At 35.9% G+C, this 72,089-nt stretch overlaps 1 protein-coding gene and 1 pseudogene across 9 annotated transcripts; both read left to right on the plus strand.

The window, feature by feature from the left end:
• The first annotated feature begins 7,729 nt into the window (after positions 1 to 7,729).
• LOC106986394 (histone acetyltransferase type B catalytic subunit-like) lies at positions 7,730 to 11,120 on the plus strand (annotated as a pseudogene).
• An 8,159-nt stretch (positions 11,121 to 19,279) lies between these two features.
• On the plus strand, positions 19,280 to 44,895 carry PWWP3B (PWWP domain containing 3B). Of its 9 annotated transcripts, XM_053201501.1 has the most exons (9): positions 19,304 to 19,414; positions 20,418 to 20,623; positions 22,282 to 22,467; positions 26,691 to 26,867; positions 27,586 to 27,686; positions 29,764 to 29,895; positions 37,616 to 37,749; positions 40,014 to 40,085; positions 41,130 to 44,895. In XM_053201501.1, exon 9 carries the CDS (start codon positions 41,351 to 41,353, stop codon positions 43,430 to 43,432), a length of 2,082 nt encoding a protein of 693 aa, XP_053057476.1. In that variant the 5' UTR covers positions 19,304 to 19,414; positions 20,418 to 20,623; positions 22,282 to 22,467; positions 26,691 to 26,867; positions 27,586 to 27,686; positions 29,764 to 29,895; positions 37,616 to 37,749; positions 40,014 to 40,085; positions 41,130 to 41,350; the 3' UTR covers positions 43,433 to 44,895. The 9 variants fall into 9 exon arrangements, with proteins under 9 accessions (XP_053057473.1, XP_053057478.1, XP_026909168.2 ...); XM_053201498.1 differs by lacking the exon at positions 20,418 to 20,623 and having other exon boundaries at positions 19,280 to 19,414; positions 22,287 to 22,467; XM_053201500.1 differs by lacking the exon at positions 20,418 to 20,623 and having other exon boundaries at positions 19,290 to 19,414.
• The last annotated feature ends 27,194 nt before the right edge of the window (positions 44,896 to 72,089 follow it).

Below are 72,089 nucleotides of genomic sequence, written 5' to 3' on the forward strand. Positions count from 1 at the left end.
GTTTAAAAGATTGATGTCCCCCATTGAATGGCCTTGGCACCCTTGTTTAAAAAATCATTGATTTCATATGTATGGATTTAATTCTGGACTCTTATTTTATTCCATTGATCTATATGTCTATCCTTATGCTTATACCATACAATTTTGATAACTGTAGCTTTAGAGTGAGTTTTGAGATTGGGAAGTTGAGTTCTCTGACTTTGTTCCTTTCCAAGATTTATTTGGCTATGCAGGGTCCCTTGAAATTCCTTTTGAACTTTAAGATTAGCTTGTGCATTTATGCAAAATATATATAGACAGTTGGAACTTTTACAGGGATTGCATTGACTTTGTGTATCAATTTGAGGAGTAATATCATCTTAGCAATATTAGATTTTCTAATCCATGAACTCAGAATGTGTATCTCTTTATTTAGGTCTTCTTTAATTTATTTCAGCAATGCTTTATAGTTTCAGTGTACAAGTATCACATTTCTTGATAATATTTATTCCTAAGTGGTTATTTTTATGCTAATTTAAGTGGAATTCTTTCCTTAATTTCTTTTTTTGGAACAGTCATTGTTAATATACAAAAATACAACTAATATTTGAGTATTCATCTTGTATCCTGTGGTCTTGCTGAACTTGTTTATTAGATATATTCATTTTTTGTGAATTCTTTAGGAATTTTTATAGCATGTCACCTGTAAATACAGATAGTTTTACTTCTTTTCCAACTTGAATGTCATTTATTTTGTTTTCTTTCCTAATTTTTCTGACTAGAAGTTCCAGTAAAATGTTGAATAGAAGTGGTAAAAGTGGGCACCTTGTCTTATTACTAATCATAGGAACCATTAATGTGATGTTAGCTGTGGGTTTTTCATAAATGCTCTTATCATGTGAAGAAGGATCCCCTTTATTCTTAATTTACTGAATGTTTTTTATCATGAAGGGGTAATAGATTTTGTCAAATGCTCTTCCTGCACCAGTGGCAATGATCATGTTGGGTTTTTTCTTCATTCTATTACTGAAGATTATTCTATTGATTATTATGTGATGAACTACCCTTGCATTCCTGGGATAAATTCCAGGATTTGGTCATGGTTTACAATACCTTTTACATGCTGCTGTAACCCATTTACTAGTATTTTTTGAGGATTTTTGCATCCATATTCATAAGACATATTGGCCTATAGTTTTCTCTTTTTGTAATGTTCTCATATGACTTTATTATCAAGCTTAGCCCCATAGAATGAATTAGGAAGTGTTCCCCTCTCTTCAATTTTTTTGGAAGAATTCGTGAAGGATTGGTGCTATTTTTTTTTCTTTAAATGTTTGGTAGAACTACCTATTGATGCTATTACTGGGATTTTCTTTTTTGAAGATCTTTGATATTTAATCTCTTAACTTATTATAGTTCTATTAAGATTTCCACTTCTTGAATCATTTCTGGTAGTCTGTGTGTTTCTAAAAACTTTTCCATTTTATCTAAGTTATCTAATTCATTGGTTTATAATTGATCATAATAATCTCTTATATCTTTTTTATTTTCAGTAGTTCAGTAGTAATGTCCTGAATTTGAGAGGAATGTGTATTCTGCTGATGTTGGATGGAATGTTCTGTATAAATCTGTTCAGTCCATTTAGCCTACAGTATTTTTCAAATCCACTGTTTCCTTATTGATTCTTTAGATAATCTATTCATTGCCAAGAGTAGGGTATTAAAGTCCTCAATTATTATTGTATTACTGTTTATTTCTCTTTTTATTTCTATTACTATTTGCATTATATATTACATGCCCTGATGTTGGGTGCATAATTATTTACAATTGTTACATCTTCTCAATGAATTGACCCTTTTATCATTCTATAATGACTTCCTTTGTATCTTGTGAACATTTTTAGCATAAATTCTATTTTGTTTGATATAAGTATAGCTGTCTCTGCTTTATTTTGTTTACTATTTGTTTGGAATATATTTTTCCAACTCTTCATTCTCAGACTAAGTATATCCCTCACTTTAGTCTTTTGTAGGCAGCATATCATTAGCTATTTTTTAAATCCAGTTAGACATTCTATGGTTTTATTCTTTATTTTTAATGCTTATTTATCTTTGAAAGAGAGAAGGAGAGATTGAATCCCAAGCAGGCTCTACACTGACAGCACAGAGCCCGATGTGGGGCTCAAACCCATGAACCATGAGATCATGATCTGAGCCGAAATCAAGAGTTGGACGCTTAAGTGACTGAGCCGTGCAGTACCCCTATTCTATGTCTTTAGATTGGATAGTTTAATACGTTTACTTTTCAAGTAATTGATAGACAAGCACTTGCTGTTGCCATTTTGTTAATTGTTTTCTGTTTTGTACATCCTTTGTTCTTTTTTCCTTGTCGTCTGTGTGTTCTTGTAGTGTGCTGAACATTTTAAAGAAGATTATTTTGAATTCTTTGTCAGTTCATAGAACTCAATTTCTTTGGGGTCAATTATTGGGGCTTTATTAATCATTTAGTGTTCCATTTTTATCTTATCTTCACAATTCTTTTATGCTTGCATTGGTATCTGCACATTTGAACAAGTAGTCTCTTTTCCAAACTTTACTGGTTTGGTTTGGCAGGAAAAAAGCTTCACCAGTCAGCTTAGCTCAAGGTACTGTACAAGCCAGCTGGTAGCATTCAAGGGTCGACAGGGCTTGCTGTCAGGGTCTCTAGTTGGGTGAGATACTGCCCATGATCTTGAGGGTGGGAGGGTTGCTGCTGCCTTGGCTCCATGGTTGGGTGTACCTATAAGCTGGGCTCTTTGTTCAAGCAGGACTTCAGGCTGAGCTCTATGGTTGGGAGGAGCTGTTGTCTGTGTTCCAAGGTCAGCTGGGTCCACTACCTGGTCTCTGCAACACATATGATTTGGTGGGGCTTCCAGCTGTGGTCCCCAAACAACCAGATGGTGCCACTGGCTGGACTCCACATTCAAGTGGGGCCATAAGCCAGTTGGTTGAAACCTCAGACTATGCTCTGAGATCAAATGGATGAATTCAGGCTGTGCCATAAAGTTAAATGGGGCCATAAGCTTGGTTTTGCAATCAGGTAGGTTGTTGCTGTCTTGGCTCTCTGGTCAGCTGGGGTCACAAGCTGTGCTTCTCTGGTCAGGTGAGGTCACAAGCTGTGCTTCCCTATTGCCCAGACCCAGTGGTTGAGATGCCTGCTTGGGTGAGGCCACAAGTTTTGTTCAGAAATAAGGCAGGACTTTAAGCTTTTCTCTGCTACTGGGTAGGGTTACAGGCTGGACTTAGTGATACTGTAGGATGCGCTCCAAGGCTGCTCAGTGTCACTTTTCAGGCTCCCTGATTATGCAGCACCAGATGCTATGTTCAACAGTTGGGCAGGGATGTGGGCTTGGCTCTCTGCCCAGGTAGGTCATTGGATGGGCTCTGAACTTTCCAGGTGACTTTGGCCACACTTCCTGGAGGGGCAGGACTTGGAGGCTATGCTCAGCAACTGGGCAAGACTGCAAATTTGCTCTCTTGCCAGGCAGGCGATAGAATGTGTTCCACAGCTGTTGGGCATCTGTGTCTATACTTCCCAGAGGGGCAGGACTGGAAGTTGTGCTTAGCAGTTAGGCTAAGGCAAATTAATTCCTTTGCCTGGGTAGAACCTTAGAATGGGCTCCAAAGGTGGTATGGCCTGTTGCCTAGGGATCCAAATCAGGCAGAACTCCCTTGGCTAGAAGGAGCTATAGCTTCAACTCTGCAGATAGGCAGAGCCACTGGCTGGGATCTCTGCTCAAGCCCCACTGTAAGCAGAAACACGGCCCACCAAGATCTGAGTGCTGGTTGCTGTAACTTCCTCCCCCCTTCCCATCTCTATCTGATCCCCAGTAAAACTCCACAGATTCTCCCGGGACCCCATGAGATGAAACCTCTATGGGCCTCCCAGGAAGTGTCCCACAATGCTAGGAAGCTGGATGTCCATCTTGGATTCTTTTCTTTCCACTGGAGAAAACCATAAATTCTGTGGAGCTCTATCAGTGTGCTGGCCTCAGATAGGGGCAATGTGGTTAAAATGAAGCCGATTTTCTGATCCTTCTAATTTGGTCTTTCCTGGCCTCTGTGGTCCAAGGGTATGCTTCAGCCTCACCCTTGCAATCTGTGATTTTCACAGTTGTATCTTGTCTAAGGATATTTGCTAAATGATCTTCTTGTGAGGGGCACTGAAGTCAGGAATGACATATGTCACCATCTTGAGGTTATTCCTGCACTCCTCTTGAAGTATGATAGATACATTCATACAATGGAATACTATGCCACTATGAAAAATAAATTATTAATAAATCTACATGGATGAATATAATATATGATGCTTATTAAAATAGACCAACTATACAAAAAACTATAAACTGTATGATTCTATTTATATGAAGTTCAAGATCAGAAAAAACTAATCTATGTTGATACAGGTCAAAAAAGCTGCTGGCTCAGTAGCTACATCTACTGATTAGAAAAAGGCATGAGAAAATTTTCTATGATGGAGTAAGTGTTCTACATCTTGAACTGTGTGGTGGTTATCAGGATGTTTATATATGTGAACTGACATTGAGCTATATAATTAATATTTATTTTAATTTTTGAAACATGTGCCTCAACTGAGAAAAGTGAAACACAGTGGACAAAAAACAAGTTGAAAAGATAAAAGTGATAATTTAAAAATCAATACATTTTGATGTTTTTATTTATTTTTGAGAGAAAGGGAGAGAAAGCACAAGTGGGAGAGGGACAGAGAGAGAAGGGGACAGAGAATCTGAAGTGGACTCTGTGCTGACTGCAGAGAATCCTATGTGGGGCTCAAGCTCATGAACCATGAGATTGTGAACTGAGCCGAAGTCAGACGCTTAACCAACCGAGCCACCCAGGTGCCCCAAAAATCAACACATTTGACTTGGCCAACACTTGGTCAACAATTATAAGCAAATATCTTATTTTTTTCTCTTTATACACATTTAATACAGGGCAAAATGACAGATAATCTATGAATACATCTATTGTAATAAAATTAAAACCACTACGATAGGGCTAGCTATAAAAAATACTTTTAAACTTTTTTAAAATGCTTACTTATTTTTTTAACGTTTATTTATTTTTGAGAGGGAGACCATGAGTTGGGGAGGGGCAGAAAGAGAGGGAGACAAAGAATCCGAAGCAGGCTCCAGGCTCCAAGCTGTCAGCACAGAGCCTGATGCGGGGCTTGAACTCACAAACCATGAGATCATGACCTGAGCTGAAGTTGGACCCTTAACCGACTGAGCCACCCAGGTGCCCCTGTTTATTTATTTTTGAGAGAGAGACAGACAGAATCCAAAGCAAGCTCCAGGCTCTGAGCTGTCAGCACAGAGCCCGACCCAGGACTCGAACTCACGAACTGTGAGGTCAAGACCTGAGCTGAAGTGGGATGCTCACCTGACTGAGCCACCCAGGTGCCCCCCAAAATACTTTTAAATTTTGAAAGACACTTACTGCAAAATTATTATAACAGTATATAACACCACCTGCAGTGTGCTTTTTCTATATACTTTAAGTCACTATATTAAGTTTATTTTTAATGTTACCAAAAGTGATAGGCAAACATTAATTTTGTATCATTGTTTGCATAGGCATGTTTAGGGATTTAATAAGCATGATCATCTCCCTCACTCTATACTTACAAATAAAAACCTTGGACATAACATAGCAAATATGGAAAAAAAAAACCAGATCACTGGAAAGGAGAAGACAGATTGTCCAGGGACCTTGGGATTTAAAGGACACAGCAAGTGAGGTACTTTGGTTTCCTTATTGCCTCTCATATGCCCCAGAAAGTGATTGTAGAAACATCCAACTCTGAAACACCAACAGGCACAGACAAAAATAAACAAAAGCTCAAAGAAAAAGCTATTCCCCTGGCCAGGTCATGTATAAGTGTGGCTTAACAGAAAAACTTTTTGACAATACCCACCCTACTTCAGAGAAACACTGATGAGAAACTACACTCATTCCCACAGTTTCAGTGGGGTGAACAGGAAGTGGATTGTCCATCTTACATACTCCATGAAATCAGGTGTACTTTTATACATAGTGGTGTCAGTGAGGCTGGTCAAGAAGCTAACTCATGCTCTACCTGGCAGACACAGGCAGCATTGTGATTCCTCAGCCAGGTGGTGGAGAGTCTAGCAGGAAGCTAATATACCATTTATGGTATAAACCAGAGCTTGTTGACAGCCCTGTCCTTCTCTCTAGAATCAGTGGGGCCCAGTGTGGATCTGTGTTTCTATGTCACACATCTACAATAAGGAAGTGTGAGTGAGTGTCCCACTTTTGCCTGGATGGTGTTGGTAAAGTTGAGATAGAAGCTGAATATACATATTGCCTGGGCGTTCCACTACTCCTCAGCAGGGGGGAGAGCCATGAAAAATTAAGATGAAACAAGATACAAAGTCTCATAATATGTAAGATGTCCAAGATACAACTGGAAATCATTCCAAACATACCAATAAACAGAAAAGCCACAAAATAAATGATAATAGACTATACACCAAGATGTCAACACCAAGATGAATGGGCTATTGGAATTATCTGACAAGGATTAAAGTAGCCATAATAAAAATGCTTGAATAAGCACCTAAAAATTATTTTAAAAAATGAAAATAAAGATAATCTCAGTAAAGAAATAGAAGTTACATAATAGAGCAAAATATAAGTTTTAGAAATGAAAATGCAATCATTGAATAGCAGAGGCATTATAGAGGACAGAATCAATGTACTTTTAGATAGTTTAATGGAACTTACTATCTGAACAAAAGAGAGAAAATAAACTGAATAAAGTGAACGTTTTCAGTGATCTGTGGAACAACAATAAAAGATCCAACGTTCAAAAAAAATCCTACATTCATATTATTGGAGTCCCAGAAGAAGAGGAGAGTGGAACTGAGAAGGTATTCAAAGAAATAATAGCTGAAAATTTCCCAAATTTGATGAAAGACATAAACCTACAAATTAAAGATGCTGGAAGAATCCCAAATATGATAAGTTAATAAATTCACACCAATACACATCATAATTAAACTTTTGAAATCTAAAGAAGGAAAAATATTGAAAGAAGCCAGAGAGAATATGGTGGCAGTGGATTTCTCATCAGAAACCACTGGAAGCCAAAAATAAGTGGCACAATATTTTCCAAGCACTGAAAGAAAAGAATGTCAGCTGTGAATCCCTATTTCTAGGGATAATATCCATTACAAACAAAGGGAAAATAAAGATGTTCTAAGATTAAGGAAAGCTAAATATTTTTTCTATAACCACATATAATTATTTTACAGAAAAATAGTCAATAAAGACATTATAATCCTATTGTATCTGGTGCTCTTAGCTCTGTTTTCATCCTTGTGTATCATAGGTGATGGAATCCCATAGATTACATTTCCCAGGTCCCTTTCTTGTTTGGTATCTACTACATTATGTCAATGGGAGGCAAGGTTTGGAGATTAGGAGGTGGGAGAAAGAGAGAAGACATTGTTCCTTTCCTTCTCTTCTCTTTTCTTTTCTTTTTTCCTGTACTTTCCTTCCTTTTTTTTTCCTTTTCTTTTTTTCCTTTCCTCTTTCCTTTCCTTTCCTTTCCCTTCCTTTCCTTTTTCTTTTCCTTTTTCCATTCTTTTCCTTTGTTTTACTTTATTTTTTCTTTTCTTTTTTTTTGCCACACTTCCTGAAAGTACAGCAGCAACAGTGGGGAAATGGGTTCCTCAGCAGGAACACAGGCTTCTCAGTGGAAGTGTAGTCTCCTTGGTTCCTACTCAAACAGAAGGGTGATAAGTCACAGATGTTCTAACAGCCTAGGCAGCTATGTGCTCCTGGCTCTTGTTTTAACAGTGGCCTTGGGAGTTCCAGAAGGTTTGGTAACACAACACTTGTATGCTCTGATCCCCATAGCTTCAGGGCACTCATGGGCTTTGGCTCTGATGAGAAAAGTGGCAGGTTACTTTGAGCTTGTGGGCGTCTGTAACACCAGTGTTGCTTTCTCTTGCACACATGAATACATACATACATACTTACACCTTAAAGTAAATTAACAATAGTTAGAATGTGATGATGTTGGGGTGTTATGATAGGACTCTTATAGTTCTTTTCTTTCAAGTATATTCCATGCATGAAGCCTTTGTATGATCCCCACTCTTCTCTTCATTCTCATACCTCTACTATACTCTCATTGACAAGTTTCCTTCTTTGAATCCCTGGTGAACATAAATGTAAAAATTCTCAAAAAAATACTAGCAAAACTAATCCCACAATACATTTAAAAAAATCATTCACCATGATCAAGTGGGATTTCCTTCTGGGTTGCAGTGTTGGTTCAGTATACATAAATCAATCAATGTGATACAACACATTAATAAAAGAAAGGATAGGAACCATAGGATCATTTCAATAGATGCACAAAGAGCATTTGACAGAGTACATAATCCATTTATGATAAAAACACTCATGTTTTAGAGAGAACATACCTCAACATAATAAAGGTCATATACGAAAAACACACAGCTAATGTCATCCTCAGTGGGGAAAAACTGAGAGATCTTCCTCTACAGTTGGAAATGAGACAGGAATGTACACTCTCACCACTGTTATTTAATATAGTACTGGAAAGTCCTAGCCACAGCAATCAGACAACAGTAAATAAATAAATAAATAAATGGCATCCAAATTCGCAAGAAAGATGTAAAACATTCACTATTTTCAGATGACATGATACACTATATAGAAAACCTGAAAGACTCCACCAAAAAACTGATAGAACTGATAAGTGAATTCAGTAAAGTCACAGGATACAAAATCAATGTAAAGAAATCTGTTGCATTTTTATATACCAATAATAAAGCAGCAGAAAGAGAAATTAAGGAATCAATCCCATTTACAATTGTACCAAAAAACAATAAAATACCTAAGTATAAACCTAACCAAAGAGGTGAAACACCTATACTCTGAAAACTATGAAACACTGAAGAAAGAAATTGAAGAGGACACAAAGAAATGGAAAAATAGTCCATGCTCATGGTTTGGAAGGACAAATATTGTTAAAATGTCTATATTACCCAAAGCAATCTGCACATTTAATGCAGTCCCTATAAAAATACCACCAGCATTTTTCACAGAGCTAGAACAAACATTCCCAACATTTGTATGGAACCACAAAAAACCCTGAATAGCCAAAGCAATCATGAAAAAGAAAGGCTAAGCTGAAAACATCACAATTCCAGACTTAAGCTATATTACAAAGCTGTAGTGATCAAAATAGTATGGTACTGGCCCAAAAGTAGACACACAGATCGATGGAACAGAATAGAAAACCCAGAAATAAACTCACAACTATATGGTCAATTAACACTTTGACAAAGCAGGAAAGAATATCCAATGGAAAAAAGACAGAATCTTCAACAAATGGTGTTGGGAAAACTGGACAGCTGCATGTAAAAGAATGAAACTGGACCACTTTCTTACAGAATACACAAAAATAAATTCAAAATGGATTAAAGACTTAAATTTGAGACCCCAAAGCATAAAAATCTTAGAAGAGAGCACAGACAGTAATTTCTCTGGCGCTGGTCATAACAACATATTTCTAGATATGTCTTCTGAGCCAAGGGAAACAAAAACAAAAATAAAATAAAAGGACATCACAAAATAAAAAGCTTCTGCACAATGAAGGAAACAGCAAAACTAAAAGGCAACCTATAGACTGGGAAAAGATATTTGCAAATGGTTATTGCAAATGATATTGCAAATGATAAATGTTAGTATTCAAAATGTATAAAGAACTTATAGATTAATCCTTCCTCAGCCACAGTTTCTTGCAGCTTGGAAATGGTCGGATTTGGTGAAATTTGGAGAAATTTTTGATTAAGTTCCAGAGTGCAGTGGAGAAGAAACTTGCAGAGTACAAATGTAATACCAACATAGTAATTGAACTAAAAATAGCTCATTTTCCTGAAGATCTTGAGAATTAAATTAGAACTTTCTGACTTGAATAAACCCATCAACTCTTTGGGGATGATGAAAATGATTTTGTTACAAGGATCTGAAGAACCTATCATGCTATATTGCTTGTAGCCTGTCAACATTGTTTCATGTCAAATATGCATCTAGAGTTGATGAAAACTTCGACTGTGTACAGGCAGATGATGTAAAGGGCAAAATTGGACAAATCATTCCACCTAAATTTTGTACAAACACGAATGATTTTCTCTCTTTGCTGGGAAAAGAAGTTGATTTCAAGACATTTGGAATCATACTGCATACATACTCTGTTCTCAGTCCAACAAGAGGAGAAAACTTTACCTTTCAGATATACAAGTCTGGCATGGCATGTAAAAGCATTTGAGAATATCATTAAAGGCTTCAGTCATTTTTGATGTGGTTTATTGAAACTGCTAGCTGTATTGACGTGGATTATGAAAGATAACACTAGTTTCTAGTTTTTGAGAAGTATAATAAAGATGGGGCTACACTCTTTGCAACCACAGGCTACCTGACAGTCTATAATTACTATGTGTATCCAGACAAAACCCAGTCATGTATAAGTCAGATGCTGATACTGAATCTATTTCAAGGTCAAGGCCATGGTCCTCAAATTCTTGGAAACAGCTCATAGATACCACATTGTATCTCCTTCTGTTCTTGATATTACAGTGGAAGATCCATCAAAAAGCTATGTGAAATTAAGAGACTTTGTGCTTGTGAAGCCTTGTCAAGACTTGTCATGTTTTTCCCAGGAAAAGTTGATGCAAGAAGTCAATGAAGATATAGCAATAGAGTCCCAACAGAAGTTCAAAATAAATAAGTGCATGCTAGACAGGTTTATGAAAATCTTCGACTACTGGTAACTGACATGAGTGATGCTGAACAATTCAGAAGCTATTGACTGGGCATTAAAAGAAGATGGATTAGCCGGTATAAGAAAAAGCAGAGAGATCTTGCTTTAGTAAAATGAGAAAATATCTCAGACCAGAAGAATTGACAAAACAGATGAATCAAATAGAAATAAGCAGTCAACATGAACAGCTGCAAGAAAGCTTTCGGGAACTTGTAGAAGATTACCAATATGTTACTGAACATCTTGCTCAAGAGTAAAGATTAGTCTGCTCTGTACAGGAAGTTTGCAAATTTCTGTACATAGTGTTATGGAAAATCTGATGATGACTTTAATTTTAAAAGCTTGTAACATCTTCTTATATTAAATTTTTTAACGTTTTTTATGTATTAGAGAGAGACAGAGCATGAACATGGGAGGGGCAGAGAGAGAGGGAGACACAGAATCCAAAGCAGGCTCTAGGCTCTGAACTGTCAGCACAGAGCCCGATGCAGGGCTCGAACTCACAAACCATGAGATCATGACCTGAGCCGAAGTCGGACGCCCAATTGACTAAGGCACCCAGGTGCCCCTTTATTATATTAAAAGCTATCTATCTTACCTGTAGTTGAATATTTTCTTTTGGAGAGATTTTATATTTTAAAATACTGTTTAGAGTTATGAGCATACATTACATTTATATATATATATATATGTATATATATATATATATATATATATATATATATATTCTGAAATACCACTGCAATTGCTTCACTTAACAGAATACTAAATGTTTAGTTGTGATTAAAAAAAAAGAACTTATGCAATTCAACTCCCCAAAAATGGATAATACAGTTAAAAATGGGCAGAAGACGGGGCACCTGGGTGGCTCAGTTGGTTAAGCAACCAACTTCGTCTTAAGTGATGATCTCGCGGTTCATGGGTTCAAGCCCTGTGTCAGGCTCTGTGCTGACAGCTCAGATCCTGTGTCTCCCTCTCTTTCTGCCCCTCCCCTGCTTGCTGTCTCTCTCTCTCTCTGAAAAATAAATAAACGTTAAAGAATTTAAAAATAAAATAAATAAAATAAAAAATGGGCAGAAGACATGAAAAGATATTTCTCCAAAGAAGACATACAAATGGCCAACAGACATGAAAACATGCTCAACATGACTCATCATCAGGGAAATACAAATCAAAACTACAATGAGATACCACCTCACACCTGTCAGAGTGGCTAAATTCAACAACACAAGAAACAACAGGTGTTGGTGAGGATGTGGGGAAAGGGGAACCCTCTTGCACTGTTGGTGGGAATACAAAATGATACAGCCACTATGGAAAACAGTATGGATGTCCCTCAGAAAGTTAAAAATAGAACTATCCTATAATCCAGTAATTGCACTACTAGGTATTTACCTAAACAATAAAAAATACTAATTCAAAGGGATACATGCACCCCCATATTTATAGCAACATTATCCACAATAGTCAAATTATAGAAACAGCCCAAGTGTGCACTGATTGATGGATTGATAAATAAAAAGTGCTATATGTATCACACACACAATGGAATATTACTCAGCCATAAAAAGAATGAAACCTTGCCATTTGCAGTGACGTGGATGGAGCCAGAGAGTATTATGCTAAGTGAAATAAGTCAGCAGAGAAAGACATATACTATATGATTTCACTCATATGTGGAATTTAAGAAACAAAACAAATGAGCAAAGGGAAAAAAAGAGATAGAGAGAGGCAAAGCAAGAAACAGACTCTTAACTATAGGGAACAAAATGATGGTTACCAGAGGGTAGGTTGGGGGGGGGGTAGGTGAAATAGCTGATGTTAATTAAGGGCTGATGTTAATTAAGGAGGGCACTTGTGATGAGCACTGGGTGTTGTACTGAAATGTTGAATCGCTATGTTGTACACCCGAAACTAATATTACAATGGAATTTAAACAAAAACTTTTAAAAATATTCCTTCTTTGATATAGACATTTCTTTGCTGATTCTTCTGCTCTGTCCTGTCCTTAACACAGTATCTTCAAATATTGTCCATTAAAAACAAAGTTTCAACCTCCTCAGAGTTAAAGGAGTAAAAGACAAGGTGAGGGCAATTAGTAATCCTAAAACAAGAGTCTGATTAAAAGCACTGCTTTAGTAGAAAACCAGGAATTAAACACAGATCAATGCCCCAAGGATTTTTCTAGAGCATAAAAAATCCATGCTGGATTTTTCATCTATATCTTCAGATACTCTGTAATTCATTTGAGGCTTCATTTTCCCTTTTTTTTCTATGCTTGCTATGCCTTCATTAGCCTCTTGCTATACACCTAAGTAGGTTAGCACTAAACAGTTTCAATCATTGTCACTTTCTTTATGTGGCTTCATAAATGATAGCATTAGTCTTCTCTACTTACAGTTCTTTTTTCAGTAGTTTCCTGGAAATTCTCAGATGGTTTCATTTCAAGTGAACATTTCAAGTTGTTTAGATTCCTTCTATCAAACCTAGAGGTAGGTATTAAGATTATTCACATTTTGTCTTTGTATGTACTTTGTACATACAAGTGAAAGAAGCTACTAAAGATCACATGACTAATAAGTGGCAGAGCTGGGAAATAAATTCTTATCTATAAGATTGCCTGTTTTATTGAGAATATCAAATATGTAACCATCCAGTAATAAACCTCCCTAATAATTTCTAAAGGCTAGACAGTGGACCTTGTGAATAGTCTCATATATATATATATATATATATATATATATATATATACACACACACACACACACACACACACACACACACACTGGAAAATGATGATGACCTGTATTTAATGTGCATATAAGAATAATTCTGATCCAACCTAGTCCTTCTTTTAGGTGTCCCCTAGAGAGTCAGATGGCTCCTTCTTGTTTTGGAGTCCTCCAGAAAGACCACAAAGGGTCCTGTTCTTTGTTAATCCCAAGAAGAGTTGTGTCTATACTGCAACTGTAACCTGTTATCTCAGAGTGTGACAAGAGCTGGTGGTTGTGAACTGCGCACTGTGCTAATGTAGTTGTCAGTCTTCAACAACTTCACTTATATCTTTTTTAAAATCCTACTATTAAATCACTCTAAGTGGTCTACCCCATAGTTTCATTAGCAATTGGCAGTATGTAGGTTTTAGTATTGACTCAAGAACACAAAATCCCCAAAACGAGTCAAACTCAAACTTGTGTCCCTGCAGGCAATGTGTCAGAGTGAGTTCATTTCTCTCCACTGGAAGCATTTTGTCCTTCACCACCATGTTCCCACACATTTGACCAGAAATTTCTCAGCCCCCTTTGGCCCTGGAAGTGACTCACTTCTGTATCTGAGCACTCAACTCCAGGAAGTTCTTTTCTTCTGCTCTTGTACTAAAGGTGTGCAAACAGGATACATTTTTATGACCATACTATTTACTTATAGCCAGTGTTGGGTATTGGTCAAGGCCTATGCCTTCACGATTGTTACATGCTTTGTATATCATCAAGTAAAAAATTTGCTTTAAATACGTTTATCTCTAAGGTGTCAAATTTCATTAACTCACTAGTAAGGGAACCAAGAAGATGACAAAGTCATTTAAAAAGGAGTGTGCCCAGTCAGAAAGAATATTGAAATGGAATGATTACAAATTTGGAGACTAGGAATGCTTACATAAGCAAGTAGATTTTTATACCAATTAAAATCTTCTTTCACAAAGTCTTAAACACATAATGTCTTTAAACATATAATGTTCCAGTTATTACAAAGGAAGCTTGTAGCGGGATGGTACATGCTATCAGCCAGAAGATAACAAGCAAGTGCATTTAAGTAGCAAATGTTCAGAATATATCTGCCTGAGATTGGGGCTCGGTTTTATTCTCCAGCAGTGTGCATAATAGGGACATCTATCAGGAAAGCATGAAACATAATCAACAGATATTGGAAACAAATCACTAAATGATGGTAGTGCCAGTAATTTTTTTCAAGTTGATACAAAGATGCAGAATATAAAGTTTACCCATTTCTTAGTTTGGGGACAATTGTTCTTCTTTGACTGTCACTCCTTTTGGTTTCCTCCTCCAAAAAACAATAATCATTCTCATTTTGACTTACTCTTTGATTTATGTAAGTTGTGTCTGCCCATGAACCTAAAAGCATGTTTCTACATATCCTAAAGGGACAGTTACTGAAACATATTTATATCAATAGTACTTCAGTTATACAAAATTAATGTAGGAGTTGATTTCCCCTCTTTGATTTGACACTTTTTCTATAAAGTGTATCTGAAAAAATAGTGGTCCTTCTAGCACTGTGAATCCAATTACAAAATAAAGAGCATAAAAAATATACTTGTCTGTTTTTCATCTTTCTTTTATAAGGTGAGGGAATAAGCCTTTTGTATTATCTTCTAGGTATCTAGAAACTGCTAAAGTTGATTTGGGTGTAAGAGACATCTTGACAGTTTTATTACTCTACATTTAGGGTTAGATTTTGGAGAAGAAAATAACAAAAGGGTCTTTTAGGGGAAACTGGCTGCTCAGTTCAAATTTGATCATAGGTATCTGAGAATAAGGAACAGTTTTATCATTGGCTACCTTGTTAAACCGAGTGACAATGCAACATTTAAAATAAACATAGCACCTGAAGTTAATAGATATTGTATGTCAACTATACTTCAATAAAAAAGAACTACAAAGTATAATAAAATAAACATAGCAGAAAGAAGCAAATCAATAAGTAAAAACTTTAGCTTTTCTTTAAATGCAGAATCTATGAATACAATAAAAGACCGTGTAAAAGGATACAACTTAACTGTTCTGAGTTTAAAATATACAGAGAGGGGCGCTTGGGTGACTCAGTCTGTTAAGCATCCGACTTCGGCTCAGGTCATGATCTCACGGTCCATGAGTTCCACGCGTCAGGCTCTGTGCTGACAGCTCAGAGCCTGGAGCCTGCTTCAGATTCTGTGTCTCCCTCTCTCTCTGCCCCTCCCCTGCTCATGCTCTGTCTCTCTCTGTCTCAAAAATAAATTAAAACATTAAAAAAAATTTAAAATATACATACAGAGAAAGACAGATACCATATGTTTTCACTCTTATGTGGATCCTGAGAAACTTAACAGAAGACCATGGGGGGAGGGGAAGGAAAGAAAAAAAAAAGTTAGAGAAGGAGGGAGCCAAACTTTAAGAGACTTTCAAAAACTGAGAATAAACTGAGGGTTGATGGGGTGGGGGGGGGGTGGGAGGGAGGGGAAAGTGGGTGATGGGCATTGAGGAGGGCATCTGTTGGGATGAGCACTGGGTGTTGTATGGAAACCAATTTGACAATAAATTTCATATTAAAAAAATAATAATAAAAATAAAATAAAATAAAATAAAATATACATACAGGTGAGGCATATTAAAACTTTCTGCAATCTGGATAGAATAAAGGAAAAATAAATAATAAGTCTATACGATCTCATTGGGAAGGGAAATTGTACATTCTAAGATCAGTTTTCATTTTAACTGCTTAATCCTCTCCTTTCTATTATTCCTAGGTTGCTCTTATTTGCACTAATGTATCATTACATGTATATATTTAAACATACAGCCCCAGATACATGAAAAGGTTTAAGCTTAAGCTTTAAAATATAATTTTAACTGCTGAAAACATTGCCATTTTAATTAGAAATATATAAAAAGTAGATACTTTTATACATAAAACTATAATTAAAAATTATTGTATTGCAACTTGGTATGTTTGATGCTCTGTGTTTATGGATTCTGATATTCTGAGGAATTTCCCAGGTATCCAAAAAATATTCCCTCATTACTTTTGAGGTCTTAAAGTCAACTAGAGAACTTAGAAATTAAGTTGACATTAAAAAAAAAAACACAATCATGGGGCACCCGGGTGGCTCAGTCGGCTCTTGATCTTGGCTCAGGTCATGATCTCGTGATTTATGGGTTCGAGCCCCATATCTGGCTCTGTGCTGACAGCAAGGAGCCTGCTTGGGATTGTCTGTCTCCCCCTCTCTCTGCCCCTCCCTTGCTTGTGCTCTCTCTCTCTCTCTGTCTCTTTCAAAAGTAAATAAACATTTAAAAAAACAATTAAAAAACCACAATCATTGTTAACATTAAAATTTTGGCGTATAATATTTCAATGAAAACCTATACTATAATATATTCCAAATAGAATAATTGTAGGGCCACATATTTTGTAGCATTGTCTGAAGTTGGCAAGAACTGATCCTTTTGTAAAAACTTGGCTTACTGAAATTCAGTTTCTCGTTATTATCTTAAACATTTCATGAGTAATGGCAACTTCTACGAGCAGCAAAATCAGTAATTGAGGCAATCTAGGAAGTTCAGATTAATTAGCCTTTTTATAATATAATAGTCCCAAACAATGCAAATCAAGAAAACAAGTCGAAGGACTAGGTCAACTATGAGGCCCGTAAAGCAGAGATTTCTACATATTTTTTATTCTCACTACTGTGAAAAATTTGTTGAAGCCCCCCAGTTCATATTTTTATAAAGTATATATTAGAGTAAAAATAATTTATTATGAGCATTTAAAAGTGTTTATAAATAAAAGCTTATAAATAAAATGAAAAAAATGAAAATTTTTGAATATTTGCTTCCTAGGCCCGACTGGATAGTCTCATATGTGCTCTACCACCTATTTAGTCATGCCACTCTGCTACCAAAAGCCCTAAATGTTCTCTGTTAATCTCTATAATGTTCAACTTTAGGGAATCACATCAAACATTTTTCGAAATACTAATTCCAGTTTACAGTCAAGCAGTGTATGAACATTTAGTTTCCCCTTATCTTCACCAACACTTGGTATATTCAATATTTTATATTTTGGTATATTTATTGTCTATATTCCACTGGTTTCTTTTTAAAGCATTTTTCAATACCAAAGAAAATTACAACAGTATCAAAAACAATAAAAAAGCAACGCTCAGAGTAGAACCTTTTTGTTCTGAATAGCAATGTTTCTCACGGTTTTTCCATTTTGAAAAACAAAGTTGACCAGTTCTCTGTTGTCAGTGTTGCTATGTTTCAACGAGCAGTTTCTTAGTATTATGTCCTTGATAAACAGCAGAGCCGCTTCCACAGTTTTGTAAAGATTCCCGTGAACAGAAACGGTTTTCATAAAATTGCAATACTGAGAAGATTTGGTTTTCAAAACTACATTAGAGCCCTTGAGAGAATGTGCTGTTAGAAATCATATCAGATATTACAAGACCAAAATAAAAAGACTTTAATCTGGAAGGGATCAAAATGTTTTGTATGTTAAAAGAGCCTCAGGAAGAGCTGACCAGCATTTTTCTCCTACTTCTGATAGAGCTACACAAAAGTTTCTTACTTTTCCAGCAATGTGTTTACATTATTATACATTTTGAGGTTAATTGTAGATACATAAAAGTTTATACATCCTGGAAACAATGAACAAATTGCAACAATAGCAACAAAATACATGAAATAGCAGATGAAACAAAAATGTCAGCTTTATTAAGAGAGGAAAGTGAATTGCAGGATATTGCTCGTCATGAGAGTGAAATGGTACTAACAGACCCCATGGTTTAAGCAAACTATCCATCAGCCTAGAGGCCTGTTTAGTCTAGAAGCAAAACCTTCTAACTGTACTACTTGTGCTTTCTTCACAGGGAAATATATATCAGGAGTAGGGAAGAACCTTGTGAATTGTTTGTGTCCTTTGCCAGTTTCTCTACCCTACTGTTCATTTCTTTCTCAATGAAATATAAGAACTAGTTTAGGGATATTTTTGTTTATCCAATCATATGGATTGAAAAGCATTCTAAGTTTGTGGTTGATTTTTTACTTTCGCTTATTTTGATTTTACTATTGACACATGGTTATTTTTTTTCAATTTGAGTATAGCTAGATTTTGTTTCAGGATTTTTGTTTAGAAGTTACTTAAGGAAGGAAGTATTAGATCTAAGTGAAAAGAGATACATATTATGTCCCAGGTTCAGATTCAAAATTTTAAATAATTAATTCTACCTAAAATAAAGTATTCATTCATTAAAATCCCCATCAAGACACTTAGCATGCTTTTGTAGTGGAGCTTGACTAGCAGGTTTCAAATTTACCAGAGATAAAGTATAAGAGAAGGCCTGGAAAAAACGTGAGGAAATCTTTAACTGCATCTTTATTAGAGGAAAAAGAAATTTGCTACCTCTACTTCTTTTCTTTTTTTTCTTTTTTGTTTTCAGGAAATCACCCACCCTAGGGGTTTGAATGGAAACTGAACAGACATGTTGCCATTACACTTCAAAATTCTTTAAAAGGGTAAGTTCTTCCTTTTAACTGTATTTCTGTTTAACTTGTGATTCTCCTCCCTCTAAATGAAGGAAGCACCTCCTGCTTTCTCCATCACAGGGAGGGGGCGGAGCATTCTCTAGAAGCTTGGGGTGAGCTGTGCCTGGCCAGTCTTGGGGGAGGAGCCGTATTAACATACAGACTTGGAGGCTTCCGCTGAAGAGAAGCTTGGAGGTAATGGCTGTCGTAAAAGCTAGTTATTTTCGGAGATTTCTGGAAACTTCCGAGTAAAGGTGAGAAAAGAAGGGACTGCTGGTTTGGAGTAAAAGGAAAGGGGTGTCTTTTCGTGGGAGTCGTTGTTTCTGTGAGGGAATTGATATCTGGATTTTGTATTCCTCCAGATATTTTAAAAGCCCACATTTTGAAAGTGGGGGAGGTGGTGATCAGATTACACCTGCAGGAAAAATAGTTCATGAGGTTGCCAAAGCTAACTTCTGAATAAGGCATTTTAGGTTTGAAACAAAAAGCAGTGGTAACAGGAGATAAATGATGAAACAAAAGTTGAGAAATTAATCTTTCTTCTTGTGAAAAAAGATTGTGATAATCCCAAATGAAAAATTAAGTTAGTTGGGGTTGGTGGCTTTTTATATTACTTTGGTTGTATTGTATTTCTAACAAATCTTACTGTTGTGGTGGAGTTTGTATGGTAATAATCTGAAGTAATGTATAAGTGTGCAGATTTAAATACTTCTGAAAATTAGGAGTTTGGTTATTTGTCAAGGGATACTCAATGCCTTAAAAGAATTGCCTTTTTATGGATGTTTAGAAGACCATCTTTGTCTACATCTCTACCTATCAAAAGAATGATGTATTCCTTTATTTGCTATAATCTGAAAAATACCTGAAAAATCATAAGCTAAGGAATAAAGGACATATATTAACATAATAAAACACAACAAACACTATGTCTAGTAATAAAGGATGTCTGGAGGAAAAAAAGAGGAAATTTTCCACTTCTTCCTTCCACATTTCACTTAGCATGTAATACTTATGTCAGCATAAAAAACAGAATTTTAAAACATGGGGGAGAAAAGTATCTTCCTCAAAATGTGTGTGTGTGTGTGTGTGCGCATAAACATGGGAAGATATTCAAATATATGGGTGAATAAATGTAATCTCAGATAGTACATTCTAGAACATGTATGATGAGGGAAATAATCAAAGGGATTAGACCCAAATGTAAGCAGTAAACGTCTCAGTGGTTGAAGTAATGATGGTGTGTATTTTCTTCTTTAGATTTTATGTACCTTTAGATTTTTTTGGAAATACATAATGGAGCTGAAAAGGAAAATCCATTTTGTTACCGTTATTTAAATAGATACCACGCACACTCCATTGTCTTTATCTGGAGGTGTATCTGAGAAGGCTGGTTATCTGTTTGCTTGGATTTTCTTGCAGTTCAGATATTTAGACTACAATCCAGACTTGGGTTCAAGCAGAAGGTATTTATTTTTATTTTCATGTACTCTTGAGAAATAATTCAAAAAATGCTTAAAACATATTATAGAATAGTTACATGGGATAGTGCATCCATAATGTTGAGTACTATGCAGCTGTAAAAAGAAGAAGCTAATGCAGTGAGCTAAATGCAATAATAAGAAAAAGTGTCCATGATATATTCCAAAAATAGGCAAATTGCAGAATGGCCTATATTATGTTAATACAATATATGCCAGAAAAATCTGGAAATATGCATGCTACTTTATTAATTGGGGATATAGGTTTAGTTGCACAGACAGCACACTTCAATCTTCTATATATAATATTTCTCCATTAAAAAAATCTTACTTTGAGGGACACCTGGGTGGCTCAGTCGGTTAAGCATCCAAGTTCAGCTCAGGTCATGATCTCACAGTCCGTGAGTTCGAGCCCTGTGTCAGGCTCTGTGATGACAGCTCAGAACCTGGATCCTGCTTTGGATTCTGTGCCTCCCTCTCTCTCTGCCCCTCCCCTGCTCATGCTCTGTCTCTCTCTGTCTCAAAAATAAATAAAAACATTTAAAAAAATTTCTTAACCTTATTTTGAAAATAGTAACCTGAAATAATTTTCATTATGAGAAAACGAGATAAAATTTTAGAAATATAGACAACTTGTTTAAAAGTAATTCCTACTTATCCCAAGGGAAAGTGGAATGGCAAGATAATGCAGAAAATATTTATTGATGTGGAGAGATGATAAAATACATTCTTGTTTAAAAAAATACACATTTATAAATATCTGTAGAAAAAAATCTAGAAATATATAGAGCGAACCATTATATTTTGACCATTATGGTGGGGATTTGCTTTCTTTGAAAAACTAAAAGATGAAGTAAGAACTACAATAATGCATGAGAGATATTATAATAAAAGCCATTAAAATGAGGAATTATGATTCCATTTTTGTCTAACACAATTCTTAAATTGAGGAAATATATTATGTGTGTATATATATATTACATATATATATATATATATATATATATATATATATATATATATAAAAGAGAAAGAATGAAAACATATAGAAGCCTAAGGCCACTGTCTGCATAACTGTAGGTCCCACTCTTCCCCACAAAGGACCAGGGTATCTGCAGTTCTGTTTACAGTCACAAGATGGCACTTGCTAGGTGTCTTAATTTTTCTCCAGGCACCCATTTTTATGAAGTGGATGAACAAAGCAATGAAACATATTTTTCATCAGCAGATTATGAAACAGTACATAGAATTTTATTGTAGTTCCATTGAAAATTTTCACATGTATAACAGAAAAAGCATCCATACTAGGAATGATGTTAGAATTCAAACAGAAAGCATTAAAAAAAAAAAAGTAGCTATACAGGTTTGGATGTGAAAGACACAGGCAATTGTTATGTCCCTTCTTTCCTGTCCCCAAATCATACTTTTCATGAGAGAGCTTATTTTAGCAAGAACCAAATAGCAATTGTATCACAGAGAGCATTTCAAATAACAACAAAACGGGTAATGAACATAGCATCTTCATCACAGATGAAACTTCATTTCTGTGCTTCAGAATAACACATCTGCTAAAGTTTTGGTAGCGAAGTTTCTTTATGCCTTTTCCATTTAATTGGTTTGATTCCCTCTCTCTTTTTGGACAGAGTAGGTTAATATCAAAGATGCACATGACTTGGGAAATCTGCATGTGATCTCAGTTGAGCCCTAGAAAGGCAGTGCGACCTTAGAAGTGCTGAGCAGGGAGAAGGCTTTGCCGGACAAGCAGTTGGAGTAAGAATCAATACAAGAAGATCACAGGACCAGCCTTCCCATAATTTATGAGATACTGGGTAAAGCCTTCCCCATTTCATGAAATATTTCATGTTAAAAACATGTTGAGAACTTGGAATGTAATTCATTTTGCTTCCTGCTTTCTAGCCATAGCATTTTAAATTACAAGCCACATTTCATATTAAAATTACATTAGGTTGAGAATTAGAGGTACAATTAATATTCTTCCCTATTCTGTAATTAAGAGTCAAAGTTTCTCATTTGGGGGGGGGAAATCTCATGTGTCAAACCACTGTGAGGAAAATTGTGCAAGCGTCCATTCAGGTATCTACCTGAGGTTTCAGCCAATGGCCTGACTCTCTATTCTTTCACCACTATTTTAGGTTGTCATCACCACATCCTAGATAACATAGCTACAAAGATTTCTTAAAACCTGCTTAAAGTCTTATGACCTTCCTTAAATAGGCATCTGTATAGTCTCCTGAATAGTATCTTATAGTGGTTTAACATTTAATTCTTTCTCAGCAGCCATCACGAATCTGACTCCTAAAGTCATGCTTTTAGTGAGGTTGGTACTGAACCCTCCTATCTGTGTCTGTGAGATCTTTGGTTGCTTTGGACAGATGGGGCAGCACTCGAAGCTTAAGAAACATAAAGCCAAGCTTTCCCTCATGATAACCCAGTGGGGTCCAAAAGGCCCAAATTATCCAGAGCCTCTCGGGATGCCAGAGAGATGCCTCTCTGGCTCTGCTGCCAGAGCCTCTCCCACATACGTTCCCTTCTTATATTACATTAGAAATAATAAAGATAGCATATTGGGTTTGTTACCATAATACTTCTTCTGTTTTTGTTCCTCTCCCCCAAAATGTGTTCCATATCTCTGACCTCCGCTGATACTCACTACTTATTCTTCTGATTTTTATGTTATCTTCATCCTTATTTTCCATGTTCTTTCTGCTTAGCAAAGTAAACTTTTATTTGATTCCTTTTCTTTTCCACTATGTTTTAATCTAATTCAGTTGTCACCCTTTGAAAACAGTTTATTCAGGCTATTTTTTGAAGTTTCAGAAGGATAAGAGGCTACAGCACGTGAGAACCATTTACTAGCCCTAGTAAGAAGAGTTAAGGGTTCTTTAAAAACAGTGCTTTTCTAGAAAACCAGGTAGCTAAAACCAGATCATTGATGTAAGGATTTTCCCAGCATATAGTGTATCTTTTGATTGACTTCTTGTCAGATGCATTAATTGAACATGTGCAAATTCAGTTTCTCTGTGATTACGTTAGGACATCTTTTACCCCCTTTCCCATACTTCCTGTCTCATCTGTCTCTTTCTACTCACTTATACAGGTAATAAACTCTTTTTTATTCTAACATTAAATGTGATTTAATATTTATACAATGTAGGTTAATATCAGAGATAACGTGTGACTCATGCATCTTTCTTAACTATGTTGTCTAATATGGGGAGATGACAACTTAGCATAGTTGCCAAGGATTTGATATTTTTCTCTCCACTGAATTAATACAGGTCTCAAACCCAAAACTGTCTGCCTGCCTGTTTGAACCCTTCAGAAACGTAACTCTGTCATAATGCCTCCATGACAAATTCTTAAAAGCTAGGCATTGGATTCTGCCAACAAAAATCCATACCTCCTCACCAAACAGCCCTTGATGTCCTTTATTCAGATTGGTTAGCAGAATAATTTTGACCCAGCCTAACACTGCTGTTATGTGTCTCTGGAAGAATGATGGCTTCTTCTTTCTTCAGAGTCCCCAGTGCAGACAGTTTTCTTTCTCGTTTGCTAATTACAGGAAGAGCTGTGTCATACTGCAGTTCTGTGTCTGTCACCTGAATAGTCAGAGGTGGCAGGAGGCAGGAATTGTGTTTACTTGTTCACTGTGGTAATGGATAGGGTTGTGAGGATCTCACCAACTTTACTTATGTTTTATAATTTTTTTGTTTTTAAACTTGGCATAACATTATCTTAAGAGAACGAACCCTCTGAATGATCCACTGGCAGTGTGTAGGTTTTTGCACTTCCTGGGAAACAACACCTCTAAGTTAAAAATCTAAATTTAAACCTTAATTTCTTGAATATTTTATAAACACAGAATCTCGATAAAAGCAGATAGAAAAATGATTTTCTAATATTGAACTAGAATCTGCAAACAACAAAAGCACAAGGAGTTGACAAATGTAAAATGAGGGTGGAATGAACTGGGGCATTTCTCTACCTAACAAATGGTTTCCAGTCCCTGCTATATCTTAAGGGAAAGGTATTGCCAGGCTCTGAAACACAAAAGAGATATGTCCTACCTACTACGTGGCCAAGTGAATGCTATCATGCAGATATGGTCAGTGCAAAAACATAGTGCAGAAAAATATTTTTAAATTTGTGTGGGAATGTGGATGTATGTAAAAGATGGAGAGTTTATATATAAGTATGGTAGCTACTGAAAGTGGTTGTAGTTCACCAATGTGTTTACCAGAAGGGACATGAGATTAAGCAATGCTCACTCTGGGGCTACATTTGCCAATTTCTTCACAATCTGAAGGTAAATGACATCATCCTTGGTTCTACCAAAGAGTCAGGATTCCAAGCCCAGGAGGCAGGGAATACTTGTAGAGAAGATCCTTTTGTTTGGAAGTCAGGTAGACTTTGGCTTTAATTTTGTTTTGACCTCTTTCCAACTTCATGACCTTGCACATGGGTAAGAGTGCCCATTTCCTAATTTTCTGGTCAACTCTCCATTGTATCATTTCCTTGCGTTTTTGTGATTTAAATTAGGTAGAAAAATCTCATTTCTGTTTTTGTTTGCATCTCTTTGGTGATTAGGGAAGATGAGTATCTTCCATGTATTGCCCAGTTTTAATTTTTATTTTGAATGTTTGGGTTTGGGGAAGGCCCATGAATAGCACTTTCTTTTCTCCACTGAACAAATTGAGCAAATTGATATAAAACAAATAAATTTGCAGATGGGAGCCAAAATGTCAGCTTTGTACAATGGGGAAGATAAGTTGCAGGGCATTGGTTATTGTGAAAATCCAGTGGCCCTTATAACACCACATTTAAATTTTTTTTTAATGTTTATTTTTGAAAGAGAAAGACAGAGTACAAGCCGGGGAGGGGCAGAGACAGAGGGAGACACAGAAACCAAAGCAGGCTCCAGGCTCTGAGCTGTCAGCACAGAGCCAGACACAGGGCTCAGACTTAGGAACTGCAAGATCATAACCTGAGCCAAAGTTGAACACAACTGACTGACCCACCCAGGTGCCCCAACCACCACATTTAAACAAATCTAACAAACAGCCTAGAAGCTTGCAACCATACAAAAAGGACAGAGATACCTGTAGTTGAATTACTTGTGCTTGATTAGAGCAAGTAAATATTAGGAGCAGGGAAGAACTCTTCCCTCAGAATATTGTGAACTGCCTGTTTGTATCCTTTGCTCTTTTTTTTTCATTTTGCTGTTTATTTCTTATTTTTCTTAATTTTTTAATGTTTATTCATTATTGAGAGACAGAGGGAGACAGAGCATGAGCATGGGAGGGGAAGAGACAGGGGGAGACACAGAATCCAAAGCAGGCTCCAGGCTCTGAACTGTCAGCACAGAGCCAGATCTGGGGCCCGAACTCACAAACCACAAGATCATGCCCTGAGCTGAAGTGGGACACTCAACTGACTGAGGCACCTAGGAGCCCCCATTTTGCTGTTTATTTCTTATTAATTTGGAAGCGCTACTTTAGAAATTTTTTTTTAATTGAAAATGGTTCTCTCAAGTTTGTTCTTCTGTTTTCAACTTTGGTTTATTGTGTTTTTACCATATTTTTAAATTTCAGTATATTCAGAGACATATATCTTTTCTCTAAGGATTTTGGTTGATGTTTTATGTTTAGCAATGACTGTACTTGAAAAAAACTAGAAGATATTCTGAAGGATAAATGAGACAAAGACATATTATGTCCCAGAGCCAAAACTGTAGACAATTAATTCTTCACAAAATAATGTATTGATTCACTGCGATCACAAACAAGGATCTAACAGCTCTTTTTTATGGACAGTTACCAGCGGGGTCTTAAAATCTTATAGAAATAAGGTGCCAAAAAAGGCAAGAAAAATATGCAAGAGCTATTTTAACTGGGTCTTTATTTTATGATAAAAGGATTTGCTACTTCTTTTCAGGAAATCACCTTACCTGTGGTTTGAATGGTTATTGAAGAGACACGTGTTGTCATTTCACTTTCAAGTCTTTTAAAAATGAACGTTTTTCCCCTTTAAGTGAATTTCAGTTAACTTGGCGATTCTCCTCCCTCTAATTGAGGGAAAGCCCCCCTACTTCCCCCATCACAGGGAGGGGGTGGAGCATTCTCTGAGAAGCTTGGAACTGAGCTGTGCCTGGCCAGTCTTGGGGGAGGGGCTGCATTTCAGGAGGCTGCAGCTGACAAGAAGCTTCAAGGTAATGGCTGTCTTAAAGCTAGTTATTTACTGGGAATTTCTTCGGGCTTTGGTGTTACGGTGAAAAAAAAAAACAAACATTGTTGCCTGGGGGAGGTGGGAATGCACTATGATTTGGGGAAAATTGCTGTTAGTGTGACAGAATCAATCCCGTGAAAATTTAGTTTCTCGATATTTTTTGAAGTCCACAGTGTGGGAATGAACGATCAGATTACAGCTTCTAAATTCTAAATTCAGTGAGGCATGCTGTTCATGTTAATTTTTTACGTGGCATGCATGTTTCTATTTTTGTTAGATTTTAATTATATTTTGATGTAAACATTTATTATTCTACACAAAAAGTGAGAAAAATGTAAACATAAAAAGTGATTGGCACATACAAACACAAATATAAATGTACACAATCGAACGTGGAAGAGATTCATATATACTGTTGAGTGATAACACTTGTGAAAAATATATGCATTTTCATTAAAGAGAGAGCTAGACTCCCATGCTAACAGTCAGCATCTCTGAAGTGTTTAGATTACTGGGGATTTCAAAATACATTTTTATTTGGTTTCAGCATTTTTAAAATTATTTTGTTCCATGATTATTTTTATACTTAGAAGAGCAACATAAAGCTGAAACGCTGTACCTGTCTGGTTTCAGACACATAAATGTTCACAGACACAACAACAGGCATGCAAACATACCCCCTCCTTGTCTTTTGCCGATAGTGGAGATTTTGCTGGACCTGATCAAGCCTGTAGCCTGGTTGCTGTGTTGGCTACCACCCTGCCTGTGTGTTCTCCTTGCAACTCATTCTTTCAGGCCACAGGTATGGCTGTGGTCAGCAAGAACCATTTTTCTATATCTTTTAAGTTTATTAGTGGGACAGGGGATTTGGCTTATTTCTATGAGCAGTTTTAAAAATATGATGTGGCATGGTGCATCCATACAGTTGAATGGTATATAGCTGACAAATGGAAGTATGAACATGTGATGATTTGAAAAAATGTCTGAGAAGTAATATGAAGTGAAAACTGGAAATTACAGAATGGCAAGCACTATATTATGTCATTTAAAGATAAAGGACTGCCTTAATACAACATGTATAACAAAATCCCCCAAAATATAAGGCCAGCTGCTAATGGGATTGTGTGGTTGTAGACATAGGACAGTCTTTACTATCTCTACGTAAAAATAATCCTTAATACATAGTTATTCATTTTTTAATAGTAGCAGGAAAAAAGTTTGAAGTAAAATCTTATAAATTAGGGGGAAATTACATTTGAAGCAAGTCATTAAAAAATCACATTGAAAATACTTACTGATACGGGAAAACTTTCAAACCATGCACTTGAGCATGATAAAAAAGCTGGTCTGAAATCATATGCATTCCGGTATATTTTTAAATAAATATTATGGAAAAATATTCAGGAAACAATAATATTATTTTTCTAGAATTATACTTTCTTTTTATAAATCACATCTTTTCAATTTTCATTAAGTATGCAATTTTTTATCAGACCATTGGAAGTAGACATTAGCATTCCATTTTTTGCATAATGCATAACAAAACTCTAAATTTAAGCATGGTATATTCTAGAAGCCTGAGAAAACTGCTGGCTTGGCAGCGTGTAGTTTCCACCCTTCCAAAAGGATCTGGCAGTAATACAGTGCAGTTCTGGTACTGGTCACAAGATGGCGCTTGACAGATTTTCCAAATTTTTTCCAGGCAACTGTTTTTATGAAGTGTGGAAACAAAGCCATGAAGCGCATTTTGTATTAGTAAACTATGAGATGGCATGTAGAATATGATTATAGTTCTATTGAAAAAAACCGTATGTGTTTAGAAGAAAAAACTCCACATGAAGACTGATGTGAGAACTCAACCAGAAAGCACTCTTTTTAAAAGCAACTACAGGGGCGCCTGGGTGGTGCAGTCGGTTAAGCGTCCGACTTCAGCCAGGTCACGATCTCGCGGTCCGTGAGTTTGAGCCCCGCGTAGGGCTCTGGGCTGATGGCTCGGAGCCTGGAGCCTGCTTCCGATTCTGTGTCTCCCTCTTTCTCTGCCCCTCCCCCGTTTGTGCTCTGTCCCAAAAATAAATAAAAACGTTGAAAAAAAATTTTTTTAAAAAAATAAAAGTAACTACATAGAATTTGGCCTATAGAAGACACAAGGCAATTGTTATTTCCCTACTCTTCTGTCCTCACCTCACCTTTTACTGATAAAGATGATGTCAGTATGAACCAAATAACAACTGAAATGCACAGAGAACATTTCAAATAAGAACCACAAAAGAATATAAGCATGACATCTATATCATAGATGAGATTTTGTCTCATTCCTGTTTTTCAGAATGACACACCTGCTAAAATTGTGGTAGGGAAGTTTCTTTACACCTTTTCCATTTTTAAAAAAAAATTTAATGTTTATTTTATTTTTGAGAGAGAGAGAGAGGGAGACAGAAGATCCAAAGCGGGCTCTGTGCTGTCAGCAGAGACTAATGTGGGGTTCGAACTCACAAACCATGAAATCATGACCTGGGCTGAAGTCCGACACTTAATGGACTGAGCCACACAGGCGCCCTTTATATTTTTGTAATGTTTATTTATTTTTGAGAGCGAGAGAGAGACAGAGCGTGAGCAGGGGAGGGGCAGAGAGAGAGAGGGAGACACAGAATTTGAAGTAGGCTCCAGGCTCTGAGCTGTCACCACAGAGCCTGACAAGTGGCTTGACTCCATAAGCTGTGAGATCATGACCTGAGCCAAAGTCAGAGGCTTAACCGACTGAGCCACCCAGGCTCCCCACACCTTTTCCATTTAATTGGTTTGATTCCCTGTCTACTTTTGAACAGTGTAGGTTAATATAAAAGATGTGCATGACCTGGGGAATCTGCATGTGATTTCAGTTGAATCCCAGAAACACAGTGTAACCTCAGAAGTGCTGAGCAGGGAGATGGCTCTGCTGGACAAGCAACTGGAGTGAGAATCAAGACAACCAGATTACAGGACCAGATCCTCCATGATCCACGTGACATTGGGTAAGACTCTTCTCATTTCATGTTAAAACATGGTTAAGTTGAGAATATGCAGCACACTTTATTTTTATTCTGGCTCACTAGCCATAGCATTTTAAATTATAAGTCAGAGATTCTAGTGTTAGGAAAGAATTAAATATGTTAAACTCCTATGAAGAAATTATACAAATGGAAGTGTACTTATGGAAGACTTTCAGGTCTCTGCCAACTGTCTGACTCTCAAGAAATCCTTGAGAACTACCCTATTCAGTAGGTAGCTATGGCAGCCTCTCAAAATATCTAACTCCTAAACTCATCTTCTTAATGAGGTCATGGTGCTGTACAAACCCCAGTATCCGTCTGACTGCCTTGGGTAGATAGAACAGCACTGGCAACTTTAAGAATTTAAGATTACCCTAGAATTAACCTCAACAGGCCCCAAAGCATCAAAATATCCAATAATAGAAATGGTTTCCCTGACACATTCCCCAACACCCCCCATCCCCTACCATACACATACTCATTCATATTTTATATGTAATAGCTACAATAAGTATTACATAGTGGAGAATTATAGAACTTTTTTTGAATTTTCAAATACTTTTCCCCAACCACAATATGGGTTTTTTTTGGTGCCAGGTATTTATTCATCTTTTTGTATGTCCTCTCCATTTTCATTTTCTACCTTCCTTCTTTGACAGAAGAAATCCTTTTGCTTATTTTCTTTTCTCTTTGCCTTCTGTTTAAGTAAATATGTTCTTATTATCTCCCATTCAAAATTACAAATTCGAATTCAAATTCAAATTCAAGCTTCCTAACAATTTTTCAGCAGGATATGTATTAGTACTGAATGAGAAAACTATTTAGTAGCTCTAAGGCAATAGAGGCCTCTAAAATCACTGTTTTTGTGGCTACCTAGGCAGTCAAACATAGCCCAATGACCTAAGGATTTTTATAAATGATTCATATTTCTAATCTATATCCAGATGTACCAGTCAATCACACACAGATTCAGATCTTCAGTGATTCATTTTGAACTCTGTTTATTTTCCCTTTCTTATGTTCATATCCTTGCTATGCACACTTAGACTGTTACTGAACTTTTACAAATTATTTTTCCTTGTAATGTATTTTTCTATCTTTAAAATTTTTTTAATGTTTACTCATTTTTGAGAGGCAGAGACAGAGAGCAAGTAGGGAAAGGGCAGAGAGAGAGGGAGATACAGAATCCGAAGCAGGCTCCAGGCTCTGAGCTGTCAGCACAGAGCTTGATGCGGGGCTTGAACTCACAAACCACAAGATCATGACCTGAGCTGAAGTCGGACACCTAACCAACTGAGCCACCCAGGCACCCCTCCTTGTAATATATTTTGATATCTAGTAGTACCAGTTGCCCCTCCAGTCAGGTAGTAAAGTTAGAACCTGGTCCCAAACCCATGTCTGTTTATCTATTTGAAAACTTCTAACACGTAACAACCTTACTGTAATGCTTATCTGAGAAACTCTGATATTTAGACATTGTATCTTTTAATAGTCTGTCATATGTCTGAAAAACTGATAAAACTGATAAGTACATTTATTAAGAGTGGTAACAAGAAATAATTTTGGTTCAGCCTGGATCTTTCCCTATGGATGTCTCTGAGAATAATGGAGTGTGGAAGGGAGAGAACAGGAAGGGGATTCCTTTTTTAAGTTCCCCAAGGTAGATCCCATACAGTTCTTTCTCTTTGCTTGTTAATCCTAAGAAGAACATAGCTGAGTCTCTCTACTTCAAAGTGTAGGAAAGCTTTGTTTGATATGTGCTATAATGATGACGTTGTGAGGCCTCATCAACCTTTGCTTTATTTTATTTCTTTTAATATATTTCCCATTTCATCATCCTGAATCTTAATTTCCTAGCAGCTTCAAATGTTAGCACTTTGTAGGTTTTAGCATTATCTGGGGAATACAAAATCTCCAGACATGGCAGGTTTATCTTCTTGTGACCCCTGAGTCACTGTTTTTTTTTTCCTTTTTTCCCTGTCATGGTCACATACACTTGACAAGAGATTATGGAGTCCCTTTGGCTCTGGCAGGGATGCACTATCTGGCTAGCCTTTTTTCTCACCTGAGATGTTCATTCTTAGTAAGTTTTCTTCTAATGTTCCTCCTCTTCAGGTGGGCTCACATTCAGCCAGTGAACGTTAATAATAAGATTTTAACTTTGTTTATAGCCAGTGTCCATTATCTGTTTGTGCCTATTCAATATTTTGTATATCTGCAAATTCCTTGTAGTATCTGCAATTCCTTGCTTTACCAGTGCTCATGGCCCCCTCATGGTTTTTTACGAGTGTTGCTATTTGTTTATTCTATAACCATTCTTTCTCTTGTATATTATTTGGCTTATATTTTCTCATTGAGGGGCATACTTCTTATCCGGATCTCTGTCTCCAGATTATAACACTTTGGCTTTTACTGCTTCTTTTCCTTCCATTCACATAGTTGAGTGGTTATGTGAGAACTTCAGTTTAGTTAAAAGCTCTGCCAATGAGGATAAGTTTACAAACTGTAAGGTGACGATGTCATCTGGATTCTTGACATTTGTCGTGTGTTAACTAACATCTAATGAATATCAAACTCTTGTATGTATCCCCATTACTTAAACAGTAAAATCCAGTCTTCCTATATAGGTCATATTCTGATTTTGAATGCCTTTTTTAAGGCTCAGATTTATTGAGGTGTAATTTACATAGATTTAAATACTTTTAAGTGTATAGTTGATGAGTTTTCACAAAGATCTGTAGTCATGTAATGATGAATACAGTCAGGCTATATATCATTACTATAATTCCAAATTGTTCCCTCTTGCCCCATTGTAATCAATACTCACTCTAATTCCTGGTGACCACTGATCTAACTTCTGTCCTTATAGTTTTTTATTTTCAAAAATGTCTTATAAATGCAGCCATATAATACATAGTTTTTTTTTAATCTGGATTCTTTTACTTAGCATGATGTTTCTGATATTTACCCATGTTGATGTTTGTATCAGTAATTTGTTATCATAGCTTAGAAGTGTTCTAATATCTACAATTTGTGTATCTACTCACCAGTAGATTTATAATTTGGGGTGATTATGATTAAAGTTGTTATAAACATTCCAGAACAGATCTCTGTGTGTATATAAGTTTTTATTTCTCTTGGGTAAATACCTAGGAGTGGGATTCTGGGTTATGTGGTAAATGTGTGTCTAACTATGTTAGAAACTGCCATACTGTTTTCTAAAGTAACTGTGATATCTTGTATTTTCACCAGCAGTGTATGAGTTCTAGTGGCTCTGCATCATTGTCAGCAATTGATACTGTCAGGATTTTTCTCTTTTTAATATTAGCCATTCTTATAAAGTGATGTCTTATTGTGATTTTACTTGCATATCCTTAACTGTTAATAGTGTTGAGCATCTTTCAATGTGTTCACTTGATATTCATATATCTTCTTTGATGATGGTCTTATTTAAATTGTCCATTTTTTATTGGGTTGTTAATCTTATTGTTAAATTATAAGAGTTTCTTCTATATGCTGAATAAATGTTCTTTATTAGATATGTGTTATGCAAATATATCCTCCTGTGGATTTTCATCTTATTTTTCTAAAAGCAGAAGTTTTCAAGTCCAATTTATCAAATTTTTTATGGTGCATGCTTTTTATGTTTTAATAAATCTTTGTTTAAATGAAGGCCTCAAAGGTTTTCTACTTTGTTTTCTACTAGAAGTTTTATAGTTTTTGCTTTTACATTTAGGTCAGTAATTCATTTTGAGTTCATTTTTGTATATGGTCATAGATAAGGGGTCAAGATGAATATTTTTGCATATGATGTCCAATTGTTCCAGCACTATTTGTTTAAAAGACCATCATTTCTCCATTTATTACCGTTGTCAAAAATCTGTTGACCATATTTGCTGATATATTTTTGTTCTATTTATCTATGTGTCTATTTAATGTTAATAGTACACTATAATAATTAATAATTGATAACTAATTAATAATACACTTGATTGCTGTAATCTTAAAATCAAATAGCATGAGTCTTCAAATTTCATATTTCCTTCCCAAAAATGGTCTGCCTATTCTAGTTCCATTGCTTTTCTATGTATAGAGATAACTTTCCAATTTCTACAAAAAAAAAATTCTGCTGGGATTTTGGTTGAGATTATAATGATTCTATTGATAGGTTTGGGGAGAAGTTACATCCTAAAAATACTTAGTCAATGAACATGACATATTCATTTATTTAGGTTCTTCTTTAATATCTTTCATCAGTGTTTTGAAGTCTTCAGCATACAAATTGTGCACGTATTTGTTAGATTTGTTCTATCTTAGTATTTCCTGGTTTTTGATGATATTATACATGGTACTTTTTAAAACTTCAACTTCCAAAATAACCTAATATAATTATGGGAGTGAGTGACATCCCATCACTTTTGCCAAATTCTATTGATTAGAAACAAGTCACAGGTTCTCTCTATACTTATCAAGAGGTTCTGTCAACTCCCCATACATAATTATTTCAACATTAACTAATTCACCTGTTCATCCAGGCACATTTATAGAGCACTTTTCCATTTGCAGTGGGGTAGGTACAGTGTATCTTAGTGATTAAGAGCATGGACTCTAGAGTTAAAGTACCTGGATTAAAATTCCATGTACCACATGCTCTCTAGATATCCTTGTAAACATTCATTAACCTCTCTAAAGCCTTATCTACAAAATGGGAATACTCATAACACCCACCTAACAAGATTTTATGAGAATTAAGAGAGATAGTGTATACAGAGCACCTGGTAGAACACCTGGCACATGGTAAGAAACACTTCTGGCTTCTATAATTTTTATCATTTTTTTTAATGTTTATTTATTTGTTTTTGAGAAAGAGAGAGTGAGAGGGAGGGGCAGAGAGAGAAAGTGAGAAAGAACCCCAAGCAGGCTCCACGATGTCAGTGCAGGACCCGATGCGGGGCTCAGTCTCACAAATGGTGAGATCATGACCTGAGGGAAAATCAAGAGTCAGATGCTTAACTGACTGAGCCACCTTGCACCCCAATTTTTGTCGTTATTATGAATAATACTACTGTTGTGCAGAATGAGTTAGTTATGGGACTCTCCATGAAATAACCATCTGATTATTAAATGAGATAATATGTTGAGTGCTGGGAACAGGTATTAAATATTATTATATTCATAATTATTATATATCTTCATTATAATAATAGTAGTAATAATAGCTTTTTTATTATTGGTTATCATTCCTTTCCACCTCCTGCTATATAGAACAATAAAACATAAAATATTATCCAAGGAATTAATCTTTTCCTTTGCATTTTGTTTGGAAAATGGTAAGGTAATGTAGCATTTCTTGATTCATGTGCAATATAGAAAATAGACAAATGAAAGAAAGTATAGTTTTGATGTAATGGCCATACTCTATTTGCATTTGTTTTTTTCTAAACATGTGAAATGAGAAGAAAGGGTAATAAATATTTCATTTATAAAATATATAGTGGAATCTCTACATTATATAGTAATACCTTGAAAGCTTTGAAAAGTATTAATTCTGTAATAAAAATGATATTATTTTTGTTAGTGATTACAAGATCGACTGTTTTGTTCTGCTACTAGAAAGAGAGACTGGAAAACACAGTGATTTACATAAGATAGAAGTTTATTGTGTCATTAAGTTATAGGAATGAGCTGGCCCCATTATTGAGGGGTTCAGGATCTTCCATCCCTAGTGAGTTTCATCTTTTTTCTACATCACTTGGTCCAGAATGACTGTCTGAATTCCACCATGGTCAAATTCTAAGGGGGAAGCAAGAGAAAGAAGGAAAGTGAAAAAAGCCCAAGTTGGCTGTTTACTCCATCTGGAAGTACCTTCTCTGGAATCTTTACAAGTATTTCTGCTTACATTCTTTGGCAAGAAATTCCATCATATTACCATGGCTTGTACAGTAAGAGAGTCTGGAAAAAGTAGTATTTTAAGAGTTTACACTGTACCCTGAATGCGACTGGGGTTCTGCTAATGAGGACAAATGGAAACAGTGGATTTTGGGCGAGCAACTAGAAATTTCTGACGCAGTCATTATAACTATGATACGTGGTTGTAAACAAAAAAAGCATTAAACAATAAAGGAAATCTATAAAAGATTGAAAGGGAAAACTTTCAAAACTTTGGCAGAGAGAATGCTAAGGGGCTCACCAAACTCCATTTCATTTTTCTCTTGGGTCACAGGGAGACTGCCTCCCCGAGGCTCTATGGCAGTTCTAGCTAGTTGACTGTGACTAGCAGTGATGTTTGCTAGACCTGTCCCTAAAACCTGCCACAGTATTCTCCAGCTTCCCTCTTTATAAGATTTCTAGCCAGATGCAAAAAAATGCAGTTGAGGACTTCAAGGCTAAAGAAGATGGTATAGCCATAGGATGGAAGAAGTTTGAGTCTCTTAATGACTCCTTGGAATAGAGCTCCCTCCCTATAATAGCAACATGATGGCTTGCATTTTATTTTGACATCAGGAAAATAAACTTCTGTGGCTGAGCCTCTGAGATTTAGGGGTTGTTTATATACAGAACATTACATACTCTAATTGTTAGAGCCCCAAATAATATACCAGTCTAGAGATGACCTTCATTAATTTATTGATACTTACTGTTCCAATGTTAATCCTTATATAATGGTAAATTTTTATAATATATATGTTATATATTACATGATAGAGTGTCCAAATAAAACATGTCATCCTTAAATATCTTCATCCCGAAATTATCACTAATGATATTGAAAATTGGCTTTCTAAGTTAAATCAGGAAATCTAAATTTAAATTTAACACAGGAAAATTTTAATGAATAAAATTTACAAAATACCTTTCAAGGGTACCTGGGTGGCTCAGTTGGTTAAGCGTCTGACTTCAGCTCAGGTCATGGTCTCACAGCTTGTGAATTCTAGACCCACATCAGGCTCTGTGATGACAGCTCAGAGCCTGGACCCTGCTTCTAATTCTGTGTCTCCCTCTCTCTCTGCCCTCTCATACCCTATCTTTCTCTCTCTCAAAAATAAACAAACATTTAAAAAATTAAAAAAAAAACAAAATACATTTCAGACATACAAAGACATGTAAATTTTTATAAATTATCCCCACATTGAATTGCCTGAGTGAAAAATACCAACAAAATAAAAGAAGGAATTTCCAATTATTGATGAGGGTATGTGAAATGGGTACTTTCCTGCAAAACCAGTGATTCTCAGCCTTTAGTCAGAAATATCCATGTTTGTGAAGAATTCTCTGAAACTTTTCTAAAGCATTTAATAGAAAAACAATAAAAGGAGAGATTTACCGTGTCATGGAAAAAGAAAAAAATATATAAAGCAATCTCTCTAAAATAAGGTACACTTTAGTGCATTCCCAGTCAAGACCCCTAATGAGCTATTTTATTGGAGGTTTAACAGCTGGGCTGTAAAATTTACCTGCAAAGGAAAGGTACCAAAGAAGGCAAGGAAAAAAATATGTTAGGAATATTTTAAACTAGATTTTTGTGTTTTAGTAAAGTGGTTTGCTAACCTCTTTTTATCCAAAAATTGCACGCTCTCAGAGTTGAGTGGAAATTAAACAGGCACTTGTTGCTATTCCACTTTAAAGTTCTTTGGGAAAAAAAACATTTTACCCTTTCATACTTCACTAGTTTAACTTGGCAATTCTCCCTTCTCTGATTCAGGGAGGTGCCTCTGTCATCCCCATCACAGGGACTGGGCGGAGAATTCTCTGAGAAGCTTGGAAGTGAGCTGTGCCTGGCCAGTCTTGGGGGAGGAGCTGCATTTCACCAGTCTGCAGCTGACAAGAAGCTTCAAGGTAATGGCTGTCTTAAAGCTAATTATTTTCTAGGAACTTCTCAGGGCCCTGGAGTAGAGATGAGAAAAACAAGGAGGGTGGTTTTGGAGTGGTGGGAAAGGTATGTGCTTTTCAGAGAATTGCTGGTGTTTTGAAGGATTTAATCCTTTGGAAATGTTGTATCTCCCAATGCTTTAAAAGTCTACAGTAAGAGAAGGGGTGATCAGATTACAGCCTCTATATTAAGGCCTCTGTGCAACATGGCCGTTCATGCTAATTTATTGACTTGGCATCACTTGTTTATATTGTTAGACATTCTGTTACTGTTTGAATTTTTAAGCATTTATTAAGTTACACACAAAAATGATAGATAAAAATATTTAACAACTTGGGGGGAAATACTCCTGTGAATTGATTACCATATAGAAATACTATGTATGTGTCATATGTACATGAATATGGAAAGGGGAGCATGTATGTAGCTGAGTGAAGACATTTGCATATATATATGCATGTATATATGTGTGAGTAGAAGCAAAACCTGGGAGAAAATAAACTCCCATGTTAGCATTTCTGGGTGGTCAGGTTACTATATTAATGTTATTTTTTTAGTGTATTTCAGCATCTTTAGAGTAGGTTTTCCCATGATTATTTTTTTTCAAAATTTAGAAAATTTTATTTTATTTTTTTAATATGAAATTTATTGTCAAATTTGTTGCCATGATTATTTTTATTATCAGGAAAGAAAAATAAAGCTGAAGCAACATGCCTATTTTGTTTCAAACACATAAGCAAGCATTCATAGATACATGCAGACATGCAAACATACCCCCCCTTTTTTTGCCAATAGTGGAAATTTTTCTAGACCTGATCAAACATGTAACCTGGTTGCTGTGTTACAGGCTACAGACTTGCATATGTTCTCCTTGCAGCTAATTCTTCCAGACCACAGATATGGCTGTGGTCAGCAGGGCTGTGATCTAAGAGTGAGATACAGTGGTTTATTTCTATAAACAGTTTTTAAAATTGTTACAAAGCATGGTGTACTATGTATCTGGAGAATAGAAACATGAACTCCTACATCTGGTGATTTGAAATGTCTGAGAAATAAATGGTATGAAGTGAGAAAACCAAATTAGATCATAACATTTATCATATGACTTCACTTAAACTTAAATATGTATGTTAGTGAAACATGTGTATGCTACTACAGGACTTGCAACCAAATCACGGAAAATGTGTCTGCCACAGTATTAATGGGATTATTTGCGTAGTTGGAGATACAGAGCTAGCTTTACTGCTCTCTATTTAAAATATTTACATCATAAGGGAAAATACTAACATAAAATGTTGCAAATGTGGGAAAAATATCATTTTAAGTAATTCATGAAATATGTGGAAAATAATTTATGTAGAATGATGTTCAAACTCTGCTCTTGAGATCTGAAGTTGGTTTGAAATTATATGCATTCATTTATACATGTAAAAATTCTGGAAAGAGAAAATATTCCTAGTGAATATTTGTATAGAGCTGTACTTTATTTTGCATATATCTTTTTGTATCTTTTAAGTTTGCTTCTGGATATTTTTACAACCAGAAATATTATAGTTGAAGACATTATAATCCTGTTATAATTCTATACAATAAAATCCTTGAGCTTATAACAAAAATTATAGAAACCTGGGAAGGCTCCTGGCTGGCTAAATGCAGTTCCCACCCTTCTCTCAAGAGAAGGATCTGATAGTGATTGACGCCTTGTCTGTACTTCTCCAGGAGGCTGCAGTTCTGGTTTTGGTCACAAGATGGCACTTGCCAGGTCTCCTGAATTTCTCCAGGCAACCATTTTTTGAAGTAGGCAAACAGAACAATGACACATATTTGTATTAGTGAACTATGATACAGTATATCGAGTGTAATCAAAATTCTGTTGAGAAAATTATATATTTAAAGAAGGAAAAATACACATGGTGATCGATGTGAAGATTCAAACAAAGGTCTATAGTCTGGCTCATAATAGACACAAGGTAGTTGTTCCTTCCCTTCTCTCTTATCCCTACCTTACAGTTTTCCTGAGAGATTATTTCAGCATGAACCAAATAGCATAACTGTATCACAGAGAGTGTATTTAAATAATAAGAACAAGAAGGAAAATAAACATGGTATCTATGTCATAGATGAGATTTCATCCCATTTCTGTGTTTCAGAATGACATGCCTGCTAAAGTTTTGGTAGGGAAGTTTCTTTATGCCTTTTCCATTTAATTGGCTTGTCTCTTTTTGGACAGCTTCCCTCCTTTTAGAGTACGAATGGAGACAACCAGATCATAGGGCCACACCCTTCACGAGTCACAAGTTGGGTAAGGCACTTTCCATTTCATGAAACATTTCACATTAAAAATATGTTGAGAACATGTGGTGTAATTCATGTTGCTTCCTGCTCTGCAACCATACCATTTTAAATTAAAACCCACATTTCATATTAAAATTATGTTTGTTTGAGCATATGAGGTATAATTTATTTTGCTCCCTGTTCTATAGCCATAACATTTCATAATTAAGTATCAGAGTTTCCAGTTTGGGGAAAGAATCTCATGTGTTTAACCACTATGAAAAAATTATGCAAAAGGCTATTAAGATTTCTACTATGAGGTCCTAGTCAGCTACCTGACTCTCAAGAAATCCTTGATAACTATCCTAATAAGTGAACATAGCAGTCATTCTGAATCTCTGCCTCCTAAGTTCATGCTTTTAACAAAGTCATTGTATGTTATCTGAGTCCAGGAAATACATAATCCTATTATCTTTGTCTACCTGCTTTGGGTGAACAGAGAAGCATTTGTTTACAGCTTAAAAATTATAAAGCTGTTTGTTCATCTAGAACAGTGCTTCTCAAGGAGTTCGTGGACCAGAAGCATTAGAATCACTTGAGAACTTTTTAGAAATATAAAATGTTGGGTCCTATCTAGACCCTCTAAATATAACTCTCGGGATAGGAGCTAGAAATGTAGTTTTATCAAGTGCTCCAAATTATTCTGATGCGTGCATAGTTTAGAGTCCCACTGGCCTAGGTAAAACATTAGGGGACACCTAAGTCCCAAAGCATCTAATAACATAGACTCCCTGACATATCACTGCAACCTCTTCCACCTCTGCCATTATGTATACAAATTTACTCCTTAATAATCATGTGTAGTAATAAGGGCAAGTTTTTGAATTTGAGATATTATAAAAACATTTCTCCAATTCTTGTCCCCCATCTTACATTATGTTGCTTTTTTCTCCTCCCAATTGATACCCCATTGAGCATTGTTCTTTCTTTTACTTTTCTGTTTGCAATTGCCCACCTCTACTTGGGCAAAAACTTGCTGATACCTTTCTTCTTTTCCTTTGACTTATTCTAGTATCCTCCATATTGTCCCATTCAAACAACATGTTCAAGCATCCTTGAGAAATTCAGCTGGAGAAGAACAGGTGACACAAGCTGTATATCCTTTGTAGTTCTAACACAAAAGAGGCTTTGATCAGAGTATTGCTCTTGGTTGAAACTGTCTTAGCAGAGTCAAGAATAGCCAGACACCTCAATCTCTGATAATAACCTCTTGGCACACATATATAAATCATAATGGATGCCGAGTATGTCCTGTGCAACTGGAAAGACCAGTTATGGCCGGCAAAAGTTTTGTCTGGATATGAGACTTCATCAAACAGTGAAAGAAAAAAGGCATTTTCCCTAGAAGTTCAAATACTCTCACTAGATGAAAAAATTAAAGTGGAAAGCACGGAAACAAAGATTCTAAATAAATCTCAAATTGAAGCCATTGCCTCCTCACTAGCAGCACAGTCAGAAGTCAGCACTCCACCTAGAGCGGAAACAGCCTATGAAAGGTCATTAAAAGTGGCACTGGATATTCTGAATGAAAGAATATATTTGAGTCAAGCAAGCAGTTCATATGACAAAAAAACCACTACTCTGTCTCAAAATGATCCACAAAAACTTTCTGATTCACCCCCTCATAAAAAGTACCGGAAGCATGAAGGAGACTTATCAGAATGTCTTGAGGAAAGTAAAAATGCAACATCCTCGTTAGTATCATTAGAGAATAATGATTCCCTGTATGATGATAAATCACAGGTGCATGCAACCATTGATACGCTTCCAAGTGAAATGGAAACAAAGTCATCAGAAAACTCCAGCTGGTGCCAGAGATTTCCTTCACTTTCAGAAGATGATGATGAAAAGGAAAGCAAGAAAGAGATTGATATCTCAACAGTTATGCCTTTGCATTCCACAATCAAAGAGGAGGATGTATGTGTTAAAGATGAAAAGTTCACTCCAACTTTGCCATTAGATACACTCACTGTGCCCAAAGCTTTGAAAGAGGAGGCACAGGACATTTGCCCAGAGACCCAGGCTATTTCCTCTGAATGCTCTTCCTTCTCAGAGTATATTGAAGATCCTGGAGAGGGCCCTTCAAATCCGTGCTCAGATACCAGCCAGAATCAAACTGTAGAATCAGAAGCAAGTGCTGTGACATCCACCAGGCATTGTTCATGGGAATGTCAAGTTTCATTTAGTGCCTCTAACAACGTCCTGGATTATTCACTCCTTCTTGTGAATAATGAAAGAAATCCTCAGAGACTGGATTTTGAAGAACTTGGAGAAGACCTTCAAGCTTCTGATAAGTCAGTGCATCTAAATCCTATTGATACTTCCATAGTAGATGAGAATGAGGAAGATGAAGAACTTCCACGCTTTGTTTTTAATTATGAGCCTCGTTCATTTGAAACAGGAATGATAGTCTGGTTTAAATATCAAAAATATCCATTTTGGCCAGCAGTGGTGAAGAGCATCAGGCGAAAGGAGAGAAAAGCAAGTGTGCTTTTTGTTGAGGCAAATATGAATCCTGAAAAGAGAGGTATTAGGGTGCCTTTTAGAAGATTAAAGAAATTTGATTGTAAAGAGAAACAAGCACTAGTGGATAAAGCCAGAGAAGAATACAGTGAAAGTATTGACTGGTGCATCTCGCTGATTTGTGACTACAGAGTAAGACTAGGTTGTAGTTCTTTTGCAGGCTCTTTCCTTGAGTATTATGCTGCTGATATTAGTTATCCGATTAGGAAAGTAATCAAACAGGATACCTTCAGGAACTTATTTCCTAAGCTGCATAATGAGAATCCTGTGGAACAGATGGTTGTGACTTCCCAGACCAAGAAAATGTCCTTCCAGAAAATTCTTCCTGACCGAATGAAGGCTGCTCGGGACCGAGCCAACAAGAACTTAGTGGACTTCATTGTGAATGCAAAGGGAACAGAGAACCATCTTCTAGCCATTTTAAAAGGTACAAAAGGATCCAGGTGGCTGAAATCATTTTTGAACGCAAATAGGTTCACTCCCTGTATTGAAACATACTTTGAGGATGAAGATCAGTTGGATGAGGTGGTGAAATATTTACAAGAAGTCTACAAACAAATAGATGAAAGAATGCTGACTGTGATAAGAGATGATAAAATTAAATTTATCCTGGAAGTTCTTCTGCCAGAAGCTATCATTTGTTCAATTTCTGCTGTTGATGGATTAGATTACAAGGCAGCTGAAGCAAAGTATCTAAAGGGACCATCCCTAGGATACAGGGAAAGAGAATTATTTGATGCAAAAATCTTATTTGAAAAGAGACGGAAACCATTAACAAATGAGTCTCATTAAATCTCTTGAGAATCCCAACCATAACAGAAAAATTACATACATATTAGTTTTAAAAAGTCGCTGAGCAATTCTAACATATATTTTCCAGAAATGAGAAAGTTTGGGTAATGTATTCACTTTTTTTTTGACATTTTTGTGTCTATGCTGTATAGTTAAATACAGTGTGCACAATCATTTTAATATTAAAATTGTACTGGTGTTAGATATTAACAGAGATAATTAGAAAAAACGTCTAAAGAACATCACATATATTTTTTGCTCAATTTTTTATAAAATATTGGGTTTTCTCTTAAGCTAGTTGAATTATTTTTCCTGCCATGCCTATTTATTTTTGGAAAAAAATATCTCTGAGACGTGGAACCAAAGATAGAGAGATGCTTTGCTATATACTATAGCTAACTGCAATTGCTTTTGCAAGATAACAGTCTGGAATTCAAAAATAAAGTAAATAGATTACCTGCATGCAGTCTTTCTGTGTGTGAATAACATCTCAGCATGCAGAAAATAATTTTGGCAGCCTTGAACAGGATTGTTCATTTTATGTTTCCCTGAAATTCCATTTATGGAGTGTCTTTTATTCAATAGTTGAATGGTTTCTTGCCTTTTGGCTGTCTTCATTATTAACAGTGAGACTGTATCTTAATATAGCCGTCTGATCACATGTGAAAGGCAGCTAGAGTCATTGTATTCATGGTCTGGCTACTCTAGATGAATGAATCCAGACTGACTGCTTAAAAGCCCATCTAATTTGATATAAACTATAGAAATGCAAGCACTTTGTTCTGAGTCTTGTATCTCTGAATATACAGTCATTTGTTTCAAACCAACCAATCTTCAGCATCTGGCTTATTCGTAAAATAGTTCTAGTTGGTTCCAATAGTATAAATGCCAACTGGTACGTTATTCCAGGCTACTAGAAAGAGTAGATGGACTAGAATCTGTGAATTTGGAAATGGGTCACAGAAAAAGCCTTCATTTGGCCAAAATTGACAGTTATCTGAATATGATTTAAAATATACAATTAAAAGTTAAAGTTTGAAGCCAATGAATTGTTTATTCTAACTTGAAACAAGACTTTAGTGAGAATAAATATTAGGAGAGCTGCTTTATTTTTAAAAATAGATGTAAAAATAAATGCTAAAGGCTTAACGTTTACCTGTCTGCGTTTTTACTGAGTGAGACACATACCATTCTTGGGTTTTTGTTATGTGTTCACATGGCCACATGTTTATGTAAAAGTTACAAATGTTTTATGTTTTGATTTGCAATAAAACTATTATACCTTTCACTTTGGATTGTCACTTTATCATACTTCAGATTGTGCAGCCTCCAAAGTAGTGTTTCTGTAAAAAAAATTATACACACACACATATATTATAATTTGGAATTTTTGCCTATTGTAGTTGTCATAAGTTTAACACATGTTATACATTATCATTCTAAATAAATATTCACTTTCATGATTGATTTTGTATTATTTTAAAAGAAAGCCATCTAAATTGCATAAGCTTCAGATTCCACAGAACCTTCTTTGGACCCTGCCTGACAAAGACCAAGACTCTGGGCATACAGCCAAATCAATCCATATAGCTTCTTCATGGTTCTGAGATGTATTTGACAACAGACATCACCACACTATATGTGACCTTGTACCCTGAGAAAACACTGTATTTACTCTATAAAACTGTGTCCCTTTGATTCCAATCTATTACCAACCTTCAGTTTTCTCAATGGAGCCAACTCTATCACTTGGTTCCAATATTTTCTTTCCTACCTCATTCATTCATTCATATGGTTGTGAGTCAGGAGAGCAAACAATGTGTGGTTTAAAGCTCAACTCTGAGGATTTAAGGTACCCCAAACAACAGGGTTAGATCTAAGGTGAACCAGATGATAATCTAATTTCTAAAATGATTAGGATGCACTACATCATAATAGTGAGAAGTACTTATTAACCTTGTGGACTCCTTATATTTCAAAACAAGAGCCCCAGGCTTCCCCGTATTTGAGTCCTGAGTATATGGTTTGGAGTGAAAGGAGGGTAACTGACTCCTCCTGGGATGTCATGTTGTAGCATTTATTGCAGTGAGGGAAATATGCTTCAGACATGCATCTATTCTCTATAAATGGGTTGGCATTTGAGGTATGGGAGTGAATGAATTTGGCTTCCAACTCAGCGTGGATTCTGAGATACCTTTCAGTCTAAAGTGGTTGTTGGAGCAGCCTCTAAGACTGCCCTAATCTGAATCTCTAACCCAAGTTTGTGTGTCTAGTAAGAATCCCCAACCTGTCATCTACACTAAGCCATTAGGTTAAGGAGACCTTCATCTCCTTCAGTCATAAAGAAGACTGCTGAATATAAGGCACAGGTTCTAATTGTAAGGCTAGAAGAGTTTCATGGAAACTGCATTCACATTACATGTCTCTATATCAATGTATGTATTCCAATAAAGAGTAGAACTCTAGGAGTTGGAATGGTAATGAGTATGAGAATCTTGAATATCTACAATCCCCTGAATCCTCAGCCTGGCAAAAGCAGCCCCTTAACCCTTATAATTGGAGAGCAGCCTCTCTGTTCCTAAAGACAAGGCAGTAACCTCATCTAAGGCAGCTACCTCAAAAGAAATTGCTTGTCTTCCTCAACACCCAGCATTGATATATTTCATTACTTCTAACTCTTAAGGGTGAGGTATCACAGCACAAAGAGCAAAATGTAGTCTTTATTTAGGTGGAAAATCCAGAAGAAACTACAGAGACTGGCTGATATGTACTAGAACGAACCAGGATAATATATGTTGGAATTGACTTTGAGGATGATGAATTATCAAGAGAATGAAGCAGAAAAAAAGTGAATATACGAGAGTACTTACTAACATGGGAGTGCAAAACTATGACTCAGAATTCAGTGACCTAGAGCTGCCTTAATATGCTGCTCAGGTGACATCTTTAAGCTTGGATGACAACCTGTAGTAAATGAGATAGCAATACTGGAACTTCCTTGCCAGAATGCTGAAGAATTGGTGGAAAGGTCAAAGGGAGTGAAAGTATTAGAAATGATTTCTAGTATGAGACAACAGGACCTATCTCTTGTCCTCAAGAGAGGGGGGGGGGTGGGGACAGAGAAGACTCTACTATAATGAGTCTGTGGGTGAGGGGAAACACATTTTTTAGAAGCTCAATATTGGCTCTCCTCTGCAAACCATGATTGGAAGTAAACTATGTTGCAATAAAGATGATAGGATTCCAGGCCCCAGTGCCAAGCACAAAACTTCAGGACATTACCATAATGGGAAACAAGGTCAGAGTGGAGCGAGGCTTTTTGGACTGACAAAAATCTGTGGCGATGCTTTATATATTGTATTTCAGGGCTAAATGTATGGACAGGTGTCCATTTTGTCTTTAATACAAAAAGGAAAACATGAGACTTGGCAAGGCAAAGTCTGATGTTAGCAGGTCTGGTGGAATATCGTGGTCCCCCACCAGTTTTTCAGATCTTCAGTGCAAGTTGTCCTGCTACTCTGGCCGTATGATTCAGCATATCTGATAGTGTTTATGGTGGTATCTATGGTAGATAAGGATGCACTATCTAGTCATTCTAAGCCATAATATGGGAGGCACAACACAGAATCCTGGGATTCTGAACAAAATCCATATATTCTGTGCCTGTAAACTACTTGTTATTTAAAAAACAGCTTCTTGGGGCGCCTGGTTGGTTCAGTTCGTTAAGCGTCTGACTTCGGCTCAGGTCATGATCTCATGGTCCATGAGTTCAAGCCCTGGGTCAGGCTCTGTGCTGACAGCTCGGATCCTGGAGTCTGCTTCAGATTCTGTGTCTCCCTCTCTCTCTGACCCTCTCCTGCTCGCACTCAGTCTCTCTCTCTCTCTCTCAGAAATAAATAAACATTAAAAAAATTAAAAACTAAAAAATAAAAACAGCTTCTTGGGGTGGCTGGGTGGCTCAGTCAGTTAAGTGTCTGACTTCAGCTCAGGTCTGATCTCACAATTCGTGAGTTCAAGCCCCCCTCCCCCGCCCCGTCGGACTGCAGTAACAGCTCAGAGCCTGGAGCCTGCTTCAAATTTATGTCTCCCTCTCTCTCTCTCTGTCTCTCTGCCCCTCCCCAGCTCATGCTCCATCTCTCTCTCTCTCAAAAATAAATAAACATTAAAAAAATAAGTATTTCTGAAAAGTCTTTTTAAAAGAACAGCTTCTTATATGCTATTAGAGGCTTAGTAGCTATAGAGTGCCTAGCCAAGAGAACAAATGACTATATACAGGAGCACTCCACCATAAGCTGTACATTGTAAGATGCACCAAGTGATAAGTTATGACAGGTTTAAATAATTTGTTTAAGTTTATTTATTTTGAGAGAGACAGAAAGTGCAAGCTGGGGACAGTCAGAGAGAGAGAGGGAGAGGGAGAGAAAGAATCCCAAGCAGGCTCTGCAGAGTCACTGCAGAGCCCAAAATGGGGCACAAACTCACAAAACTGAGCCAACAAAAGTCAGAGGCTTAACTGACTGAGCCACCTAGGTGCCCCAAGGTCTGGCAGGTTTAAGAGCAGTCCACCCTATGGTGGAAATGCTACATTCAGGATCCAGCCTGACAAGGGACAAATAAATCAGCAGATTTCACAAACCCCTATGACATCGACCATTGTTGCAATGATGTCCCTCCTGGGGTATGGGGTGATGTATGATCAGCTAATGGAAGATAGTGTACAATGTGTCAGCACACTAAATATTGATGATAGTGCAAAAATGTGTCAGCACATTAAATATTGATGATAGCTGTAAATGAACTGCCACCATACTTCAGCTTCAGTTGGAAAAGCCCTAAAGGATAATGTTCAAAGGAGAAACCTACCAGTTGGCAGAGCTGTGAGCATTACACCTGATCGTTCACTTTACATGGACGGAATAGTAGCTTGATGCAATGTCCTGGACTTAATAGTAGCTTGAGGTGATGTCCTGGGCTGTGAAGAATGATTTGGTATGTCAAGATCTTGGAAGAAAAATTGGAAATTGAGGACAAGAAAGTTTGGATAAGAGGCATGTAGAGGGACTATGGGGATGGAAACAAAGCATATGCATCTCTGTGCCTCATAATAATAACTATACAAGGAATTGACTGTAGAAAAGGCACTTAACCACGTGGATCTGATGCCTCATGCTGTGGATATGAAACAGCTTCTGTCCTCAGTCATCTTAGTTCTGGCACAAGGAATGATGAATTGTCATGGTGACAAGGATGGAGCTCAATAGCTTTGGATCTCCCTCACTAAGAGTGATTAAGCTACTGCTACTGCTGAATGTATAACTCCCTAAGAGCAACATCTGATTCTGGGCCCTCAATGCTGAAACCTTCCTTCAAGGATATCATTCAGCTACCTCATTCCACTTTGAATGCACTACACTCATTCTATCTTATAATAGATAGTGGTAGTTATTTGTTCTCACAAAAATGCATACCAACTTTGGACCCACAGGTCACACAGAACCCACAGGATCAACTAGGCTTGCCTATAGTGGTGTGAAACTTCATAACACATCTTTGATCTTTCCACTTTTTTGTTTCACACCTCATTTTCCTTACTCTGTCTCACTAGAACCATTTACCCAAATGAACTACTCATGTGGAAACTGTTGTATTGCATTCTCTTTTGTGGGCACTCAGGCTAAGACAACCAGCAATAATTATGTTTATATTTTATAAAATATAATTAGGTACTTATATATCAAAAATGTGTTAAAGATTTTAAATTTATTCATAAGTGAAAACTATTAAAAGTACATTTTCCAGGGGCACCTGGGTGGCTCAGTCATCTCCCTCCTCTGCCCCCCAGCATAAATGCAAAGCCACCTGTAGGAACTATCACAGTACGGGCATTCACACTACCTAACTTGCTAACAATGTGTCCCTCTCTCCCACCCCCAGCTTTCTCTGATCCTCCTTTCCCAGTCCTGCTCACCACAGTCCCAACACTGTGGGTCCCCTCCTCCAGAATACCAGTGCAAACCTTGCCAATACTGTGTCTCCTGACTGGTACATTTTTCAAGTCCTTGGTCTCAGTGGTGGTGGTGGGGGCAGCAGAAGCCAGTCCTGCGGAAGACCAGTGAGTACCTTGTTGAAATAGCACGCCCCAAGCACATGGGCTTTGCAGATCTTCCCAGGCTAGCATGGAGCCTTGGAGCCACAACAGCAGATATCATTTTGCAACTAGACCAGCAGTTGCCATGCTAAAACTGCATACCCCATTCTGGCCCAGTCCCAGAAGCAGCACATACCCTCCAATATGCCCTCAGCTAGAGCCCATCCAAAGCATTGCCACAGCCTGGAAGTGCACAAGCAGCTCCAACAGAGGCCAGCACCACTCCAAAGTGACTACTGCCTAGAAAGAAGGAAAGATAACCATACATGCTAGTCACACTGTAGCCCCAGAAGTGGGATGGAGGCAGACAGCTGGTCTGAATGCAGGCCCCGCCCACCAATGAAAATTTTTCAGTGAACAACACAGGGAAACTGCCACACAGTTTGGTACTACTGCATCTTTAGCAAAAGCCTGGTCTGACTCAACTCAAGCCCAAGGCGGTTCCAGACTGGTCCACTAATAACACAGAGACCCAACATGCCTACAGCAGGCAAAGAAAGCCACTGAAGATAACTAGAATGAAGAAAAAAGCAGCCAAGACACAACAGCAGCATGCAGCAGTTGTGTGCATGCAACACACACAGGAGACATTCCTGTAGTCAAGTTCTGGTGAACAGGGGACACTGCATTGCAGGGCACTAAAGGACCTCATCTTCATAAGGCAATTACTTTTAAGAGCAGGAAAGATAGATGACTTTCCTAACACAGAGAAACGAATAGAGTTAGACAAAATGAGGAGACTATGAGGTATATGTCCCAAATGAAAGAACAGGACAAAACCACAGAAAGAGACTTAAGCAAAATGGAGAAAAGTATTATGCTTGACAGAGAATTTAAAGTAATGATCATAAATATACTCACTGGACTTGAGAAAAGAGTGGAAAACATTAGCGGGACCCTTATCAAAGAGATAGAAAACATAAGCAGTCAGAGATGAACACAATAAATAAAATTAAAATACAATAGATGGAATAAATAGCAGGCCAGAGGAAGCAGAGGGATGAATTGGTGACATGGAAGACAGAGTAATGAAAAGCAATTGAGCTAAGCAGGTAAGAGAAAAAATATGCAAAATGAGTATAGACTTAGGGAATTCAACAACTCCATCAGTTGTAACATTCTCATAATGGGGATACCAAAAGGAGAGAGAGAAGGGAGAAGAAAATTCATTTGAAGAATTAGTAGCTGAAAACTTCTCTAATCTACGGAAAGAAACAGATGTTCAGATCCAGGAGACAGAGATCCCCCAACAAAATCAATCCAAGGAGGTCCCCCCAAAAACACACTGTAATTAAAATGGCAGAAAGTAGTGATAAAGAGAGAATTCTAAAAGCAACAAGAGAAAATAAGTTACATAACAGGGAAACCCAATAAGGCTATCAGTGAATTTTTCAGCAGAGACTTTGCAGGCCAGAAGGGAATGGCATGATATATTCAAAGTGCTGAAAGGAAAAAAAAAATCTGCAGCTAAGAACACTCTGTTCAGCAAGGCTATCATTCAGAAAAGAAGGAGAGATAGAGTTTCCCAGACAAATAAATGTAAAGGAAATCATGACCACTAAACCAGCCTTATAAGAAATGTTAAAGGGAACTCTTTGAGGGGAAGGATCGACCATAAGTAAGAGTAAGAAAAGTAGAAAGGATAAAAGCACTAAAAATAAGTATATCTGTAAAAATTAGTCAAGGGCATCACAAAATAAAAGGATGTAAAATATGACAACATATACCTAAAACATGGTGGGAAGAGGAGTAAAGAATGGGTTCAAACTTAAGCGACCATCAACTTAATATAGACTAATTAATGTATGTTATATACAAACCTAATGTTAACCACAAATCAAAAGCCAGCAATAGATATGCAAAAAATAAGAAGAAAGAAATCCAAGTATATCACTAAAGCAAGCCAGCAAACTGAGGGAAGAGGACAAGAGATGAAAGAATCAGAGAACCGCAAAAACAACCACAAAAAAGTAACAAAATGGTAAAAAAAAATACATACTTATAAATATTTACTTGAAATGTAAGTAGACTAAACACTCCAATCAAAAGACATATGGCGATGGAATGTGTAAAAAAAACAATCATATATGTGCTGCCTACAAGAGACACATTTCAGACCTAAAGACATATGCAGATTGAAAGTAAATGATGGAGAAGCATTTCTCATGCAAATGGTTGTCAAAACAAAGCTGGGGTAACAATATATCAGACAAAATACTTTAAAACAAAATACCTTAGAGATGCCTGGGTGTCTCAGTTGGTTGAGTGTCTGGCTTCGGCTCAGGTCATGATCTAACGGTTCATGAGCTTGAGCCCTGCCTGGGGGTCTGTGCTGACAGCTCAGAGCCTGGAGCCTGCTTCAGATTCTGTGTCTCCCTCTTTCTCTGCCCCTCCCCTGCTCTCTCTCTCTCTCTCTCAAACATAAATAAACATTAAAAAATTTTTTTAATGAAAAACAGCTTCTTGGGGTGGCTGGGTGGCTCAGTCAGTTAAGTGTCTGACCTTGGCTCAGGTCTGATCTCACGGTTCGTGAATTCAAGCTCCCCGTCGGACTCTGCACTGACAGCTCAGAGCCTGGAGCCTGGAGCCTGCTTCAAATTCTGTGTCTCCCTCTCTCTCTCTGCCCCTCCCCCACTCCCACTCTCTCTCTCTCTCTCTCTCTCTCTCTCTCTCTCTCACACACACACAAAAATAAACATTAAAAAATTTTAGAAAGAATAAACTTAACCAAAAAGATGAAAGACCTGTACTCTGAAAACTATAACACATTGATGAAAGAAACTGAAGACAATGCAAACTAATGGAAAGACATTCCATGCTCATGAATTAACAGAACAAATATTGTTAAAATGTCTATACTACCTAAAGCAATCTGCACATTTAATGCAATCTCTATAAAAATAGCAACAGCATTTTGCACAGAACTAGAAAAATCTTAAAATTTTTTATGGAATCACAAAACACCCCAAATAACCAAAGCAATCTTGAAAAAAGTAAAACAAAACTGGAAGCATCATAATTCCAGGCTTCAAATTATATTACAAAGATTTAGTAATCAAAAGAGTATGATACTGGCACAAAAATAGACACATAGATCAATAGAACAGAATAGACAATCCAGAAATAAGCATACAATTATATGGTCAGTCAATCTTTGACAAAGGAAGCAAAAATGTGTAATGGGTAAAAGTTTGTCACTTCAACAAATGATGTTGGGGAAACTGTACAGCTACATGCAAAAGAATGAAACTGGACCACTTTCTTACACCATACACAAAAATAAATTCAAAATTATTTAAAGACCTGAATGTGAGACCTGAAACCATAAAAATCCCAGAAGAGAGTACAGGCAGTAATTTCTCTGATATTGGCCATAGTAACTTTTCCAGATAAGTCCCCTGAGGTAAGGCAAATAAAAGCAAAAATAAACTGTTGGGACTACACCAAAATTAAAAGCTTCTGCACAGTGACAATCAACAAAACTAAAAGGCAACCTACTGAATGGGAGAAGGTATTTGCAAATGATATATCTGATAAAGAGTTAGTATACAAAATAACAAAATAATTCAAATTAAAAAGTGGCAGGAGACATGAACAGACATTTCTCCAAAGAAGACATCCAGATGGCCAACGGACACATGAAAAAAATACTCATCATTTATTATCAGGGAAATGCAAATCAAAACTACAGTAAGATATCTCCTAACACCTGTAAGAATGGCTAACATCAAAAACTCATGAAACAAGTTTGGTTAAGTATGTGGAGAAAAAGGAACCCTCCTCATGCACTATTGGTGAGAATTAAACCTGGTTCAGCCACTCTAGAAAACAATACTGAGGTTTCTCAAAAGTTGAAAATAAAATTACCATATGATTGAGTAATCACAATACTGGGTATTTGCCCAAAGAATACAAAAACACTATTTCAAAGGGATATATGCACCCCTATGTTTATAACAGCATTACTTACAATAGACAAACTACGGAAGCAGCCCAAGTATCTGTCAGTAGATGAATGGATAAAGAAGAAATGATATGTATACACAATGGAATATTATTCAACCATTAAAAAATGAAATCTTGCCATATGCAATGACATGGATGAAGCTAAAGAGTATAATGCTAAGCAAAATAATTTAGTCAGTGAAACAAAAATACCATATGATTTAAGTCATATGTTGAAATTAGAAAACAAAACAAGTGAGCAAAGGAAAAAACACAGAGAGAGAGACCAAGAAACAGACTCTTAATTACAGAGAACAAAATGATGGCTACCAGAGGGACAGTTGGTAGGGGGATGTGTGAAATATGTAATGGGAATGAAGGAATGCACTTGCCATGAAAAGCACTGGGTTATATATGAAATTATTGAATCACTATATTATACATCTGAAACTAATATAACACTGTAAAGTAATTATACTGGAATTTAAAATAACTGAGTAAATATATACTAAAATAAGAAATCAGTGAAGAGGATCAAGTGTATCATGATGAACACTGTGTAATGTATAGAATTGTTGAGTCACTATATTGAATATCTGAAATTAACAAAATGCTGTATGTTAATTACACTTGAATTTAAAAATAATAACAAAATTATACTATTAGAAAAAATACGACTAGTCTACAATCCAGTAATCATACTACTGTGTATTTACCCAAAGAATACAAATCACTAATTTGAAGAGTTACATGCACTCTTATGTTTATTGCATATATATAATTGTATATATACAATGGAATATTATTCAACCATAAAAAACAACAAAATATTGCCACTTACACAAATATGGAAGGATCTAGAGAGTTAGAGAGTATAATGCTAAGCAAAATAAGCCAGTAAGAGAAAGACAAATACTATATGATTTCACTCATACATCAAATTTAAGAAACAAAACAAAGGAACAAAAGAAAAACAGAGAGACAAACAAAAAAATGCACTCTTAATTGTAGAGAACAATCAAATGGTTACCAGAGGGGAGGTAGGTGGACAAATGGGTGAAATAGGTGAGTGGGATTAAGAGTATACCTATCTTGATGAGCACTAATAAATGGAAATGTTGAATCACTATATTATACAACTGAAACTGATATAATACTGTATGCTAGCTACACTGGAATTATGAATGAATGAATGAATGAATGAATGAACGAATGAAATGTTTTCCTGTTCTGGATGGGATGGAGTCATACATTTCCCCCATTCATCCTGCCAAAATCAATAACTTAAGTTCTTACCTTAGAAAACTAGAGAAAGAAGAGCACATTATGTCTGAAACAAGCAGAAGATAGAAAATATATAGTGGAGCATAAATCAACAAATTTGAAAACAGGGCAATATAGAGTAAATCAATGAAACCTAAAGCTAATTTTTGGAAAAGAGCGATAAATTGATAAGACTTTAGCCAAGGTAACTAAGAAAAAGAAGACACAAATGATCAATATTACGAATGCAAGATGGAATATTACCGCTGATCTCATGGACATGAAAAGGATCATAAAATATTATCAATAACAATATATACACAAATAACTTAGATGAAATGGACCAATTCCTCAAATAATTTGAAGTATTTTATTTTATAGCATTTCTTTTTACTGTACTTGATATTTTAAAGTAGGATTCATATTTTTTATATGAAAAGGCACTGGTGTCAGATATTAAACAGTAATAATTTTCAAAACTTAATGTATATTTTCCTGAGATATATATTGAATTTTTCCCTTTTTTTCATTGATATAATCTGTTGATTTTTTAAACATAATTCTTAAATTTCCCTATAATGCCTATTTATTTTTGGAAAAATCACTTTAAAGAGACATCAAGCCAATGACAAAGATGCTTTATTATGTGTTATCACTAACTTCAGTTGCATTTGCAAGAAAACAGTCTGCAATTAAAAAATAAGGTTAACACATTATCTGTCTGCAGTGTGTATGTGCATGAATGAAATCTCAACATGTAATAAATCAATTTTGGCACCCTTGATAAAAATTGTTCACTCTACCTTTCCTGAAATTTCATTTATGGGAGTATCAATTCTTCAATGGATGAATGTCTTCTTAAAATAGACAGGCTTTTTTTTGGTTGCCTTCCTAACTGAAAGTGACTGGATCCTCTTAATATAGCCATCTGACAATATGTGGAAGATAGCTAGAGTCATTGTATTCATGATCTGCCTACTCTAGACTATGAGTCCAGGCTGACTGCTTAAGAGCCTATACAGTTTGCTCTAAACTGTAGGAAATATAAGCACTTTGTTCTGACTCTTGTATCTCCCAAAACATAGTCATTTGTCATAAACCAAGCAAGCTTTGTCATCTGGCTTATTTTTAGAGTATCTCTAATAGGTTCCAACAATATAAATGCGGACTGGTAAGTTATTCCTTTCTGCTAGAAGGAGTAGATAAGCCAAGATCTAAGAATTGGAAATGTATGATGGAAAAAGCCACTTGGCTAAATTTGACAGTTACCTGAATATGGTTAAATATAAAAAATTAAAAGTTAAAGCCTGAAGCTGAATGTTTATCTTAACTTGAAACACTACTTTTTGTGAAAATAAATGTTTGAAAAACTGTTGTATTTTTAAAACTTGATGTGAAAATAAATACTAAGGGCTTAACCTAGACCTAACTATATTTTTTACCTTTTATGGTAGATTAACTACAACTGACATGTGAAGTCATTTACATATATTTTTTTCACAGTAATGACTATGGAAGTTGAATTTGTGGGAAAAATGAGGCCACTTCCCTAATTTCCCCCTCACTTTACAGAAATTCCTTTAGTAAAAATTATACTGCATTTTCTGTTGGATGGGTGGTTGTCCATTTTCTTTCAATTAGTAAGTTAATGTTTTAAGAGGAATACAGACTTTCAGTCAAAATAATTGCAAACAAAATTTGTAATATGTTATACCCATTTTCTTTTTTTAATGTTTATTTATTTATTTATTTTGAGAGAGAGAGAGAGAGAGAGAGAGAGCAAGGGCATGGGAGGGACAGAGAGACAGGGAGAGAGAGAATCCCAAGCAGGCTTCATGCTGTCAATACAGAGCCCAACATGGGGCTTGATCCCACACTAAGCCAAAATCAAGAGTTGGAAGCTTAACTGACTGAGCCACCCAGGTGTTCCTGCTAAACCCTTTCTCAATGTTGATTTCAAAGTGTGATATAGTAGTAAAAAATAGTCAAATGGCATTGCTGAAATTGTGAGGTAGAAAAGTCCAAGTCTCTTTCAGTCTACTGAAGCAAACTATAAGCTTGCAAAAAATTGTTAGAATCAACTTTTTGGAAATTCTGGAATCAAATAAAATCACAACAGCAACCCAAATGTCCATTGACTGAAAAATGGATAAGGAAAATATTGTGTATACATGCAATGGACTATTATTCAACCATAACTACCATATAGATGAACCTTGAAGATATTATGCTAAGTCAAATAAGCCATTCACAGAAAGACAAATACTGTATAATTCCACTTCTATGAGGTATTCAAAGTAGTCAAATATATAGAAACAGAAGTATAATGGTGATTACCAGTAGCTGGGGAGGGAAGAAAAGAGGAATTGTTGTTTAATAGGTATAGAGTTTCAGTTTGTAAAGATAAAATCTGGAGATCTGTTTCACAACAATATGAATAGACTTAATGTTACTGAACTATACACTTAAAGATAATTATGACAGTAAATTTTATGTTACATGGGTTTTTTAGCATAATTTTAGAAAATATACAATCATGAGATCCTTAAAAAAGAAATAAGCTGATAATTTTGGATAAGAGATGTTTAAGGCATTTTTATTTACCTATCATTTGCCACTTGCCAGCTCGGAGGTGACCATGAGAATGATAGCTAGCCTACATGCCCTGTATGGCTTGCTAGTGCCAGAGGAGTAATGTGGACCTAGTTTTCAAAGAATTGTGGTTGTCTATTTTTACCTATATGGCAGGTCAAGATACTGAACAGTTCCAACACTAAAAAGACCCGTTTTGTTGCTCTTTTGTAAACATACTTTTCTCTCTCCTCCTTTGTCCATCCCTAACCACTAGCAAACACTAATCTGTCTTCCATTTCTCAAATATTTTTAAAGTGTTATGTAAATGAAATAATAATGTTTATAGCCTCTTGCATTTATCTTTTTTCACTCACCATATTCATTCAAGTTGTGTGTATAGCTTGTTCTTTTTTATTGTTGAGTGGTATTCCATAGTATGGCTGTTCTACAGTTTCTTTAATCATTTATCCTTTGAAGGACATCTGAGCTGTTTTCATTTTAGACTACTACAAATAAAGCTGCTGTGAACATTTGTGTGAAGAATTTTTGTGATTGTAAATTTTCATTTCTCTGAGGTAAATGCCCAAGTGTGCACTTGCTGGGTCCTATAGTAATGGCATGCTCAGCCTTACAAGAACTTGCCAAAAAAAATTCCCCAGACTGTATGTACCATTTTACCTTTCCATTAGTAATATAAAAGTGATACCATTTCTCCGCATCTTCGCCAACATTTGGCATTGGCATTACCTTTTATTTTAGCCCTTCTAATAGGTGTATAGTGATACCTCATTGTGATTTTAATTTGCATTTTTCCAATGGTTAAAGATATTGAATACCTCTTCATGTGCTTGTTTTTCACCTGTATATTCTAATTTTTGAGCATATTCCAATTAGCATAAATGCTAGTTCTTTGTTGGATGTGTACTGTACAAATTGGTTTGGTCAGTTTGTAGCTTTTCTTTTTTTTTTCTTTGTTTTCTTTTTAAAGTTTATTTTCTTATTTTGAAAGAGACAGACAGTGCGAGTGAGGTAAGGGCAGAGAGAGAGGTGAGAGAGAGAATCCCAAGCAGGTTTGGCACTGCCAACAAAGAGCCCGATGTGGGGCTCAGACCCATGAAGTCATCAGATCATGACCCGAAATGAAACCAGGAGTCGGACACTTAACCAACTGAGCCACCCAGGTGCCCTTGTAGCTTTTCTTTTCTTCCTGTCCACATGTACTTTTGAAAGCAAAAGCTTTGAATTTTGTTAAGGTCTAAATGATCAGTTTTTCCTTATTTCATTATGCTTTTAATGTAAATACTAAGAACTGCTTTGCCTTAGGTCCTAAAGATTTTCTCCTATGCTTTATTTCTTGTCTAGAAATTTTATGACTTTGTGCTTTACATTTAAGGCTATTCCATTTTAAGTTAAGTTTTTTAAGAAACTGTGATGTTTATGTCAATGTTCTTTTCTGTTTTTTGTCTATAGATGTCCATTTTTTCCACACCATTTGTTGAAAAGCTTATCTGTCTTCTACTGGATTATTTTTACAATGATCTATGACATTTTGTCATAGATGAGTTGGGCATAGTTGTAGGAGTCTATTTCTAGGTTGTCAGTTCTGTGAGGTTGAGCTATATATCTTTCTCCACACCAGTACAACAATATCTTAATCACCATATAGAAGACAGAGATAGAGATAGTGATAGAGATAGAGATAGAGGTAGATAGAGGTGATATAGAGACAGAGCACACACACACAACATTGGGAGGAGTGGTGTTATTCTTCTTTTACAAATTTGTTTTGGGTGTGCTAAATCCTGTGCCTTTATACATACAATTTTGAATAAGATTATCTATGTTTATAAAAAAAGTTCTAATATTTTTATAGGAATTGCAATCAATCTATAGATAAATTTAGGGAGAATTTATATCTTTACTATTTTGAGTCTTCCAACCCATGAACGCAGTATGCCTCTCCATTTTATATCTTCTTTGATTTCTTTTATCTACATTTTGTAATTATCAGCCTACAGATCCTGTACATGCTTTGATAAGTGTACACCTAAGTATTTCATTTTGTTTGAAGTTATAATAAATCATATTGGTTTTTTTTATTTCCATCTTTGCACGTCCACTGTTTGCATGTTGATCCTTTATCCTGTGATCTTGCTGAGCTGACTGATTAGTTCTATGCAGGTTTCACAAGACCCACACAATTCCTTTATATGAATAAGTGGTAACAGCTCTTATGGCATAGGATTAAAAATGTATGCTCATGAAAGTGTCTGGAAACTGTCACTAGACAAAACCCATATGCACTAAGTATCATCATACCAAAATCATGAAGCTCAGCGTATAAATGGAAATTAGGAGGATTTAAATGTGTTGCATAGTAAAGACAGGAACCTTGGGTAAGACAGTGAGTGGGGCTGTTAATTGTTGCCAATTTCTAAACTTAGAAGATAGCAATGTCTCAAATGACACCCTCTGATAGAGGTAACAGTATTAATGAGTGTTTAAATAACATGATTCTATAATTGACTTCTTAAATGGATATCTCTTTCATTGAATTTATGATTAGACTTTTCATCTGAACAAGTTGCATAAAATGGTCAGCAATACTGAAGCCAAGATTTTGATCTCTCTTTTCATCAAGTGCCATTCAACTGTTGCTATAGTCTTTGGCAACATCATGTACTGTGTTCTAGTAACATAATTTTCCATGAGATAATTGCCTTAAAAATATGGAAGAATCTTCTGTTTTCTACTTGTACACATGATGAGCTTCTTAGAATGCCAGCTTCAGGGCCGCAGAGATTATTGTCTAACTAATTTCTTTTTTTTTTAATTAATTAATTTATTTTAAGAGAAAGCACACAGGAGCAGGAGCAGAGAGAGATAGAAAGAGAATCCCAAGCAGGCTCCCTGCTGTCAACACAGAACCCAATGCAGGGCTCAATCCCACGAACCTGTGAGATCAGGACCTGAGGCAAAAAATCAAGAGTTGGTTGCTTACCTGACTGAGCCATCCAGAAGCCCCTACACGTTTTAAATTTACAGCTTTTGCAATCTTGAAAAAGAAAACCAAAGCAGGAGGCATCACAATCCCAGACTTCAAGCTATACTACAAAGCTGTAATCAAGACAGTATGGTACTGGTGCAAGAACATCCACTCAGATCAATGGAACAGAATAGAGAACCCAGAAATGGACCCACAAAGGTATGGCCAACTAATCTTTGACAAAGCAGGAAAGAATATCCAATGGAATAAAGACAGTCTCTTCAGCAAGTGGTGCTGGGAAAACTGGACAGCAACATGCAGAAGAATGAACCTGGACCACTTTCTTACACCATACACAAAAATAAATTCACAATGGATGAAAGACCTCAATGTAAGACAGGAAGCCATCAAAATCCTCAAGGAGAAAGCAGGCAAAAACTTCTTTGATCTTGGCCGCAGCAACTTCTTACTCAACACGTCTCTAGAGGCAAGGGAAACAAACGCAAAACCAAACTACTGAGACCTCATCAAAATAAAAACTTCTGCACAGCAAAGGAAACAATCAGCAAAACTAAAAGGCAACTGACAGAATGGGAGATCATATTTGCAAATGACATCTCAGATAAAGGGTTAGTATTCAAAATCTATAAAGAACTTATCAAATTTAACACCCAAAAAACAAATAATCCAGTGAAGAAATGGGCAGAAACGTGAATAAACACTTCTCCAAAGAAGACATCCAGATGGCCAACAGACACATGAAAAGATGCTCAACATCACTCATCATCAGGGAAATACAAATCAAAACCACAATGAGATATGACCTCAGACCTGTCAGAATGGCTAACATTAACAACTCAGGCAACAACAGATGTTGGCGAGGATGCAGAGAAAAAGGATCTCTTTTGCATTGATGGTGGGAATGCAAGCTGGTGCAGCCACTCTGGAAAACAGTATGGAGGTTCCTTAAAAAACTAAAAATAGAACTACCCTACGACCCATCAATTGCACTACTAGGCATTTATCCACGGGATACAGGTGTGCTGTTTCGAAGGGACACATGCACCCCCATGTTTATAGCATCACTATCAACAATAGCCAAAGTATGGAAAGAGCCCAAGTGTCCATCGATGGATGAATGGATAAAGAAGATGTGGCATATATATACAATGGAGTATTACTCGGCAATCAAAAAGAATGAAATCTTGCCATTTGCAACTACGTGGATGGAACTGGAGGGTATTATGCTAAGTGAAATTAGTCAGTCAGAGAAAGACAAAAATCATACGACTTCACTCATATGAAGACTTTAAGAGACAAAACAGATGAACATAAAGGAAGGGAAACAAAAATAGTATAAAAACAGGGAGGGGGACAAAACAGAAGAGACTCATAAATATGGAGAACAAACAGGGTTACAGGAGGGATTGTGGCAGGGGGGATGGGCTAAGTGGGTAAGGGGCATTAAGGAATCTACTCCTGAAATCGTTTCACTATATACTAATTTAGATGTAAATTTTTAAAAATAAAAAATAAAATTAAATAAATAAATAAATGTACAGCTTTTGTATGTTAATCATACCTCAATAAAGTGATTTTTTAAAGCACTATACTAATTACAATGAAATATATCCCAGGATGTAAGTTTTGAAGTAAGCTCAACACTATCCAGATGTCAGGAATATCTTTGGCCAAAGTTAAATGAAAAAAAAAATGATGGAGGAGTTTAAAATCTTTTGGTTTCACTTATTTTGATACAAGGGAAAAATAATGTTTATTACATCTTTTTGACTTTATTTGTTTATTTAATTCTGGTAAACCTACACAGGTTAAAAAAAGGATTTTTTTTTCAAATTTGGAGCATCTCTATATTCTGGTCATTTTATTATTGGTATAACTAAATGTGATCTTATATTAGAAACTCTGATAAACTATATTGAGCAACATAGAGGACATAAATTAAAATGAAAAATAGAAGAGGGAGTTAGAGGAGGAGATTAGGACTACAGAGAAAGCAAGGCCATGCTTGTAAATGGACAACTTGCTGCTACAGATGTGGGAAATCTTGCTAATGAGAGCATGGAGACCAGATGGCTAGACAAAGTCTACAGTCAATTCATGACTCTACACAGTGCCAGTAGCACAGGGTTCAATAGGCATATAAGAAAGTTTAAATATCCTGGATGAGAAGAAAAGGCACTTCTAGTGAGATCTGATGACAGGATAATGCAGCTACACACTTGGTTTATCATAAGTTTAATTAATGCTTGAGCCATGTGAGTTCAAAGAACAATGGCCATGTGGAATATTGTAATAAAGGTGGGCAAGAGATCATCCATTTCCCTGTCTACTTATTTCCCTGATAAAGGATTTCAGAGTAACATTCCTGATCTCTCCCCTAGTATTATGTCCCTTGAGGAGGATGACTGGTGAGCTTGGGAGAAAAAATTGAGCATGCCTGAATCAGTCCCTTCTTTTGTCTGTGGATATGACTGTCCACTCTGAGGGTTCATCCTGACTTTCTCTATGCCATAAGTTAAAATGGACCTGTTCTGTGGTGCTGGGAGATTCTGAAGGCAGTGATTTTCTAATAGTGTGATATATTAGATAAGTTAATTTGTCTAGTTCAGGGGGGAACTATTTGTCAGCATGTTGGTTTGATATCAGGAATAAAGTTAGTATTTTGAAGTACACCTCTCTTTTACCCAAATACTAATGTTCAATTAGTTCTAAGGTAGGGAACATAAAGGAAAACTTAACACATATGTTGTATTAGTCTCAAAGAGAAAATAAAAGTAGTTCAAATCTCATGAGTTTTCCAGGATGGCTTATATAAATGTAATTAGCATAAAAAGAAATATGGAAAATAAATTTTTGTGGATTGCTTTATTTCAGAAAATTTACAGTATATTTCAAAGTTTAAAATTGAAAAATTAATGTACTAGACACTGAGAATATATTCCTTTCTCTGTGAGATTTCTCTCAGAAAGCCTTTGTCACTTTGGCTCTGCTGTTGAGCAATATGAAATATAAACTACAATCTGAAATACTTCTAATCCCAAATTGTATTTCAAAAGCAATCATCTTCACATGCATTTGTATATCATCTTTATATAAATCTGCCTTTGTATTAAAAGAAAATATTCAATTATATTTGGAAATTTGGGGATACAAAGATTTTATACTAATGAAAAGTTTTAAAAAACATTTATTTAAGGAAGAATAAATACTATTAAAACATCTGCACTACCTAAAGGAATCTACACACTTAATTCAATCCCTATCAAAATACCAATAGCATTTTTCACAGACCTAGAACAAGCAATCCTAAAATTTGCTTGGAACCACAAAAGACCCTGAATAGCCAAGGAAATCTTGAAAAAGAAAAGTCAAGTCACAATTCTGGACTTCAAATTATATTACAGAACTGTAGTAATCAAAACAGTGTGGTACCTGTGTGAAAATAGACACATAGGCCAATAGAACAGAATAGCCCAGAAATAAATCTACAACTATATGGTCAGTTAATCTTTGACAAAACAGAAAGACTATGCAATGGGGAAAAGATAGTCTTCTTCAAAACATGGTGTTGTGAAAACAGTACATCCACCTGCAAAAGAATGAAACGGGACCACTTTCTTACACCATACACAAAAATAAAGTCAAAGTTGTTTAAAGACCTAAATGTGAGATCTGGAACCACAAAAATCCCAGGAGAGAGCATAGGCAGTAATTTCTCTGACATCAGCCATAGCAATTTTTTTTCTAGATAAGTTTCCTCAGGCTAGGGAAACAAAAGCAAAAATAAACTATTGGGACTACATCAAAACAAAAAGCTTCTGTACAGCAAATGAAACAATCAACAAAACTAAAAGACAACCTACTAAATTGGAGAAGATATTTACAACTGCCATATCTGATAAGGAGTATCCAAAATATATAAGGAACTTACACAACTCAATACCAGAAACACAAATAATCCAATTAAAACATTAGCAGAAGACATGAACAGACATTTCTCCAAAGAAGACATAAAGATGACCCATAGACACATGAAAAGATGCTCAACATCACTCATCATCTAGGAAATACAAATCAAAACCATGATAAGATACCACCTCATACCTGTCATAATGGCTAACAGAAAAAACCCAAGAAACAACAGGGGTTGGTAAGGGTGTGGAACCTTCTTACACTATTGGTGGGAATGCAAACTCCCTGCAGCCACTCTGGAAAACAGTATGAGGATTCCTCCAAAAGTTAAAAATAGAACTGGCCTACAATACAGCAATTGCACTACCGGGTATTTATCCAAAGAATACAAAGACACTATTTCAAAGGGATACATGCAACCCTATGTTTATAGCAGCATTATTTATAATAGCTAAGATATGGAAGCAGCTCAAGTGTCCATTGATAGATGAATGGACAAGAAATGGTATACATAAATACAATGTAACATTACTGAGTCATAAAAAATGAAATCTTGCCATTTGCAATGACATGGATGGAGCTGGAAAGTATAATGCTAAGTAACATAAATCAGTTAGAGCAAGACAAATACCATATGATTTCACTCATATGTGGAATTTAAGAAAAAAAAACAAATGATCATAGGGAAAGAGAGAGAGAGAGAGAGAGAGAGACAAACAAACTCTTAACTATAAAGAACAAACTGATGGTTACCAGAAGGGAGGTGGGTGGCAGGAATGAATGAAGTACATGATGAGAACTAAGGCATGCACCTGTGATGAGCACTCGGTGATTAAAATTAAAAAAAAATTAATTAAAAAATAAAAATATTCATGGGGCGCCTGGGTGGCGCAGTCGGTTAAGCGTCCGACTTGAGCCAGGTCACGATCTCGCGGTCCGTGAGTGCGAGCCCCGCGTCAGGCTCTGGGCTGATGGCTCGGCTCGGAGCCTGGAGCCTGTTTCCAATTCTGTGTCTCCCTCTCTCTCTGCTCCTCCCCCGTTCATGCTCTGTCTCTCTCTGTCCCAAAAATAAATAAAAACGTTGAAAAAAAAATTAAAAAAAAAATCTCAGAAATAAGAAAACAACCCAACATAAAATGAAATCACAAACCTCAATAATAAGATAATACACAACACAAGATGGAAAAAGAATTTCAACATTTTGTCAAAGAAAATATATAAATGGCAAATCAGTATATCAAAAGATGTTTAACATCATTATTAGGGAAATGCAAATTAAAATCACACTTATAATAATGGTTAAAATTAAAATATTAACTATATGAGGTACTGGTGAGGATGTGGAGAAAATGGGACAGTCATACACTGTTGGTGGGAACAAAAATGGTACAGACACACTGAAAAACAGTTTAGCAGTTTCTTTACAAGTCAAACACAAACCTACCATATGAGCTAGACATTCGATTCCTAGATGCTTACCCAAGAGAAATGAAACTATATATCCATAGAAACAATTGCAAACAAATGGTCATAGCAATTTTATTTGTATTAACCAAAAATCATAAATGGGAATAATCCAAATGAACAGTAAGAAGTAAGTGGTGGGGTGCCTGGGTGGCTCAGTCAGTTAAATGTCCAACTCCAGTTCAGGTCATGATCTCATGGTTCATGAGTTTGAGCCTGTGTCAGGCTCTGAGTTGACAGCCCAGAGTCTGGAGCCTGATTCAGATTCTGTGTCTCCCTCTCTCTCTGCCCCTCCTCCGCTCACACACACTCTCTTTGTCTCACTCTCTCTTTCTCTCAAAGATGAATAATAAAAAAGAAGTAAATGGTTAAACTATGAACTGTATCTTTATCTAGACCTACATACATCTCTATCTCTAACATCTATGATTATTTAATTAATGAAAATGAATTATTGATATGTTGTTACAACACAGATTAAACTCAAGATACTAATAGTAGTAAGATAAAGAAGTGAAAGAAAGAAGAAAAAAGTACATTCTGCATTATTACATTAATATAAAATCATAGAAAATGCAAAACCTATGGATACCTTTGGAACATGAGGGGGTAGGTTGCAGGGAGTGGGAACAATGAAGGATTGAAGAAGCTTCTAGAAATGAGTGAAGTGTCACTATCTTGAGAGTGGTGATAGTTTCATAAGCTTATACATATGGCAAAAGCTGCATTGTATAATTTAATATATGCAGTATATTTTGACAATTATACCCATCTACAGCCATTTAATAATGTAAAATGATGGGAAAGACATACCATGCAATCATTAATCAAAACAATGCTGGACTGGATATATTAATACAGAAAAATTAGAGGCTAAAACAAAGAACATTAAAAGGATAAAGAGAGACATAACAATGATAAAGGGGTTAATTGATCAAGAAGAGGAAATGAAAATCCTACATGGATACATCCCTAACAACTGAACTTCAAAATAAATGAAGCAAAAAAAGAGATAGAAATAAAGAGAAAAATAGAAAAATATACATTTATAGTTGGAGGTTTTAACACTACACTCTCAATAATTTATAGAACAAATAATTAAGTTTGAGTAAAATCTAAATAAGACTATATAAATTAACTGCCTTGGTTGATATTTATTGAGCACTTGACACAACTGGCATAATAACATTCCTTTCAAATGCACCTGGATCAGTTACCAAGATAGACAATATTTTGGATACTAAAAAACCTCAAAAAGATTAAATATTAAAAGTAGAGAAAGTATCTTCTCTAACCATAATGAAATTAAACTAGAAATAAATTATAGAAAAATATTTTTAAAATCCCCATTGTTTTAAAATTAAATGGCACTGACAAATAATTCAATCTGTCAAAGAGAAAGCTCTAAAGGAAATTAGAAAATTTTTTGAATAGAATAAAAGTAAAATACAACATATCCAAATATTTGTGATGTTTTTAAAGCAATACCTTGAGAGAAAACTATAGCATGAAATGTTTGGAATAAGAAGAAAAATCCCCAATCAATGATCTAAGTTACATCATTAAGAAATTACAAAAAAGAAGTGCAAATTATACTCACAGAGAGCAGGAAGAATGAAATAATCAAAATCAGGATAGAAGCCAACTGGAGAGCAAAGAATCGATAAAAAAAAGGTATGAAAGCACAAGCTGATTTTTAAAAAGAAAAAAAAATGGTCGCAACTTCTTACTAGATGTGTCTCCTGAGGCAAGGGAAACAAAAGCAAAAGTAAACTACTGGGACTTCATCAAAATAAAAAAAACTTTTGCATAGTGAAGGAAACAATCTTCAAACTAAAAGGCAACCTACAGAATGGGAGAATATATTTGCAAATGACATATCCAGTAAATGGTTAGTATCCAAAATATATAAAAAATGTATAATACTGAACACCCAAAAAACAAATAATCCAATTAAAAGAGCAGAACACATGATTAGAAATTTTTCCAAAGAAGACATATAGATGGTCAACAGACAAATGAAAAGATGCTTATCATCACTTACCATCAGGGAAATGCAAATCAAAACTACAGTGAGTTATCCCCTCACACCTGTCAGAAGGGCTAAAACCAACAATACAAGAAACAACAGGTGTTGGCGAGGTTGGAGAAAGTGTAACCCTCTTGCACTGCTGTTAGGAATGCAAACTGGTGCAGCCATTCTGGAAAACTGCATAGAGGTTCCTCAAAAAAGTTAAAAACAGAACTACCCTGCAATCCATCAATTGCACTACTAGGTATTTACTCAAAGAATACAAAAATACTAATTCGAAGAGATATATGCACCCCAATATTTATAGCAGCATTATCTACAATAGCCATATTATGAAAACAGCCCAAAAGTCCATGAACTGACGCATAGATAAAGAAGATGTGGTATATATATGAAATGGAATATTAGCCATAAAAAAGAATGAAATCTTGCCATTTGCAACAATGTAAATGGAGCTAGAGAGTATTATGCTATGAAAAATAAGTCAGTCAGAGAAAGGCAAATACCATATAATTTCACTCATATGTTGAATATAAACAATTCAAATTAGCATAGGAAAAAGAGAGGCAAACTAAGAAACAGACACTTAACTAAAGAGAATAAACTGATGGTTACCAGAGGTGGTGGGAGAATGGGTTAAATAGGTGATGGGGATTAAAGAGTAAACTTATAATGAGTACTGGGTGTTTTATGTCAGTGCTGAATCACAAAATTTTATGCCTGAAACTAGTATAATGTATGTTAACTAAATGGAATTTAAATAAAAACTAAAAAAAATGATAGCACTGTAGCCTGAGTAATCAAGAAAAAGAGAAAAGAAATGAATTACCAGTTATCAGAAATTAAAGGTAAAACATCACTACAGATACTACAAGTATTAAAAATATAATAAGGGAATATTATGAGGAAGTTTATACAGTTAAATTCAGCAACATAAATAAAATAAACTCACTGCTTGAAAGAAACTACCAGAGGTCACTAAAAGAGGAATCTACAACCTGAATAGTTCTATATCTACTGAAAAAATTATATTAATAGTTAAAATTGTTCCAACAATGAAAACTCCAGATTTAGATGTCGTCACAGGGAGATTCTATAAAATATTTAAGTTATAAACATTACCAATTTTACACAAATTCTTCTATAAAATAGAAAATAAAATGTCACTTCACATTTTATTTATTTATTTATTTATTTATTTGTTTGTTTGTTTATTTATTTATTTTTATAAAATTACATCCAATTTAGCATATAGTGCAACAATGACTTCAGGAGTAGATTCCTTAATGCCCCTCACCCATTTAGGCCATTCCCCCTCCTACTACCCCTCCGGCAACCCTCTGTTTATTCTTTATATTTAAGAGTCTCTTACACAGTCATTTTATAAGAATATTTTACTGAAGACATAAACAGACAAAAAATTACAAGAAAGAAGACTATAGACTATTAATTCTCATTGATATAGGTAAAAACATCCTTAACAAAGTATTAGTAAATTGAATTCAACAACATATAAAAGGGTTAATATATCATCTATAAAAGGGAACTACCCATGAATTCAAAATTGCTTAAACATTCAGAAATCAATTAATGCAATTCACCTATAAATACACAAAAGAAAAACTCAATCTATACATAAAAAACATTTGGCAACATTCAGCATCTATTTGTGATAAAATCCTCTAACTTGTAATGAAAAGAAACATCCTCAAACTGGTAAAGGGTATGGATAAAAAAATATGCTTAACATCCCTAAGTTTGGGAATATTTTTTGTGTATCTGAAATTCAGATTCAACCAGGCATTCTATAATTTTATTTGCTAAATCTGGCAATCTTATCAAAATTTATTTTTAACTATAAAGTCTGGACATGTGTCTTGGTTTCCCTTTTCATTTTATCTTCACTAAAAAAACGTTTTGAAAATCTTCATTCAGTTTATAAACAGGCATATTTTTAGAATTGCTTGGCACATACCCCATGGATCCCAGGAGGTGTGAGATGAGTTCTTTTTGCTTTTGAGTCCCTCAACTGAGCATAGAGGCGTCCTTTCTATGCTTGTTAATAGAAAGTAGAGCTGTGTCCTAATGCATATATTAGAGAAACTATGTGTGTGCTTAACTATTCTGATGATAAGTTGGTATGGTGAGCATCAAATATACCTAAATATTTTTATAAAATTAATCTTAACATAGTATATAAGTGAAACATTTACCTATGAATGTATTATCTATGGAAGTCTGTAGATTTTATCATTGCTTTGGAAACAGCATAATCCCTAAAGTAGTAGCCTCATATTTATCTTTTGTCCTGTATTCCCTTGTACCAAAACACTATGGGGTAGTGCGTCTATTTTCATTCAAGTTGTTTTTCATGGTCCTTGGCATTGATGAATGATTTTTTAACAAATCCTTGACATTTTGACTATTATGTTTGAAGATTCTTGATCTTATAGCCCATTTCAACAGGTAGTCACTCTTTTTTAGATCTAGCTTGTAGATCTCAGTTAACTTTTGTGACCTTTTGTTCAAATGGCAGGTTAGTGTTCAGACACCAATTCAAGTGCTATTCTAGCTGACTTCATTCTGGCTCTGCTAGTCTCCCTCTTGATATCTGTATGTGCCACCTGTGTGCCTAATGCCATTGAGTGGGATATCATGAAATATTAGGCGTTAGTTGCCAATGCTGTGGTGGACTGATCCACCATTATTTCATGCATGGAGTGTGGAAAAGGTCCCTGGTTAGGCCTGGAAGACTATGCTGCTGCTATTGATTAGGCCACCACTGTTTCTGTTGTTGGGTGTGGTAGATTGCCTCACTAGGTCTTTGCTAAGATTTTCTTTTTCCAACGTCTTTGGGCAGAGAGAGTAGATTTTTTGTGTTTCCCTTTGTTTTTCATCTATGCCTGTGGGAGCTTCCAGGTTGTAGGCCTCTTTTGCACACAAGCAAGAATACATAAAAGATACAAAAAAAAACCTAATAGACTCACAGACACCACTGTGTCTTTCTTTAAGTCTTGTGTTTACAAGCCTGTCACCTTCCTTCAACCTTCAGAGTCCTTTTATAACTGTTGAATTATTCCCATGACATTTACAACAGAGGAAAAGGGAAAATTAGTCCATGTCATTTTGTCCTAGAATTGGAAGTCAATTTACCTTTTTTGGAATCATTTTCTTAATACTACCATTTTCATAAACATTTGTCCAAAAATTTACCAGTGCCCTTAGCCTAGGAAGATCCTCAGTGGCTGGTTTCCTTAATATTATATCTGGAAGGTTAATATTCACTAAATTCTCTCCTCCCTGTGTTGTTCCAAAAATACCAAAAATCCTTGGACATGGCCTCAATATATTCTTGTTATAATCAAGGACTTCCATTATCAACAAGGATTTTGGTGGAGGAAAAATCTCATTGTCAAATATTACTCAGTTCTGCTTCCTTATTAGAGTCATCTCAATGTCCAGATTCTAACATTTTCTGTTCTACCTCATTCATTTATTCATCTAGTTTTAGCATTGTAATGAGTGAACCACTGAGCTGTGGTATCAGGCATTCATTGATTTTGGGATAAACTTAAGATGAAATAGGAAGAATGTGGTAATTTTGTGAACCAGGGCATCTGGATGTATTGAGTGTTTGCCCTGGGTTTGGGGCTATGTGGGTTTTGAAATTCCTTTCATCACAAGTATGTTATTTCAGGTTCTAAGGTGATCTTTTTCAGACACTGAAACCAGTTTTGCTGTGTATGACAGAAAACCAGAATGATTAATCATCCGTTTCATCCATTTAACTCTTTGTTTTGAAATCCTTTTATTTTACTCCAATAGTAAATTTGGGGGATACTGCTGAAATAATCTCTTCCTTTCACTGATTCTGAGGATGAATTTTTGCTTCAGTTTCCTTGGAAAGCTAATGTAATACTGATTGTTATGCTGATATTCTGGTTTCTATGACAATTGGAATGTGCTATCTAATGGTCAGAGGGAGAAATAGTTAGCAAGGATATTCATGGCTAGAAAGACTGGCACACATGCATCCAAAACAGGCCTACTTGGGAGTCTCCCATCAATATGACTGTGATCATGTGTCTTTTTACACGGGTCTTTGAGGGAGTGAGTTATTTTATTGGAGAACCTGGGTCTGATCTCCCTTGTAATTTTGCAGAGACTGTCAGTTCCTCATGAGGACAGTGGGAAATAGCTGAGTCACCAGTTATTTATTTAATTCCCTTGTCTCTGTGCCCCTAAAATAGCCTGACACCTGTGCAGGAAGAACCAATTTAACCATTGATTCTTTCATTTGATTCTGTTAGTG

The sequence above is a fragment of the Acinonyx jubatus genome, chromosome X (genome assembly GCF_027475565.1).
Source record: "Acinonyx jubatus isolate Ajub_Pintada_27869175 chromosome X, VMU_Ajub_asm_v1.0, whole genome shotgun sequence".
NCBI lineage: Eukaryota > Metazoa > Chordata > Mammalia > Carnivora > Felidae > Acinonyx > Acinonyx jubatus.

Excerpts from the sequence above, each read along its gene's own strand:
- PWWP3B (XM_053201498.1), top strand. The coding sequence starts at position 41,351 with ATGGATGCCGAGTATGTCCTGTGCAACTGGAAAGACCAGTTATGGCCG.